At 37.2% G+C, this 72,089-nt stretch overlaps 1 protein-coding gene across 3 annotated transcripts; it reads right to left on the bottom strand.

Moving 5' to 3' along the window:
* Positions 1 to 20,131: 20,131 nt before the first annotated feature.
* PEX2 (peroxisomal biogenesis factor 2) lies at positions 20,132 to 43,908 on the bottom strand. 3 transcript variants are annotated; one of them, XM_059476609.1, is made up of 2 exons: positions 43,673 to 43,908; positions 20,132 to 24,615 (listed from the first exon to the last, which is right to left on the bottom strand). In XM_059476609.1, the coding sequence occupies exon 2, from the start codon at positions 24,594 to 24,596 to the stop codon at positions 23,682 to 23,684; it is 915 nt and encodes a 304-aa protein (XP_059332592.1). In that variant the 5' UTR covers positions 24,597 to 24,615; positions 43,673 to 43,908; the 3' UTR covers positions 20,132 to 23,681. The 3 variants fall into 3 exon arrangements, with proteins under 3 accessions (XP_059332592.1, XP_059332610.1, XP_059332600.1); XM_059476627.1 differs by lacking the exon at positions 43,673 to 43,908 and adding an exon at positions 43,375 to 43,583; XM_059476617.1 differs by lacking the exon at positions 43,673 to 43,908 and adding an exon at positions 25,088 to 26,705.
* Positions 43,909 to 72,089: the final 28,181 nt, after the last annotated feature.

A 72,089-nucleotide genomic window follows, 5' to 3' on the forward strand; every position in this document is an offset into this window, starting at 1 on the left:
AAGTGCAGAATAACAAAAAGGGATATGTGTGCATCACATTTTGTATAGGTACAAGCACTCAACGATAAAGAGATTGGTCATCTTCATTATGACATAACATTTTTTATCATTCTGACTGTTAGAAGGAGAGAAAAAAATATGGTTGTCATTACAGAAAAACTCTGGAACCTGTTAGTTTCTGTTAGAAAGATTACCCTTTGTTAATACTATATGAAGTTAATACTAGGGAAGGGAACAGTGATACACAGGTATTTATGTTCAGGCTGAAGGCATGTGGCATTTTATGCATACATTAGAGAACATACAGCTCACAGATTAGTTTGACAAAGAAGTGAGGGAGTAATTTTTTGAAACAAAACCAAATTTACTACCTGGCTTTTACCGTTCTTAAAGTCCAACCTTATTGCACAGATGTATAAGCCAGGTTAAAATAATTTTAGAACAATAACGACTGGCAGGAAAGAGCACATCAGTTGCATCAAAACTCCCATAAGTGGAAGTTAATTGAGCAATGCATTAATATAGTCTAGTTATTCCAGATATTTTTAGACATTAGATTCTTACAAATTTACATTTCATATTAGAGGACCAAATTAGTTTATACCGTCATAATCTTATCTTTCCTGATTTCCACTTAAAAACTTGATTCCAGTACAATTTCATCATTGTTGTTAACTGTACAGTAAGTGCAATAGATTTGGTCAGTTTTTATTTCATCCCAATACATTTCTATGAGGACAGTACACAATTTCTTTTTTTTTTTTTTTTCACATTTAACCTATGTTCTACCAGGACTGGTTCTGAGAGGAAGTGGTTTATAAATTAGCTTCCATCTGAGTTGTATAAAAAATTTATTAATAGCAGAAAGTACAGTTCTAGTCCAAACTTTTTGTTCTTAAGCTCTGGGTACTGGATGATGAAATGTCTCTACTGTTTTCTACACCTTATGTAGAGATACCAGCAAGGATAGTGCAGTTTGGAGTATTATGTGTGAATACATATGAGCTGGCAACAGGTAATGAACTGACTGCTAACTTAGTCTTTCCTTTACAGCTTTCCTTGCCATTGCAGTATAACCTAGATTGAATTTGCCACTCACTTAAGATTTTCTGTTCCTCCTTACACAGTCTAAGGTTCAATTTGATTTCTGAATATTCACACCAGCCTATATGCCTGAATTGCTGGGAGCTCAGAGCAAAACCTCCTGTTGTTGGGAGCACAAAAGAACTAGTAAAAGGTGGACAGAAAGAGGGAAAGAGACTTGACAATGAAAGAAGATAATTAGAACATTAACATGAAATTATCTGGATGATGGGAAAAGTTTGCTGAAGACTCAAGAAGTGAGGAGTGGTTGGTTTGTCAGAGGGTTGTGTAGCCATTCAGAGGGCTGACAGGAATCTCATGAGGTTCAAAAAGGGGAAGCAAAAAGCCCTGCCAAGCAACAACCCCATGAGCTGGTATCTCCTGGGTGCCAGCCTCCTTGAAAGCAGCTTTGCAGAGAAGGACCTCAGATTTCTATAATATGCCCTGGCAGCAAAAAAAGGCTAGTGGTATCCCAGTCCGCCTCAGGAGGAATGCTAATCAGCAGGACAAGGGATGTGATTCTTCCCTTTTCCTCAACACTGGTGAGGCCCTACCCAGAGTACTCTGCCCAGTCTTGGGTGCCCTAGTGCAGGTGAGACATGGGCATATTGGTGAGAGTCCAATAAAAGGCCAGAAAGATGACAAGAGGCTGAGGAAAGGCTGAGAGCTGGGACTGCTCAGCCTGGTAGAAGTCTCAGGTGTCCTTATGCAGATCTGTAAATTGCAGAAGGGATGGTACAAAAAGGACAGTCGGGGTCTTTTCAGTGCTGCCCCATGACAGGACCAGTGGCCAGGGGCACAGCTGGAAATGCAGAAAGTCCTGCCTGAACATCAGAAAACACTTTTTCACTGGGAGTGTGACTGAGCAGGGGCCCAGGTTGCCCAGGGAGGCTATGGAGTCTTCATCCTCAGAGATTTTCAAGGCCATCTTGCAAAACAGTCTTTAGGAAGCCCTGCTTGAACAGGGGGCATGGACCAGATGACTTGCAGAGGTCTCTTCCATCCTCAGCTACTTAGTGATTCTGTGACCTTGAGAGAAAGGAATTCACTATACTGAAAGTGCATTACTTAGACTAAAAACAATGCTATTATATATTATTCTAGATCAAAATTATCAAAATTTGACCATTTTTTCAAGGTTCTTTAAAATCTGTCTCTATAAATAAAAATTCTTACTTCATATGGCAAAAAAATCCTTCATCATTATGTATTTTATGGAAGTTTCTTTTCTCTCTATAGGAGAAAAGCATGACCATGAATAACCTAGTTCCAACTTCCCACTTTTTTCATTAACATTTGAAACTTTTTTTGTTAAGTTTTCATTAGTATTTTCTGAAACCTAGAAAAAAATTAAAATTACAAAATGGCAACATTTACCATGCCAAATGATTTTTAGAAGTACCCAACTTACACAGATTTCTAATTTAGATGCTTTTATCATCCTTGGGTTTTAAATGTTGGGCTGTAATATTGACAAGATAATTTGCAGAGCATTACTCATGCCATTTAGCTTAAGTCTTTACTGTTTCTTATTTCCTTTTGGAAGTTTTTAAAACAGAGATGATTACCCAAAGAACAAGTCAGATCCTTCATCACAGTGAAAATTACCAGTAATAGATTAAATTTATAGATATTAGGAAAACATTATTTTAAAGTTACACTTACAAGAGTGTTTGTTGCTTTACATAGTGGTTTTTAAGGGTTTTATATAGTTTCTATTATTAATGCATGTTGCTTGACTGGGGTATCGAAAGAAAGGTTGAAATCTGAGACAATATTAAAATACTTTAGAAACTTTAAAGCATTATAATAGCTATTTCAATAAAACTACTTCAAATATTTCTTCAAGAAGGAAACAATTTGGAGTTCAAGTTCAGCAGCATAATAACTGAAAATGTATAACAGTACACTTATTCCCATCACTAAAGTATAGATTACGGTCTTTTTCAGTTGTTGCCATTATAAATCCCTGTTCCCAGGGGTGCTAAGCTATCATAAAAATTTGCTTTGGGCAATGCTTTGAGATAAGTTCTTCAAAAAATGCATAGGGGATTGGCTTGCAACTCCCACTTGTGTTAATAGGAGCCATCAAGGCAAATCTCTCATGTATTCATGGGAGAAAAAGCTCCAGAGTATAAAAAACTTTCGGCCTGAGGATTATTTGTTTTTGATATATATCCCGATAAAAATATGCTTTAAAACAAAACACTTCCAGCTAGTGATCTCAGTTATTTGCTGGGTCTGTTAGCACTCAGATTGTGCTAAACTGAAATTCCACTAATGAAGCTTGCAACATAAATTATTTCCTAAAAGTTTGTGGAAGGAAGAATAAAAGTTTGGCTGAAGAAATAAAAATTTTCAAGGCAATAATATATAATTAACTGCACAGAAACATTATATACTAAGCTTTATGCTATTTTCTATCTAATCCAAAATGCTGGTAGAACTTCACTTGGATTCACATCCTGTTTTTTAGGAGGTGGGAATATAGATTAGTGTGGTTGATCTGAGTGTAAGCATCCCTTAACTTCTACATGCAGCTTTAGATTTTTCACTTTGATGTAGGTTACAGTGGTATATCTGCTCATCTTCCCTCTTCTGGGAGAAACTCCATTCCCTCAATTCCAACAGCTCACATTTCATACAGTCCATCCACGAATCAGGTCATGGGTTTACTATAAATGAGTGTGCTGATAAAAAAACTTGACACACTTCATCTTCTAAAAAAATCTGGCTATGTCTATGTCTCTCATGTCTGCATTCCCCAACTAGCTAGGCAGTAAAATATACCAGAAACTTCCACTGAGAACCATAATTTTCAGTTCTCTGAAGTTTTTGCAATCATTTACATTAAACATACAAGTGTCCGAATATTGCAAAAGAAGAAACACTACACAGAAATATCAATGTCATCAATTCCAGCCATTTTGGAAAGTAGCCTAATGTTATGCATTCTGAATCATTCCTTGAAGGAACTCTTTTTTTCATGAACTGTTATGAGATTGCAGGGAAAAGAAAAATTAACCTTACAATGTAAGGACCACCTTTGTAAGTACCACTTTTCTGCCCACACATTCTACATTCTTTTTCTTATGCAAGGATTTCTATAAGAGCATGCTCACGTCACAGGTTGGCTATGTCAGCTCGAAATACTTCTTCAACACAATTACAAGACTATAAAGTCATCTCATGAGCTGAGGAAAGTGAGCAATTCTGCATATAATAGGTAAGGCTAAACATACTCTTCCTTTTCTGTAGGCAGATATTACAGGTCCACTTCTTTATGCTTCTTTTCATTTCCATACATCTTTCTGGTAAACAGATGGCAGAAACTTTAAATAGTACTTGAGGTGAGATCTCACAAATGCCTCTACAACAGAAATCCTACTTTCCTCTCTGTACTGCAGATATCTTATTTGCCACAATCTCAGATCATATTTTTCATTTCAACAGCCTCTTCACATTTCTTTTTCATGTATTTTATGTGACTGATAAATAGTACCAAACTATATCTTCTTCCTCTATTATTTCCACTCTGTAAACAACAAAGCCTTGATGTTTGTCCTAAACCCCATACTGTTGTGTCATCCCGTCTCTTTTAGTTCAATGTTCAGTTGTCAATTTTGCTCTGATAGTCTGGACCTCTCCCTTGTTAATTTAGTATCACTGTAACTATTTTACTTCTCCTACTAACAGTTTCTCTGAGCAGTATCACCTGCATTCTTTTCTTACCCATATTACAATTCTTTCACTAGTCTACCTTCATTAACTTAATAAGCAACTTCCAACAAGAATTACTTTGCAGTAAATCTGATGCCCAGATATATTTTAGCTAGTACATTTTCTTTGCCTAGAAAACCCTTTAATTTAGCCACAAAAGGTACAATTACCCTGCATGATTGGCTTTTGCTGAACTTGGAATTTTTAAAATTTCTGATTTATATAATTAATTATACTATGATGCATATTTGTTCTAAAATCTCCATGAGGTAGGATTACTATGTCAGTAATTACCCAGATCACATATCTCCCTTCCTTAAATATATACAGCATATTTGTTTTCCTGCAACAAATATCATCTGCAGTCCAATGGATTCCCTAAAAATGCTTGCTACCAAATCAATTTTCTGTGTGAAAATAATGAGTTGAAATATAAAAACAGAACTTAAACAATATTTTTTTTGTGATCATGTGGAAAATATATTTCAATAATCAGTGGAAGGTTATCAAATTGCATTTTGCTGACCACTTTGGTTTGAAAGGGTAACATCTAAAAAATAAATAAATAAATAAATAAGTCATGAATATTTATAATCTGCCTACTTTTAATGTAGTCCATCAAATTCAAATGAGACAAAGGATTAAAGCTACAATTTAAGAGCTTAAAACTAGAAGGGCTGCTTTTAACCTTAGGACAGCCCAGCATTTAAATAAGACCAATTGGAAGTGGGAATGAAAATGAACTCTTAATTTTATTAATCTCCTTACACTGTTGTGCATTGTTCTGAGTCACCAAAATATGCATAGCTTCTGAACAGCCTGACACTTTGCTTTGCATTTCATGCTATATTTTAAGAAGTATGTATCATATATCACTTGTTAATGGTTTCTGTGGGAGGAGATGAGTAATTAAGGACTTGTGAAATTGGGGCAGGGTACGTTTTTATAAGTGATAACATAAGCTCACAGGATGGCTGCAGTTCAACAAAGGGCTTAGCTTGCTCTGTTCTATAAATAAACACAGGAAATTAGATTAAAATTTTAAAATTAGATTGCTAAGGTTTTCAGAAGTGACCATAGGGTCTGTGTGTCTTGCTTTGGGACCCCCCACTATGAAGTACTTTTCAAAATCCTCACATCTGACATAATTTGAAAATATTTCAGTTTTAGAAAGATTTGATTTCTTCAGCCTTAAAAGAATAGAAAATAATATATTTTTGAGAAGGATTTAGCTAGACTTGGAAAAAAGAAAACCAAAGAGAGCAAGCAGGACTACTCTTATAGTTGAGTTGTCTTGTTAGACATAGTGTTATATATAGCACATTATGGATTATAAATTTTCCTTTTAAGGATGAATTGTAGTCACACAAATCCTTTTGTATGGGTTTTTTAGTATAAAGTATTTGTTTGTAATATTAATAGGCAGAAGTTAATCCTTACAGTTCCTCCCTCTTCACCATTGCTTTGAAATTTCATTTAGAAATTTAGTGAATGTGTAAATTTCATTGGTTTTCTTTCCTAAACATTGGTAGAATATGAGACAATGCAATTTACAGTCTTGGAAAATATATCTGGGTTTTTTAAATAAACCAGTCATATTGTTTAGGCCTTAGATGCCTGAGTTTCAGGCAGAGGAGGGAGGAATGGAGACATTTTTCCTCCTCTGGTGTTTTAAAAAGGTGTCTGTGTCTGACAGCAGATATCTACTCAAAACTGCTAGCACATTAAAGTGGGCTTGTAACTACAGTTTACAACTATGTTGTGAGATTCAAGGGTACTCTCCAAAGCCCTTGGAAAGGGCTCAAACTCTGTTTGGATTTGGTGCTGTCATAGAACCTGAGCACTCCACTCCGTCTGGCCACGGCTTGCTTTCCAACAGGAGAAAAGTGGAGGCTGAGAAAGACCCTGGTGTGCATGATGTGGATAACATGGAAATTTTCTAACACCTCTCCTTGATGTGTGGACTATATTTACTAGAACAGACCCAATTTTTAGAAAAGCCTGGAAAATGGTCTATACAGTTTTCTCTTTTGCAGAATGAGAGCTGGGGAGTTCCTGGGCATGTATCTGTGTTGCATTTTTAAAAGAGAATGAAACACATACACCAGAGAATGAAACTTTATTTTCCTTTTCTTAAATTCTGAAGGAGCTTTTCACTCAGTACTATTTCATTGGTTTAGTTATATGTTACACGTGAACTGAACATAAATTAATGCTAGTAACATAGTAACAGATATAAAGCAAAAACAAGGAAAAAGGGTTGAACATAAGGCTTGATTTTTCTTCTGCGGCTGTTTGAACCATTCCTACTGTCATTACCATTTCAAAAGTAGGTTCTTACAGAACTGCAACACCTAAAACCTCATCTAGTACCTGCATTTGAACATTGTATAGGGAAGACAGCTATGTGTACAAATAATTCATGTAAGAGGAATCTTAAAATTCTTATCAAGAAGACTGCCAACTGTGTAAAAATGGAGATTGAATATACCAGTCTCTATCTCCAGTCTTCCTCAACTTCCTTGAATTATAAGCCTGTGTAAAAGGCTTTGGGACACTTGAACAAAAAAGATAAATAGACAATTATTGCAGTTGTATTTGGAAACAATTTGGGTGAGCCAATTGGCAAGTAAGGTTTTTACTATTCTGGTCATACGGAGGGCAGGAACCAACATTTGTGGACAAACATGAAAATGTTTAACTTTTGTTAAAAAAAAAAAATAAAGGAAATGCTATGTGTCCTTGGAAGCTGGCCTTGCAATTCTAACCCACTACATTAAATCAGTCTGAGACAAAATGTGAGGTAGGCTCCTCACCCAGACTAGTGTGTCCTGAGATGGCAACTCTTTCTTTTCTTTCTCTCTTCTGTCCCTAACAGACAGATATACAAATTACAAATTACAGTACCAAAATTAAATGTCCAAACAGCATCTGGCATGAGTCTACATGTTGTCTAATTCCACTTCTGTGACGTTCCCTGTAAAACTGAATTGAAGGCACTCAACATTGACTAAGCACTCACAGCTACTCCCTCTGCCAGTCCTTCCATTTCTCACAGAGATCAACTCACACATCTTGCTTTTATGCATGAAATCAACACAGTGTTTGGAGGGTAAATGCTGCTTAAGAGAACAATTGAACTCTATTAACAGATTTGAAGGTGGGAGGAAAATAGCAGAAAAAGCAACATTTACTTTGATGCAACTCTCACTCTTCAGCCTAAATGCAGGAAATGTGGCTCCCAATGCTGCTCAGAGACAATCTGAATGATTTTGTGGGTATTCTGATCCAAGTGGAGATAAAGACTCAGAACAAATTCAGTGTGTGGAGGAGGAACAGCACAACAGTGAATCATTCTCCTCAGCCACCAAATCTTAAAGTCAAAGTTCCTTTGTGTGTATTGCTCTACACCATAACTCATCCAGCATCATATATACTGTATGTTAGCCGCATATATGCAGGATAATTCAGTCAGTATTCTAAACTTGTCATGTAAAGCCTGTTTGTTTGCTATGTGTCTGTACAGCAGATCCAATCTGTCAGGCAAATAAGTAAGTAAAATTGTGTCTTTAATTTGTTAAAACAGGTATTGCACAAAATAGAAGACTTTGTTTCTCAAGAACAGTAGATGACTGTTTTCTTAAACAATATATTACATTCTCAAAGGGTTTTCTGAACTCAGGCTCCAAAAGCAAGCTGTGTATTGTAAGCCAAAATGCAAGTATTTTTGCTGTTACAAAAAAATAATGAAATGAAGTATTTTGTCATTTCTCACATTTGAATATAAAGGGACAAAAAAAGCCTAAAATTTTTATTAGCACGCAGTAAAAAAAAGCTTACAATTTGTGGTGAACTTTAAAATAATTTGAAAATGATGCAATTGGATATAATTTAGGTCCAGTAGATAAAGATGAAGAAGAAATAAGACAAATGCAGAAACTACTACATTTAACAGTGCATCAAATGCCATCATCTCTTATGGTTGACTCAGTTATTCTTGACATCTATAGAAGTTGGTCTTCATTATCTCCCAAATGTTGTGAACTCCAAGAAGATAGAGAACAAGCAATCAACAGAAGAAGAAGGAAGAAGAGATATTAATTGACAAAAATTAATTTTTGTCAATTTGTTTGTTACTTTGTTACCTTTTTAGTTGAAAAAAAATGGGATAACTTTCTGCCAGTGGAAAGCACAGCGATGAACATACACAGAAAAGAAACAAATAATTAAGAGGACACATTTAGATGCTATAAACTCTTACATCTTTGACTGCTGAGTCTCCTGCAGCCTAACCTCAAGCTGGTGCTCTCTCCTCACAGGCATGTGTGAGTTGAACTTCCAGGAGGTGTAAATCACAGAAATCAAATCTCTCACTTCTATCTGTTCTATTAAAAAATATGGATATAGGCAGGTGCATCTCTTACTGCCTCTTTCTGTGTTCCATGCATGACGCACAGTTGGGGGATCCTTGTGCCTGTCTGCTGAAACACCTTTCAGGAGACATTGTTGATGGGATGGCTGCTATGCAAACCCCAAGTTCTCTTAGACACAAGCTGGACACTGGCATGTTCTGCTCTCCCCAAGCAGCTGTACTTTGGAATAGGCACATTGCCACACTAAGACATATCTGATAAATTTGCAGTAGTAATGACATTATTGGTAGAAAGCAGGGTGCTGACATATTCCACCATAATTCCAGATTGTTCTCTTGGATTTAGGCGCTGAAATACTTTTTTGAACATATTCATAGAGTCCGATTGTTTCTGTTTGAAACGAATCACATTTGTTTATTATTTAGTCTTTTTTTGTGAATATAAAATTTAAAAAAGGTCTCCCTTACATGTTCCTAGGAAACGACTAATTTCTACATATCTGCTTTCCAATCCCATTTGATAACTATGACCCAAACTACAAATTTATCCAGTAACTGCTGCCCCAAGGTTCCTGAGAAGAGGAAACTCTGCATTTCAGCAGAAATTCAGAATTTCAGCACATTAGTCATCAAAGGTGCAAGAGGAGAGTGCAATAATTTATACAGAGTTTTACTTTATTTTTTCCTTTACGCAGTAGAGATTAATTCTTTTTGCTAGCTGCTGGCAATTATTGATGTTGTATTTCTGGTGAATTTGGATTCTTTAACTAATATACAGATTCAAGACCTGTGTTAAATTAAATTCAATATAAACAAAATAAGCAATCCAGAATAATATCATACCATATAAAGACGACTAAATAGTGATACTATCAGAGTTCAAACAAATATATCTTGTTATTGTTTTTAATTTCTCTCACAAAATAATAAACAGTAACTTTTTTCTTATTCACTTTTCTTTCTGGTAGGTGATAAAAGCACAGTTCAAGAGAGGAATCTGTAGTGTCAGGCCTTTCCCATTTGGCCAGGAGCCCTTATTCAGATCAGAAATAAAATGGTTAGGTAAAAAGCAAAAAGGCTTGGAACTGTTAATGGAAGCAACCGTAAACTTTGGATGTACAAACTATTGCTACATTAGGGCTAGCTCAGTCTTTTTTGGTTCTTTTTGTACACACAAGGTACATTTGTTGCTCTCCATTACAAATTGACAAAATATTTTTTTTTCCTAGTGGTATTATGTTACTGGATAGTGGACAAACTATCAGTTGTACATTGTGTTTCTTATATTCTTTCTCAAATTTGAGCTGACTATTAAAATAGTTTTTAAAAATTTTTTTAAGAAGTGAAACACTATTTCAGATTGCACTGTCTCTGCATAAGCTGTCATTTCAGTTAACATCACCAACAATGTATTTTTCCTGCACTTTAATTGTTTTAGGCATGACTATTTTCTCATTGCTTGCAGCTACTCTTGCTTATTAGAAATAATAAGTATCTAGATATTCATATAATACTTCATTAGAAATAGTTTAGAATTAGCTAAATAATGGCTTGGTAAAAAGAATGTCTGGATTTATTATTTATCAAATAAAAGCACCATAAAAATATTTTATGCTTTTATGATTATTCCACATTTAAGATGGAATTATTAGTATATTTCAAACTATCATTATTTCAAGAGCATTTCATGATTCCTGTTCTGTTGCTACAGAATTTTTTCCCTAGAAGAGCTAGCAAGATTTGTATCTAGCAGAAGATTTTGTTGTTACTAGTAGGCTGAGTGATCAGCAGCCAGACATCGGACCAGTATCTCATTTCCTGTCTTCTGCAGGTGTCTATTGACATATAGGAAGCAATTTCTTCCTGGCAGTCAAATTATTTTAATTGGTTTGGATGGACAATCTTGTTGACTGGTTTCCTTGACACTGACATGAATTAATAAGGACACAACCCATTCTATGGTCCTGAAGCTGAGATGGTCATCACAGTAAACTGCTTATTATGCATTACCACTTACACCTAAATGTGAGAGAGGAGAGCCAATGTCGTGTAGCTTCAGATTCCAAGCTATGTAACAAACTTGGACTCCTGGTTCCAAGAACTTAAGGCTCATAAATCTTGCATGTAAAATGTCATGCTAGTGTTTTCAGGGTGTAATACCTGTTTAAATTGACACAAATGAAATCAACATGTGGACACTGAGGCTTTGGTATAATAAATCCTAGGACTCTTTTGTTCATGCTTTAATAAGTTACCTTTTCATTTAGGCTGAAGTTTCTTTACCCTTGACTTAATTTATTGCTTAGTTTTCTCATTTTAATGTGCTACATATTCTACATCTTCTCCAGTATCTTACCTTTAAATTAACTCATTGCTTCCAAAGTAGTTGTCTCATCTTACCTTAGTTTCTACAACATGTCTACATGAGACTCTAAAAGCTAAATAATTTCCTCTTTTGTTCTTTGGTTTTACACTTACTGGGTTAACACATTGGAAACATTTTCTCTTCCTTCTTAGTATCTAGAGGCTTCTAATCAAGTACTCCTGAAACTGTTGTGTCCTTCAGTTTTAACTGCTTGACTTGGTTAGCTTTACCTTGAAGACTTTCAATTCTCAATGGCTTTTCAACATATAAATTAAATGTTTCACCTGAAATTTGATTGAACATAGATGTTTTCAATGCCTTTACTCATTATCTGTTAAGTATGTTCATTAATCAACATTTCCTATTTTAAATAAAAATGTATTATTCTGACACTTGTGATTACAGTCTCCTAGCAACTTTCTCCAACCTGTCCTTTCCATTTCTATGGTCTAAGGCCAGAAAGGAATGAAGATAACCCTAATTCTGTATGTGGTTTAGTCCTTTTCTCCATGTGGTATAACTTTAATTTGTTAAAGGAGCTGATATCTGTAATTTCATTGGACTAATGATGAAGTGCAGTATTAAACTTCCATTCTACATGTCAGTGTAACCTATATCATAGAAAGAAAAATCTTTTCCCACATATTGCCTTGGAGCCTGCAGTTAGCAGGCTGATTGTTTCTCACACAGAAAACTCCAGCAAGGTATCTTAAAGGAAAAACTTAATTCAAAAGGTTTTTTCAATACCTCAGTAAGAATCAACTTTTCTTCATTTTGCATGCTGCTCTCCTCAATCCAAGTGGCTGCATGAGGTAAATTTTCTTGTCCCCAGTTGCCAAGTGCCTTCTCCTTTTCCAAGTCCTCCTTAAGCTTTTCTCTGAAATTACTTCCTCTTCTTTTTATTTATGTCCATATATGTATAGAGGTTTTTTTTTACCCTGGAACATATTTTCGTGTTCTGTCACAGCTCATTATTACAAAATTGTGTAAACTCTTCTCCTTAGGTGCCCGATCTTACAATCTCTGACATCCTGTGGGACAGCTGCACTGCTTTCAGAAGAGGGAAGTCTGTAATTCTACAAGAGTAGATCTTAAAAATAATAGTTCATAAACCACCATATATCTTTATATATGTATAAGCTCACATATGAAGAAACCCATTCTTCCTTGCTATCAGGGTGCAATGTCTCATTTTTCACCACGCTTGAATTTAGGGCTGAACAGATCTGTTTGTGCTGTTTGCACTTACTCCATAGCTCCATCTCTATGGATACACAAGGAGAAAGCATGACTAATGACAACACCAGTGTTCATCCTTTCTATGTAAACCAAAGCTGTGAAATTAAGTATCTGATCCTGTTCTTGAATTTAAATTTGCTAGTCGTCCATATTCTTTACAACATTGTTTAATACAGATATGCAGGAAAAATTCTGTAGATTTCTGAAGGAGTGAGAGCTTGCATATGCTCAGGGCTTTAGTATTGGCTCAAGCTTTTGTTTCTATAATATGCATAGGGCAAATACAGATAGCCTGACTGCACTATCCTCTAGGAGGTATGGCAAATTCATTTTTTTCTTTGTTGAGACAGCTAACATCCTGGTCCTGTGTGGTTTGGAGCCAGATCTAAGTTTAGAAAGAAAGAGCCTAGGAGACGGGCTCTAAAGTCATGCTTATACCCAGTCTAGTCTTTGCCCCATTGTCTTTGCAGAGAAAGAACTTGAATGGGAATGAAGAGACTATTTCTGTGGCACTGCTTTTAAGAAATCATGGATTCTATCCTGAAAACATGGGCACCCAGAAATTTGAGCTCCTTTGCTTATTCTAACAGTCACAGGAGGGAAAACATGCATGGATCCTGCCTGAGAAAGAAATGAACTGGAGAAGCAATGAAGAAGTAGAGAGCATGTTGGGGCACCCACAGATCCTTCTGCAGCACCAGTGATGTCAAAGTTGAAACTGATGCTGCTTTTATGACTCCCTAATTCTATGATGTCTTTTTTTAACGTGGGTTAGTGGAAGAAGGCAGCATGCATCCTGTGTTTTTATCTACTATTAAGCTCAGTGACACTCAGCAATCTGAGATTACTTGCAATACATGGAGAATACTTACCATGTGAAATGCATTTGAAATGACTTAGAAATTAACTCTCTGTGGCTGTTTATACACTTTATGGTTGTTTATAAATATACTCGGTTGGGCTCAAGCATTCAAAGCCATCTTTTTATGATGGGTAGTGAATTTACTAACATAGATGGGAACTGTGCCATGTATACTGGCCAGAGTACCAAAAAACCCAGACAGGTTTGGTTTTTTTGGTGTAGCTGTTAAATATTGAATTCCTGTATCTGATCTGGTCAACAAAAGATAATTGGATCTGTATTTTCCTCTTTTCTCAAACTTTGAACAAAGGTTGCTTCTTTAGGACTTTCACCATTCATTTTCAACCTCAAATTTCATACTATTTTTTGGATACAGATACAAGATAAGGCATTGAGGAAGTGCACATTGAAACACCTTCAATCATTAACCAGCAGCTCTGGATAACCCGGGAGGTCCCAGTTCAGTGGAGGTTGGCAAATGTGACACATCTCCAAGAAGGGACTGAAAAAGGATCTGGGGAACTGAGATCTGTCAGCTTGACCTCAATGCCAGGGAAGATCATGGAGCTGATCATCTTCAGTGCCGTCACATGGCGTGTGCAGGACAATCAGAGCATCAGGCTGAGCCAGCCGGTGTCTGTAAAAGGCAGGTCCTGTTTGACCTAGTCCTACCTGCTGAGGCAGCCTCACCTTGAGCCCTGTGTGTAGTTTTGGGTGCTGCAATATGAGAAAGACATTAAGCTGTTAGAGAGTGTCCAAAGGAGGGCAAAAAAGATGGTGAAGGGCCTTGAGGAGCAGCTGAGGTGACTTGGTCTGTTCAGCCTGGAGAAGATGACACTGAAGGGAGAGTAAAGGGACAGTGACAGATGGCTGAACATGAGCCAGCAGTGTGCCTGGCTGACCAAGAAGGCCAATGCCATCCTGGCTTATAGCAGCAAGAGCATGGCCAGGGGACAAAGGCAGTGATCATTCCCCTATATTTGGAACTGGTGAGGCCACACCTCAAGTCCTGTGATCAGTTTTGGGCCCTTCACTATAAAAAAAGACATTGAGGTGCTGGAGTGTGTCCAGAGAAAGGCAACAGGGCTGGTGAGGGGTCTGGAGCCCAAGTTTTATGAGGAGCCCTGAGGAAGCTGAGGTTGTATAGCCTGAGGGACAGGAAACTCAGGGGGGACCTTTTTGATCTCTACAACTCCCTGAAAGGAAGCGTGGGAAGGTGGGATTGAGGGTGGGGGTAATTTCTTTGCCTGAACAACAAGTGATAGGATATGAGGAACCAGATTCATGTTGCACCAGGAGAGGCTTAGATTACATATTAGGAATAACTTCTTTATGGAAAAGATTGTCAAGCACTGGAACAGGCTAGCCATGGAAGTGGCTGAGTCATCATCCTGGAGGTATATAAAATACCTTTAGATGTGGTACCGGGGGACATGATTTGTGGTGGACTTGACAGGGCAACAGTTGGATTTGATGATCTTACAGGTCTTTTACAAATTAAACAATTCTTTGATTCTATGATTCTAGACTGGATCTTGTTGGTTTTAGTTCACTGATTCACAGGTTTGGAGGAATGTTCTCTCTATGCTATGTTAAGAATAGTAGCAATGGAGAAAACAAAATGAGAAATAGAGGACTTAGAGAAAGACCTAGAGCTGTATAGAACATTTACCAAAACGTGCATTTTGCTACTATCAGCTTCTTCTCTATGAGCTAAATTCAACTCCATCTTGGAGATATCAATAAAATTAATTCCTCCTCCTGGAAAGAAAATCTCTTTCTGGTTCCTGCTGCTTGCCAGTTACTTTTCTGGTTTCTCAGCTTCAAACTTTCTCCATACCTTTTCACTTTCATCTTAATATATTCCTTTGTCTCCTCTCCCTCCTTCAGCTATCAGAATTGAATTTTCTATCTACATAAGTTAATGCAGTGGAAATATAGGAGGCCGGATTATATATGTTATACAGAATAGAATTAAACAAAATTGCACACACTGGCAAGAAGTAGTTTTAGGTCTATCCTTTATTTCTGGCTCATTGTGAAAGAACAGAATTGAATCAACCAATTAACCAGTTAATGACTGGTTCTTAGAAAAATAAACAAAATTTTTTTTAAAAGGAAGAAAAAAGGCAGGTTTGTTGGACAGTGAAAATTAGTGGCTGATTACTATGGGAAATTCCTATACTTTGAAGTATTAAACAAGAATGAAAGAATGGAAGAAAGGAATGAAAAAAGCAAGCAAGAAGAAATGAAGGAGAAGAGAAAGAATGAAGAAAAAAAGGAGAGACAACTATGTAACCCAGTTACATTTTGTTTAACCTCAAAGGAAGATTTTGCTCTCCTGCAAGTTATTCACTTATGCACTTGCTATGAAATCAGCATTGTGAGTAAGTTGATAGCCTGTACAGGGAAGGAAAGAATGGCAAGCTGATTACTTTATGGTTATTTCACAAAACTGATGAGACAGCAAATGATATTCAATCCTATTAAAAAGACTAAGCACAGCCTTTTTTCCACCCTTTAAAAAAAAAATTCCTACATTCCTTGTGCTGGGATTGGATGATATGATTCTACAATTCAGGGAGTCTGCAGAACATCTGCAATGAAATTGGTTTTCTGTGGAAAACTGATGAATCACTTACTGCCAATGACTGCAAGGAAAAGTACTTGTTTATGCCCTTATGTAATGAATTTTTATGAGGTGAAGTTTGCTGTTTATAAAAAATATACTTTCAGTTGCTGCCGATGTAAAATAATAGAATTCAGAATTTAGACCACCACATTACTGAAAAGGCAGTCACTAACAGAATATCATCATCTACTTACAAAATGCCAAAAAGGGGCTTTTACTTCTGTAATAGAATTAAAATTTATTTATCCATAAAGTTAAGGATATTCCATAAGGTCTTACAAGAGAACAAAAAAAAGCAAGGACAATATTAACATATTGTTAATATATTTTAAAATATAATTAATGCTTTTACCAAAAAATATATGTTCTACTTCAAAAAGTAGACCTAAAACATCATGCTCATGAGCAGTTCCTGAGAAAGCAAGAAGGAAGAAAGCAAGAAGTAATAATGGAAAATCAGTTACATGATTTTCCTTGAATGTCCCCCGCCACCCTTTTCAAAGAATGAGTTAAAGTAATAGCTTAGGTGTAAGAACTAACCATTTCACTGTGAAAAGCAACTTCTCACAATCACAGGTGTCTTAAGAGAGTTTTATGTCTGCAAATTAATTAGAGGAGCAAATTTTAAGAATTACCAAACTGTTTTATTCTTACATTCAGCAAGAGTTGAGTTTGATTGTTACAATCTTTAAATTTCCTTTAGAATCTTGACATATTTCAGTAAAGCATTTCACAGCTTGAATGCTATTTCTTTTGTGATCCTGTTGTGTATTTCCAGGAATAGCTGTAGGTGACTGGAAATTTGCAGTATCTATTCTTAATGACTAATGCATTTTCCATTTCTGCAGCAAAAGCTGTTTTACTGTGTATGTGAAAAATTTTCAAGCGCCATTTTCTTCCTACTTCTAATCTCCATGTCCTGATATCTATATTGGTCCTGCAAGTATGGATAATGCACCAGTTTTTCTTGGATCAGTTTATATTTTTATGAAGTTGGGTTTTTGTGGCACTAAGCAATGAGCAACCTGCACTTTTTTGTGCCTTGCCACTCTACCACCTTTGAAACTGTTGCAGGGTGACTGGCGTTGCTGTTATCAGTCACAGGGATTGTGAAAGGATGCAAGAGACAGCATGCTGCAGGTCCATCTATACCTTCTGCAATGGCCAGTTTGCTTAAACCTGGAGACAGCCAGCCAAACACAACTGAACTGTTACCCTGTTTCCCACAACATATGTAATAGGAGCTGTGCCACTTGGCTAATTGCCCATCTCATGCTTGCATCTGCAGCATGCTCTGGCCATTCAAGCATTGCTTTTGGAGAAGAATTACCATACACCACATGGGATCATTTTGTCCTCAGTACATGGAATGAACAGCAGTGAGTGCACAGTTTTTGCATACCCTCTGAAATCCTCATGTTGTCTATCTTGACAGAGCTCTGATTCTTGTGTCCAGCACCTGCCTCCAGTTCTGCCCTATTCTTATCCTTTTTAATACAGAGAAATCAGGGATAGGCTGTCAACATTAGTAGTGTAGCAGTCAAGGAGATGTTAGAGCCTTTATGAAAAGTATCCTGAAGCAATGGTCGTTATTTTGAACTGTGTGACTATTAGGTGGAACAATCCACGGGATCCACAATCTTTGGTAGCAGCATGCATCAAAAGAGGCTGGAGTTAGAAGTTATCAACAAATACTCCACATACATCATGGAAGCTTTTCTTAATTACAGAGAGAGTGTTCAGTGGCTATGGCTGTCACTCATAAGAAACTTACCTATTTCAGTGCAAACAGACACAAAAGCATTTTAAGAAAAGCTTAACTAGCCCTGGGTCTGCATTATGCACACTGCTTCTTAAGCCTTGCCATAAGCCATGCATCTCTACACATATAATTGTCTCTCACACAGTATGTTCATAGTTTCTATTGTGGTTTAATGCATTTGAAATTAAGATGAAGATCACCAGTGACAAACAGGATATCAACATCCAGAATACCAAGCCTGTTGTCCCTTACAGCACCATGCACAAACATGACTAAAAGACTTTGTATCAAAACTGGGTACAACAGGAGAGAATTCATTCCGAGTAACCATATAACAGGCAGTTATATGGTTACTCTGGATTATACAGTTATGTTATAACCAGTTATAACATGTTAACAAAACAGGACAAGTTTCAAAACTCTTTGCAAGTCCTCAGAGCTAACATATAGTCCCATGTAAGAGTCAGTACTGCCACAGATGCAATTTACTGTCTTTGCCTGCTGCAACAGGCACTCTCCTAGGGCCCTCTCCCCAGGGAGTGCCCTGGCTCTAGGCAAAAAACCCTGATCCTTTCTGCACCCTGTCTTCAGGCCACAAAGGAGAACTACAGAGAGCAGGCAAGCAATCTTGTTGGAGAATCGGGTACCTGAAGACTCCTACTGAACCTTAAGATGTGACTTTCTTCCAATTAGGCAATGTATCTCCAAGGATTATCCTTGACACAGTTATTGCATCAGAGGTATCCCTGGCAGTTGCACAATCTGGAGATGCTATCTAGGGTTATTTCCTTGGCACAGTGTGTCCCGAAGGACTATTTAGGTAAGGGCTTTAAACAAGATGGCACACCAGCTATTGGCAAGTGACTAAAAGCTAGGGAACATGATGGGATGCTTTGGTCACATTAGTGAAAGTTGCCAGTTCTGCAGTCAAGAAGTTAGAAAGAAGATTGCAATGAATACAGAAAATGGCAGAAGAGAGAAGAGTCAGTTTTTCATCCTGAGCTTAGTTTTCCATCACAGCCCTTCCAAAATAGCCTAATGCAGAGCATTTAAAAGACTGACAATCTTTTCTCTGCCCGAAATACCCTTGAAATATGTCCCTCAAAGTAGACAGATATGAGATCAATGGTAGCACACTGGCCAACTTTGTCATACTTTGCACCAGTTTGTTCTCTTAGGAGCCACAAGATCAGAGGTATGCAGTTGAGGATTTTGTACTTATTAAAAACTGCCTGCAAGACATAGAACTACCTGCACCTGCTGCTGTACAAGTCTGCCAACACCTCTTACCTGAAATAGATCTGCATTTTTGCATGCAGATCAACAGACAGTTTGAGAATTCTAAACCCCAGGTATGCTCTAGAGAACAGAAAAGACGACTGGTTGGCTTTAGCAGATGCTGTGCAAACACGCCAGTGCATGTCTGTGATTCATCTGGTGCCAGCCTGAGAGAGATTCTGCCCACAAATGTCATTTCCTTGAATGGTATTTGGCCACTTTGCCAGCTCCTCACTTTGGAAGTGGACTCCCCTGGAATGGCAGAAACGTAAGACTGTGGTAACAATTTAGGTGGATGTTTTAATGTTGTCAGCATGTAAAATGCTCTTGGGAGGTTGAAGGCAGGCAGCTGTAATCTATTCAACCAATTCTACTAAGAGTTCCTCCAGGGAACAGGTCAGGGCTTGAAGCACCACTGCTTCTGCTGTTTTGGTTGTATACACTGTGACTTGCAGCAGCTCAGGCTACCATACTGTATTAAAAGCAAATGATCATCAGTTAATTATCTGTGCTGGCAATAAGCACGACCCCATCCTGAATCCAGTCATGCCACAATACTCTGTTCTCAGCACAAGCCAACACAGCTTCCTAGCAAACACACAGCAAAGTTGAACAGCTATGAGTAATCTGCTCAAAAGAAGAAATGTGAAAAGATAATTTGCTTAAACCCAAAACTGAAGAAATTTTAAAGAAGTCTAAACTAGTTTCTCACTTTGCATTTTAGTCTCATAAATGACATAGTATGAAGCCACCCACTGAGTAAGAAATAACCACCCTTCCAGAAAACTCTTAAGAAAAAGGCAAACCTCAGAACCTCCTGTAGAAAAATATCATTTATTTGTCAACTTGGTTTTCATAAGAATGACACATCCCAGATAACAATTCCATTAGTATTCTCAAATAAGTACATTATAATAGATTGTATTTAGCAAATACATATCTTTCATCTTTCTTCACATTGTCTCTTTACTAATGCTGAGATAATCCTTGTCCATCATATCTTATACTTACAAAAAAAAAATATTTCCAGGTAAGGCAGGAATCAAATACTCTCCCTCTCATTTCTTTCACAGAAACTCCCACTTTTAAGTCTTCTAGAAAATTACTTACATAAAACCTCCCTTAAAACATGGAGTAGATAGAATGGTGGGGAGTGGAAGTAAAAAACAGCATCCTCTGACTCCTTTCATCTGAATGCCACCCCATCACACCTTGTGGCAACTGGTAATTCTCATTCAAATGAAGAAATGAAAGTTTCCTAGTATGTTTATTAATGTAATTAGTATGTTTCATTTATGCCTTCATATTTTGATTTTTGATAATGAAAATGTTCATGTAGCACACAAAGTCAACAGAGCACAAAGAAAACTGGTAATACAAAGCTGTAACTCCTATCCAAGACTGAACAGAAGTTCTGGTCCTTTAGCTTCCTTAAATTCTGAGCATTTACCCTTTTCACTGATGCACATATGACTACTCACAAGTACATTCTAATGGTAGCTGAATACTAATCCCCCTTTGTTTAAAGATTAACATTCCAAAACAAAATTTAGTCCCTCCATTGCGGGAAGTCAGACCAGATATAGCAGTCCTTTGTAAAGTAGAGTTTCAATCTGAAAAATATAATGTTTATGAGGACAAATTATCAAGGTAATTAATATGTAAAACTAATTATTCTTTGACTACTCTACAAAGAATCTGATTTTTTTCCTGTAAGATCTTTAACTAAGACTCTTCTGCAACTTAGAGATCACAAGACACAACAAAACAGAATTAAAATATCTTTAGAAGTGTATTTTTAATTTTAAAGAGCTTCAGGAAAATGCTGAATATTGAAGTACCCAAAAAGGTAAGCTCGTAGAAACTTTCTCAATCTTCAAGTTGGAACCTTGGTCTCATTAGTGACTACAACTGAGCAAAGGTTTTACCATATGGGAGATTAAAAAAAAAAATCTGTATCTGACACAAACAACCATTCTTTTCCAAAACCGCCTACTTCTGTGAGATGCTTCGTATCTGCTTACTTGCATGGAAAATAAAATAACTAAACCTCCACCTAAAGATCTAGGTTCCTAGGGTAACAAAAACAGTTTATGCCACAAGACACAGACTTTGCAAACTTTGTAAATACTATGGGCTACAAACCCAACAGTGATGAGGAGGTGCTACAGAAGCAGGCCAATGCTTTGCTATAATAAGGCAGTATAAGTTAAGCATTAGAAGTTTAATTCCAGAAAAAAGAAAAAAAAACAACAGTAGAGTGTGATATAGCAGAGCCAGCAGAAACCAGCTGTACAACAGAGGTACTTAACTGCTTTTTTATTGATAGTGTAACAGGGATGAAAAACAGAGCACAAACTTTACCCGCATGAAGCTGCAAAAGACAAAACAAACCCCAGGAAATTCATACAGCTTATGCACATCAAACAGCAGGACAGAGGGAGGTGGAATGAAAAAGGAAGATAACATTCTTTAATATTCAGGAAAATGAAACATTTCTATATAGGAAAGAAGCAAACTCCAACATAAGAAGGGCATGACACTTAGCAGAGGCCAAAACAGAGAATCCATATTCTTTTGATAAAATATTGCTCTGAAACTTCAGAATAAAGAAGACTCCACAGCAAACAAAGGTCTGCTGTGATTGTAAGTTATGAACACTGGATTTTGGATGCATACAATTCTTTATTAATAAACACAGATAAAGACTGAAGTATCAAAATGCTGATGATGTTTCTGGAGACATTAGATCACCTTTAAGTCAGTGTTGCTAATACATTTCTTTGGGAAAAGCTATTAAGTGATGTGGAAGGACAATTCATACAAAATTCCTTCAGGATCAAGAAGTAACTTCAGGATGCTCTCCAAATGACTTGCCAGTTCTCATACTCTAACAAAAACAAGTTTGCACCTGCTGGTACTAATTGCAACAGCAAATAACAGAAATATGGCAGGCTAGTAATGCACACATTTGACAGCAAATAATACTGCAGCACAGGATCTGGAAGCACTTGCTCTGAAGTCTCTGTTGATTCACAGAACAGTAGCAGAATTAATGAAGTTTTTAGCTGCCCACCCGCTAACTATACCTAATTAGATCAGATGAAAGCACTGTGTGTCACTCTAAAGATCAAAACCTAGAATTTAAGGTCTTCAAACAAATAGACTAGTGGGTTGCTCTAATCAGAATGTAGAATGAAGAATGTAATAAACCATTTCATAAAAGTAGATCAAAGTTACTCAATCAGCTGTTACCCTGCTATTTTTGGGACTGACTATTGGTGATTGCCAATTGAGAACAGAGCCACCATAAAACTATTTATTTAATTTAACTGCATATGTTTTTCACAAATTAAGATTAAAAAAGAGGACGTAATGTATTACTGTGTTAATGAGACTCTTCTGAATAACACTTCCTGTTAAAAAAGGATTGCAATTAAAAAGAAAATAATCCCACAAAACCAGGTTGAAGAGTAAATGGATGAAGTGTAAGAACAATTAAAGCACTGCAAAGGCTAAGAAAGCAAATAGTGAATGCAAAAAGCAGGAAATTACCTGTTTAAATATGTTAACATGCATACAACTGCGTTTGATCTTTTTCTGTGTGGAAGTGAACTTAGAGATTGGGCAGCCACCTAGATCACACCAAAAAAACATGAGTGGCAATTCCTACAGACAGCATCTTGTAAGTGAACAGTTTTCTTCAGTGTCTCTAACTCAGAAGAATGTGGATTACCCTGAACATCTGCCACATTCCAAAGGATGATGGGTTTCACCCGTCAGGTTTGGAGGGAAGAAAATATATATGTAATTGAAGCTCTGAGACATGTAAGCCTGAGAAAATTAGTTGCCATCTCACAAAGGTCTAGCAGATGCACTGTTCTCCTTAAATGTTCTTTATACCTTTGTGTTTTTTTAGTGTAACATCATATTGGGAATTCAATTTTAAAATTATTCTTTAGGCATGAAAAGAACAACTTTCCCACTTAATCCATCTACTAGGTAAGTTGGTAATGGCACTGTGTCTGGGTAAGTTAAAGACTGCCAAGTCGAAGTTTGCAAAGTGCCTTATTCAATTGGAATGGTCTCAAGTTTGCAAGTAAAAGGTCTTCCTGAACCTCCTGAGAATGTTGCTGTTGTTTCTCCCACACACCATCCAGAGTAAATCCAACCACCTTCCCCTCACCTGCCAAGTGGGGTAGGGCATTTTGGCACTGTTACTCAATAAAAAGCTAAGACCAGTAAAAATACATGTTACATAAATTACAGAGTCCCCAAAAGCCTCTTCCAGCAGTCTGCCTTCAATAATTTCTGAATTCTTCCATTAATCTCTTCAATAGATATCATGAAAATTAAATCAACCTCATATCAGCCATGCAATTCTGTCATTTCAATTTTATACTCCAATGGCTGAAGACTTTGTACCTCTAAGCCACATTTAGGACATGTAAAATACATATCAAATAAAAAGTTGCTTTTAATACAGTAGTAACAGAAAACATGTGGACAGCCTATGGTATGTGGCATGGTAGGCCATTCCCCACAAAGTGAACATTCCCTGCAGTGAACTGCTAATGAGTTTTCACTATTGGAAAGACCTGCGATAGGCAAGCACCAAGAGGAAATTTTAAGTTTCAGTTTCTGTACATTAATGAGTGGTAGCAGATATATCAAAAACTCAGCAAAGCCATGCCATAAGAGTTCCCTGTTCATGTATTCAAATCCTATCTGACGAACATTTTGTGGCTTGCAAAAAACTGACCTAATTCCTAGAATGCGTTCTGTAAGTGTTGCGAATGCTCCTTTCCGAAGAAAAATCAGAAAATTTACAAGTCCACAAAGCTTAAGAAGTCCAGATCCAAAACCTATATAGCTCTTAATTTTGCAGAAGGATTGCTGTTGACGATTGCTAAATAAATCATAACATCTTTCTTCCAACCATCTTCCACCAACAGTGAAAACAAGATACCATAACTTTTGGTGTTTGCTCAGAGGTTGGTATTTCTCTGACTGAGATAAGTTATTCTTGTATTGAATATTGAGAATGGCCTGTCCCACAGTGGCGTTCTTGGAACAGATAGTGAATTTCCATAATATAAGACATAAAAATGCTTTTACTTCTGGTTCAAAACGAGCCAACACCCCAGGTTTAAATCCATGAAAACAGCTGGTAAACTGGGACCACACTAGTTGTTCCAGGGCTTTGTTTAGTTCAAGAGCATCAAGCTGACTTATTCTGAGCACAGGATTCACACTCTTTTCATTTCCAAGGCTGGAGGCCATTTCTTCACAAATAAACTTTCTAGAAATAAAACACAAATAGATTTTAGTATAGCAGAGTATTTCCTATTTTTATTTTTATAAAAATAACAAATTTGTAATTTATCAGCAGTAGATAAGAAACAAAAAAAATCTCAGAATGCTCTATGAATCTGTTATTAATATGCCACAATTCATTTCAGGAAGCTTTACATTAATATAAAATTACTACACATTTAAATTATTTTAAAATCTTATTTTTAGAAGAAATTATGCTTGACCATTTCTCACAAAATGTTAACATTTGGTTATAAAAAAGTGTTCAACATTATCTAGATATTCAGAAAAATCCCCAGATTTATATACATGTACATACATATTAATAAATTTATATATACATTAAAATATTGCAGGGAATAATTGTAATATTTAATTGAATATTAAAATAGATCAGAAAGAAGAACTGCAACACTATATGGTGTTTTATGGCGAAATAGGGAAAATGAAATACTAACCAAAAAATCTGGAAAAGAACAGTGAGGCAGACCAAGTGTTGCCATATGAACACTTCAATTGCTACAGCTGAAAGCAAAACTGTAGAAATACAGACAAATTTAGGAATTACATAAAGATATGGATGAAATCAGGGTGGGAATGAATAAAATTTTCTCAATAAAGGCAGTGAGTTGTTTAGAGAAAAATCATATGAGATCTAAGAAATATTCAGCATTCAGACATAAATTATTATACAGTACTTCACAGAAGTCTGCATATATTTTCTAGAGTGTTTTTGACAGGTGTGGGATTGTGCTACTTGTCATATAACATTTACAGGCAAGATGATTAATGTATAATAGCAACGTCAACAAATGGATACTCCTCTTGCTCAAGCATCATAGAAAAAAAAAATATTTTTTAAAATGGTTTCTTTTAAATGTTGTTGCATCTGAAAGCCTGGCTGAGAAATAAATGCAGTAAATTACCAAAGAAAAATAGAGGCAACATCTCAATGTAAAATTGTGGAGTAATCAATTTTTGCTTCCTTTTGTCAACAGATTAAATCCCAAAGTGATTCAGAAGTATTTTCAGAGAGTATGCAACATATTTCACTTTCTAAACCAATTCTTTGCATAACAGACCTGCAAGGAATCCACAGCCTTCTAGAGAAAGTATAGGAGGTAGTGCCTCAAATTCTTATTTATAAGAGAAAAAAAATAACCATACAAGATTACTGTGAGTAAAAGATGCTGTAGAGGCTCTTGGTAGCAATGGTTGCTACTGATGTCAATAATACTAAAAAAAAATCCTTCAAACAGACAACCATGTTTGCTGAAAAAGAACACCCCAGAAGTTTTAAAACACAATATAAAACATCATCTGTAGCTTTCCTACTGTTTTCCATATTCATAATTACTTATTACTGCAAGGAAATATGACTTTGTCTTTAGTGGAGGGTGTATAACAGTTGTTTCTAATTAGCTAGGACTGCTACATGGGTAGAGCACACAACAGCTCCACTTAGCTTTTCTAAACTACTTCTTCCTTTATTAGCAGGCAAAACATGGCTGAAGGTGGGATAAGGCCACAGCCATAGGGTTCATTTTCACACCAGCTGGAAAAACCAGGATACAAAGCCTATATAACCAAACCTGTCTCCCTCACACTTAGTCCTTTCTGTAGCAGAAACCAAAGCACAGGAAACATTTTCCAGTATGATTCAAATAACTTCCCTCTAATTTATGATCAAAGGGTCAATTCAACCCCTACTGGATTTTACTGCATCACTTCAAAAACTCCAGCCCCAATGCGCATTCACCCTCCTATCCCTCATCTTTTCATTCCACTATCATTTTAGGAACTGGAGCCTTTAATAACCAACTGCTCTGGAACCTGCCACTGGTTATTCACTCATAAACCCTAAAAGTCTAATGTCTTCTTCACTTTCTCTTCTACTCATTTCACTTTGTTCTACTTGCTTCAATGTTCTACATAACTCCCAACACTCAAAACCTCCTTCAAAAATGCTAGTTACTCAAAAGGGACATCTTTTCGAACAACTTCCTTGATCCATCTACTAAGACTATTTTCCAACATCATTTCAACCATCTTTTCCAATTGTTTTTCATTACTACAGATGCTATGAGCAATTTCTATTGTAGGTTTCTCATAAATAAGGTAGACTAAATATTTATAGATTTTTTTCTCTCATTATGGCTATATTATCTAAAGAAACCTGAGCAAGTGAAGAATGGATCATCAAGAATTTTCTGAAGACAAAGGAAAATGTGTCAAATCCACAGGATTATGATGGATCATGAAATACACATAGGCTGGGAGCCTGTATGACTGCACACTTGCTTTGAAAAAGAGGATGTGGGGACAGGTAGCACACTGAACACAAGCCACCAGTGCATCCTTGCAGCACACTAGCATCTGTATAGCCAGCAGACTGAAAAATGTGCCTGTTACCCTCCACTTGGCATTGGTGAGTCTACACCTGGGACACTAAGTCCAGTTTAGCTTCTTTTCTATGAATAGTACAAAAGAAATGTCAACAAACTGAGAAGAGTCCTGTAACTAATACCATCAGAGAACCCCATGTCCTGATATATGAGAAGAGCTTGAAGGAACTCAGATTGTTCAGCTTGAAGGATAAGGCAGCTAAGAAATGGTCTATGAATAATCTTCTACTTCCTAAGGGTTGCAGAGAATATTAAGCCAAAGTTTTCTGTGAGATGCAACGAAATAAAGAGAGGCAACTCTGTGTTAAGTCACTACATGAGAAATTCCAATTGGAAACAAGGAAGCTGGAACATTTTGTCCACCAAGACTGAAATCTCCAGAAATTTCTCCCCAGAAATTCTTGAAACTTGGCCAAATGATGCCTGAACCTACCTGTTTTAGCAATTAATTTATTCCCAATTTTCACAGGAGAGCAGACTAAACTCTTCTCTGGGATTTGGACTTTGACCTTCCCATTGCCTCAATGGAAAATCTAATTGATTTTTTTTTTTTCACGTCCATCATCCCACACAGAACTGTATTTGAAGGAAATAATTTCAGTGAATCTGTCAGAGTGCACTGGAATTCTATATATAGAAAATGGGAACCACTTTTGAGACAACATGCCCAAACAGCACAACTACTGTTTGGTAACCTTTGAAATTTTGTCAAATCCAACAAGTCTTCTTTTTAAGAAAATCAGAATCAACACCATATATACTGTCTAATGGTGTCATGTTTAATGTCTCTTCCTGAACTACCAGCTACCAAATTGATTGAACTTTAGTCAAGTTTAGGCACACTATAAGGAAAAGGAAGAATACCAAACAACAATAAGGAAGCTATCTTTTAAATTATGCTTGTAACATAGCTATGTAAAAAATAATAAAAAAAATAAAAAAAAGCTTTCTTTTTGATGAAAAATTAAGTGTTCTCAATTCAAGCAATAAATCTGGGCATTGTTCTGAGTTCTTTCCTGCTAAGAACATTTAAAGCTTGCCATAGGGCATGGTTGTTAACTGGACCCTGAAAGTTACCTAAAGATTATATCCGTATACTTCTGATTTTAACATGTAAGCACATTTCTGTGTGCTCAGTGTTCTGCTATCCACTCTACTTTCTTCTGAATTGATCTAAGGTTTTATTGCACTTCAAGGGAAGATATTTATTTCCCACAGGCAAATATTAAAGGGGATAGTTTGAAATCTGCATTGTCCTATGAAATTGTCTTCAAATGTCCTAATGACCTGAATAAGAGCAACTGTTTCCTTGAGAGAAGAGCCTTACATTTTAATCTCAATCTTGCTATGCTAGGAAATTTCCCTTTAAAAATTACTTCTATATAAACTCCTTTTAGGAATTTGCTCTTTTTCAGTTTTTGCACACAGGGGTATCACAGTAGAAATAAGTGGGAACTATAGTAGCTTAAAACTAGATAAAAACACACCCTGTAAGTGCAAAGACATTTATCTTGTACTTTTTTTAATGTTATTTTTGCATTCTATATTTTGCTGAGCTACAGAGAATATAGAAAATGTTTGTTTTCCTCCATGTTTTTTATTAAATTCTATTTGTCATCCTTAGTGTTTTAAGTCTTATTTTAAGTTACTTTTAAAACATAAGAACCCCAAATCACAGACCCAGTAATGAAAGGGGCACATACCAACACTCCCATACATAATAAACTCAATGTTTGATGAACCTTTACAGAAATACTCTTTAATTAGTAAAGACTGGTACTTGTAAGATTCTCCCTTTATACAGTCAAAGATATCACACAGAAAAAAAAAGAATTGCCTGCCAGAAAAAAAAACAAACTGAAAAACCCTAAAATGTTCCATTCTTAAATCGCCTGTATTTCGTTTGTTTTGTCTTTTTTAACCAAACAAATAAACAACCCTACTTGTACAGTACAAAAAAATTTACTGTATATCACTAGGGAAAAAGAAATTTCTTCTGGTATATATTAGTGCTGGTATTGAGCAATGCAGAAATTATGAATGAATATATTTTATTTGGAAACATGTTATTGACAGAAATCTATCAATAGTAATGTGAGTATTGTCAACAGCCTGTCAATATTAATGTAATTATAATTAAGGGGATAACATGGATTTTAGCTATAATACCAAGTAACATCTCCTGCATTGCTGCTATCAATATAAGCATTATTATTGACCTGTCCTGGGACTATCAGTAGGAGATGTATTACCATCAGGCATATTTGTCAATGCATTCTGCCCACAAAAATTCTACATTTAAATTTACAGGTCTGTAAACTTTGCCTGAAGAAATATACAAATCCAAGTAATCTCTTGGGTGCCATTTTTTTCCACAGGGCTTTTCTACTGTGGATGAGTAATCAAGGGGTTTCTAGCTCAGAGCTACTGCAATTGCATTCCCTGCTTTTCTAGCATAATCATTAGATGACAAATAGACATATATGCAGAAGCCTTAAAATAATTTTAAGTATGATCTGTCAAATCACTTTTTGAGAAGCAAAATAACAACGTATTAAAATAAAACCCAAAATTTGTTCCTAATGGTTGGCAGTGAGTCACTAGTGGCGTCCCCCAGGGACAAGTGCTGGGGCCAGTCCTATTTAATATCATCACTGATGATCTGGATGAGGAGATTGAGTCCACCAAGCTGGGACCATGTGTGGATCTGCTGGAGGGTAGGAGAGCTCTGCAAAGGGACCTGGACAGGTTGGATAGATGGGCCAAGTCCAACAACATGAAGTTTAACAAGTCCAAGTGCTGAGTCCTGTTCTTTGGCCACAACAATCCCCTGCAGTGCTACAGACTGGGGATGGAGTGGCTGGACAGTGCCCAGGCTGGAGGTGCTGGCTGACAGCCGACTGAACATGAGCCAGCAGCGTGCCCAGGTGCCAAGAAGGCCAAGAGCATCCCAGCTTATAGCACAGCCAGCAGGAGCAGGGAGGTCATCCCTCCCCTGTTCTGGGCCCCTCAGTTTGGGAAGGACGTTGAGACACTTGAGCGCATCCAGAGAAGGGCAATGAAGCTGGTGAGGGGCCGGGAACCCAAACCCTGTGAGAAACAGCTGAGAGAGGTGGAGGTGTTTAGCCTGGAGAAAAGGAGACTCAGGGAGACCTTATCACTCTCTACACCTTCCTGAAAGGTGGCTGTAGCCAGGCTGTGGTCAGTCTCCTCTCCCAGGTAACCAGTGACAGAATGAGAGGACACAGCCTTAAGCTGTGCCAGGGGAAGCTTAGGTTAGACATCAGGAAAAAATTCTTCACCAAAAGAGAGACTGGGAATTATCTGCCCAGGGAGATGGAGTCACCATCCCTAGAGGTGTTTAAAAAAAGACTGGATGAAGTACTCAGTGCCCTTGTTTAGTTGATGAGGTGGTGTTAGGCCATAGGTTGGACTTTATGCTCAAAGATCGTTTCCAACCTAGTTCATTTGTGAACTTAAAATTACATTTAGGATGCATAAGTAGCATATCCACAAACTTCACTTAGTTGGTGATTTAATTCTTTTACACAATCTCTTCTGTGTAGATAAAACATGTAGTCTAACACTGAACTTAATGGAGAGATGGAACGGACTACAAGAGACCACCAAATCCTAACACAGCACAAACACAGGCTCAAGAATATACTGACATGTGTCTACCAAGAAGGCTAATTCCACAGTTTTTCTAAGTAGTCTGTTCCAGTGTTTTATGGCCCAAAGACTCTTTTTCTCATATTTAGTATAAAGCATGCTTAGTAAAAATCAGGACAGTTTTCACTCGATAGCAGAAATCAAGAACAATGAAAAAGAACTTCCATTTTGCTGCATCTTCTCAAGAGCAAAAAGCTGCAAGGCACGTAAGAGGACCAATTACCCAAAGAAGATTTGCCAAACTAGACAAAACGTGCTTTCTACAACATGCCTGGTATGATCCTCAAGAAAAAACAATCCAAACCAAAAACCCAAATAAAATCCACAACAAAACAAAAACTTTGCTTTTTTCTCAGCAGCAATTCACCTTCAGATCTGCTATATCTTCATGTCTTTTTTCTCTCTTTCTATCTGAATAATTATTTCCTGTTTTAGATTCATATATTTTGAACTTTTCATGTTAAATGCCTGCATTGTTTTTCATCTTGTTGATTTTGCAGTTTCCAAACTCATCAAGAGTATTTTGAATTCAGACCTTATGTTTAAAACAAAGGAAAAAAAGAAAATCCTAAACTTTCAACCTCTCTCCAGCTTGTATCATCAGTAACTTTTCTAAGTATGTATTCTCTTCCGTCATCCAACTCACTAATGCCTTTTCATCTTGACAGGGTACTATAGATAATTACTCCGTAAAGGCAATCTTTCAACTTGATGCTGATAACATCAACATCTAATGGAGACAATATTGATATTATGTTTCCCTAGTTTGCTCATGTAGGGAAAAAGACTTCGTTAGAATAAAGCTGCATAGTACCTAAAGTTTTCCTCTTACTAAACTTGCTATTGTTATTTAGAAGAGAAAAATATTGAGGTTTCTTACAAACAGGTCGCACCAAGCCATACTGGGTGTTTTACCATTTCTCTTCTACACACTGTTAGATACAAATTAATTGCTAAACTATTTACTCCTGAACCTTTATTTGGAATCAAAACTGACAGTTTCAATAATTCTCTTAACAGAAGAATAAAGAGGCACAAAACCAGATACACACAAACCCATTTTGCTGGCTATTTCCACCCTCTGGGATATTAAATAAATAAATAAAATCAGCAGTGCCTAATTCCTCAATCATTCTAGGATGAATTTTATTAGGATTTGCCACTTGAGCACATCTATATTAAGATTCCTTAGGCTATTCTTTCTGTGCTTTGGTTCCACTTTTATTTCCTGTCTAAGATTAATTTTATGAAAGTAGCAGGTCACAATATATCTCTTTTACAAAGTATGAAGGGAAGAATCAGTCTTTGAAAGTCTTTTCCTTGTTCTCCTTTCTTACTTAATAACAGATCTAGGTAATGGACTTATCCCTTCGTGCCTCCTCTTACTCAGAGTTTTAGAACCTTTCATTGATTCTTTTCTTGTGCTTTGTAAATTGAAACTTACTTTGTTCCTCAGTCATCAATTTTATTTTCACATTCCTATGCTATTCTTTTATATTCATCGCTAATCATATTGTATTACTTTTGCCTGGACAACTCTTTTAATTTCCAGGCCATGAAGAATTCCTGATATAAAGTCCCTCTTAAAATTCACTATTACTATTTTATTTTATTATTATAAAGTATCTCAACACAAAGAAACTACAGGATATACATAAAGGTAACAATTTTTCATCCTTTTCAACAGACTAGACTCTGCCAAGTCCCAGCATTGAGATCAATGGTCCAAGGATGGGAAAGCAGGGTGCAGAAATCATCTCCTCTCTGGAGATAACAGTAACACACAGTCCCTTTTCCCTTCAGGAGCTACAATACATTTGGTATTGCGCATTGCCATCCTGGGTGTGTGTAACAGCAAGGAAGCAAGCCTCAGCCTTGGTTTACTATCCCTCCTTTGATGTTCATAAAGTTGGGTATCAACAGATAGAAAACTAACTTTCCACCCATCACAAGAATGCTGCGATTTTTTTTAATGTGGAGTGTTTGACATTTTTCTTTGTGAAAATTTATCATTTAACTGTTCTTTTTGGGCACTCTCAGTAGCAGAGGATATTTTATATGTCAATTTAAAATCAATAAATTTTAAAGATGAGAAACCAAATGATACATATTCAGTTAACTTTAAAATTTTCCTTTACACCAACTCTCATAACATAGAACATGGATCCCAACTGCTCAAAGCCTCATGTCTCACCATTAAATCTCATCTCTTTCCTGCTTATCAAGTGCAGAGAGAAATATCCTCAGATCAAAGTCTAATTGGGAGCCCCAACTGCGTTGTCTCTTAATCACTGTAAAATTAACTTATCACTATATCATTACCTCAAATAACCTTAAAAATAGATTGATTTTATATTACTGTCTGGATTTCTAAATACTTCAGACAAATACCTATCATTTTCTAAAGAACATAAATTGATTCTTTAACTGTTTGGAATAACTACTAACACTAATTGAGAAGTCAGTAACACACTGCAATCACAGAAACTATTATTTATTTCTTATATTCCTGGGAGAGAGGACTATTTCACAACATAGATGAATTCAAGGAAACACTGAATGACTGTGTAACAAACAATTCCCATAGATAAAATTAAGAATTTTATTATGGAGGTTAAAAATGCTACAGTTACATTTAAGGCTCAAAGACCAAGCACAAGACAAAGAAACATTCAAATCACAGGTTGCTTTTCCAATTTTAACTCAGAAAACTGAGATTTCACAACATGAGATACAAGAGATTAGCCACTGCTGAATACCTGGAGACAGCAAGGAAACATTAACGATAGTTCATTGATTTATCTTCCATAAACTACCTGCCAGAATCAAAATATTAGGCCTTCAAGTTACAAAATCAAAACCACCTCGGAAGAGCCAGAATTGATACAACAGTAATGAAGAGCAGCAGGAAAGTGCTGCGCTGTTAGAAACCGTAAATCAGTCATTTCTGACAGCATTTGATGGAAACTGAAAATCCCACATCAGTGCAACACATCCCCTTGACGAATGCTAGAAACCAAGACAATTACTGGCCACTCCCTAAGATATTCTGAATGCTACAAGCTTCTACTGACTTGAGATAAATTTGTGATCAGTCAGCACTCTTAAAAGACCGATTATTAGGTCCTAAGAACCAGATCTGATAGTTAGCTCTTAACTAATATTTAAAATCCTAACCTTTTAAAATTTGCAATGCTAAATTCAAGGCGATAAAACCTCCAAGTACATTTGTATTCCCTGTAGCATAGAAGCTAGAGAGAGCATCACCCTACCAACTTTTTTGATAAGCCCTAATCTTCATTTACTGGAATAAACAGGAAGATAAACACATAACAAGCTAATGTTCCATCACTATTACTTTTAATCCCATATCCTTTTCTCTTCCTCCCTCATCTTATTTCCTCTTTTGTCATCCTGCTCCTTAGTACATCAAATTACAAATTCATCTCTAAAGGGACATGTCAGTTTCACTTATAAATTCTCATCCTCTGTTACATTAAATGAAATCTAGCTGTTTTTTCCTTTTAAAGCAATTAGTGATAAAAACCTGAAAGTGTAAAAAACAAAGCTGCATTATAACTTGAAGACTTCCAAAAAACATGGCTAAAAATCCCTTGATCTAGATGCTTAGCAAAATATGTGTCTCATACACAACAGACATTTTTCTTTGGAACTAGGTAATGGCAATTATTTGGAGAAGTGCTTTACCTTTACTGTTGATGAACTAAAACGGTGAAGAGAGATTTGGTTTAAGCAGTTGAACAGAGTGGCAACTGTGATGGTTAGCTGGGAAGAAACAGCCCTTTGTAAGGAAGGGACAACACCTGTGACCGAACCAGTATCAGGAGGCGTAAAAGCTAAGCCAAGTTAAGAATTAAGTTAATAATGTAAGTCTCACCTGGTGATGTGATCAACAGATAACCGAGAGACCCTTGTACTTGAAGACATTTTGAGTGTGATAAGGATATGAGGCTCTGGTAAAAGGATGGCCAAGTAATACTGCAATGCTTGTGCAGCAGTGAAAAGAACGCAAGGCTTAGTAAATGTGCGATCTTTTCTGTAGAGCAGAATGAAATGTCACCTGGTGGCAGAGGTATGCAGCTCCACTGCAGAAAGGTCCAATGACAGAACATGAACACACAGTTGTGAGCACACTGAGGGCAGTTATAGCCATAACTCTTCCTCTGCTGGTTACTGTTGCTTTTCTGAAAAGTTGGTCTTATACCTCATGATATATGAAACATTTGCATTTCATTGTTCTAAGGGCACTGTATCTCACATCCCTTTATTTGTCAAGTACAATGTCAACCCCAATTTTATGCATCTTTTCCATGCCCCTCCTTACATTTCTTCCATTCAAAACTACCTAAGAAACAAACAAAAAGTCACCTAACTTTAATTCTCATTTCATAGCTCTGTGTCTCTGTTCTGCTCCAACCTGTCTGATTCATACGAATGGATCACCAGCTAAGTACAGAGATGCCAGGATGAAGATTGAGGAGATACATACAAGAGATTCAGATACACCTGCTCTATATACTCTGATACAATTTACCACAGATGACAGAACCCTGCAATTTTGCATTAAACACTTTACGCTTATCATTTATGAAACACAGTCACTGCCCAGATTTTATTCCAACTTTCTTCCTTTTCACATACATATGCATACCAACTGCACAGTTATGAATATTCAGCAATATGCAAGTGTAACATTGCTGATCCAAGTACTGCACTGCAGGAATGCAAGGTCCTTTAACCTTTTATTAGAAATACTTATTAGATAAGAATGGTAAAAGCTGTCCTAAATGCCTAAATCATAATTAACCCCTATCCACATCTGTACCAAAAGGAGGACTCTAAGTAAAAACAGTGTTGTTACAGACAGTATATATTCATGATTTGCTAGAACCAATAAAGTCCTGCATCAATAAAAAGACAAACCTGTTCACTCCATGTCTTAAGTTTTGGTTTTGTATTATATGGCATAACTTAAGAATAATTTGATCGAATTGTCATCAAAAATTCCCAAGTGGTGCAAGGATAAAGAGCAGTACTTCACAAAAATTTCTGTTTTTTCAGACTTGTGTTCTTTAAAAATCTAAGGTAATGTAATTTTTGACTGTCTCAAGTTTTCCTTCTACTGTCTATTCTGTCATTATCTTACAGATTAGCAGTAGTACTCATTTGAACTTCAATTTAATCGTTTTGGCATGTTTAACTGGCAAAATCCAAACCTATTTAAACTTATTTTTCTGCAGATTTAGTACACAAACAGGTCACCACATGTTGCAGTGTGTTGTTAAGTTTCTTGTATTGCTCCCCCATTTTAGGTATTGTTTCCCCCTATTCAATGTAAATGGTTCTGCCCTCCCCAGTTTTCCCGCCTTAGCCCTACTGACAGTTATGTTACTGTGGTTACCCCTGCCCTCGGTTAGTGTCAGTCACCTAAGTTATATAGTTCCTCCTCCCCTTTATTCCCTTATTTGTAGGCTTTCTCTCCTCCCTGGGCCCAGTCAATCACCCCCCACTCCTCCCAACTTTCCAGACTGGAATCTTCTCCTCTCTGGGGATTGTGGTTGGCTGTGGTCCCGGGGCCCCTCCTTTACTTTGTATTTATTGGTTTCCCCTTTATGTCAATTATGTTAAGTTCATCCCTCCACCCTTCATGATTGGTTTAATGTAAATCCCTCCTTTGCACACCCACCCCCTTTATAACCTCGTGTCACCCCCATTTCTTGGTCTCTCCGTGGGGTTCTTCCTTCGGATCCTTCCCTGTGGCTACTCCTTGGATGTCATCTTGGCTCTTTCATTAAACCAGAGTTAACCCCACTAAGAGTCCAGCTCCTTCTTTCGCAGTTGCATAGGCGGTGAGACCGGTCCGTAGTGCGAGCACAGCCCGAGGCCCTCAGACGCCTGAATTGCAGCAGGGTGTCGGCCTGCCCACTGCTAGCTGGACACTGACCATCCCAGGCCAGATACACCCTCGCCGCAACCACAGACTCAGGTCAGATACATGCAGTACGAGTAAAAAGAACAACAGAGTCAGGAAAACCAGGTAATTATGAAACCAGCTGCCTTTGAATCTCAGCATCATACTCTTACATCCAGCACCAGTCAACAGCAAGACAGAAACTCAAGGCTTTTGTTTGACTTGAAGAACTGTTCTTTTCTGTCTTCAGTCTCACTGTGCTGAGTGTGCAAGCAAAACACAACACTGCAAATACAAATAATGAAACTTTTAGCTGTCTTTCAAAAGTGAAAAGACAAATAATTATTCATACAAGTCCACTGTAGGATTCATGCAGACTTGCAAGTGAGAGGCTATTCTGTTCAAATAAGGAACACTATGCAATTCCTCCCTACCTTCAGCTTTTCTGGGGTGATTGTACCTTGTAACCCCTGGGATACACAATGACTACGAGGGGTGCTGGGAAATTTCATGCCCTCAGTGTCCCCAATCCTTGACGATTTTATTACTCGCTAATTATGGGAACTTTAGGCACACAAGGGAAGACTGATACACTTCCACTACACTTCTCCTCAATCCTGTAACTTCATTAGCATTTTAGAATCAACTGAATGGTTGCATACAGGTAATTCAAGTAACAGTTTAGAAGAGGGATAATAATTTCCTTGCTAGGCAGCCTGAGCTGCATGCTGTTACAGCTTCTGAAATCCCTCTGCAATTCCAATGTGTACTTCCTTCATGGTTTAGTTAAGCCCCACAGTGTCATGGCATTAATTTCCCTTTCAGGAAAAGTTTTTCTTCCTTACCAAACCCCTCCTGTGACATTTTTTCTGCTTCTCTGACTACAGAATTAATATTACTTTTGAATACTATTATTTTAATGTATTTTTTCAAGTTTTCTTAGAATTTAAATTTTGATTAACTCCTTTCTTTTCTAACTCCACTCACAATATTAGCAAAAACCAAGAGAGGAGATAAGGAGTGTGAAAGACAAGATTTTTAGGGACATTCTTCCCAGGCAGCTACTGATACAAACACAACGAATGTTAGCAGCATTCAATTCAACTTCCTCCTAAAGGCAAAAAACCTCCTCAAGTCCTCCCTTGCAGGAGGAGGAGAAAGTGCCCAGATCCAGTCAGAATCAATCTTGAATCAAGAGTTGCATCACTATAATTTCTCTTCCTTCCTATAGCGTGTATGTCCTCTTTTTCCTCTACCCCAAAGTTCTTTATTTCTCTTATATTTCCTCCTTACTCTGAAAAATCTGAATTTAGTTTCCTTTTCAAAAGAGCCTGAAATAAACTCAAACTTCTGAAGTTCTTATATTCCACCTCCAAACCAAAAAAAAAAACAACACTGAGAGAGGTATGTTACAAAGACTGCATCTTTCCTGAAGATTTTTGTAAAGTTTAGACTCGAACTGATGATGCTTGCAGTTGTGTATGGCTGCAGGAACAATTTAGCTTTTGAAGAAGCTACAGAACAGAGAGCCTGCTACCTTTTATGTACATATACAGCACAATTTGACTATGAGCCTGCATCTTTTTAGCACAACACATTGGTTATTTTCAATTTTTTAAATTTTATTTGCTGCTTTTAACTTTACAGGGATTGCTGTATAGCAAGTGATGTTTAGAGCACGCTTGTTAGTTAAAATGAGACGAACAGAATGGGTATGACTCTCTTCAGTAGTCTAAGTGAAAAAGTATGTATGCTAATAGCTGTCAAAAGGAAAAAAGCCCAACCCTATCTCTAAAAAAAAAAAAAAAACAGACCAAGAAAACCTCAAAACAGCATAAGCAGCCTGCTTGAAAACACCACACTGAAGTAAACTTCAGCAGTCCATAAGAGGTAACAAGTTGTAGCAGCTGTCCTCATTAACTCCAGCAGCAATACCCTGAGTCCATTTCCATTTCAACTCATAAACAATGTACTATAATTTAGATAGAAAATTTTAATTCACTTTCTGGATGCTCTGAAAAATTGCATGAATTCAGATGTTTTTCCTAAATAGCTAACATTTGGGAACCAGACCTTGCTAGGGAGAAATTTACATTAGGGTATTTCACTGAAAGACTGATTTTAATTGAAAAAATTATTATCTTCTAACTGCACATTGCGTCAACCAGATCATTAATGGAGATGTTAAACAGGGCTGAACACAGTATTGACCCCTGGGGTACAACAGTAGTTACCAGCTTCCAACTAGACTTCACACCACTGATTGCCATTCCCTGTGGTCCATCTGTTCAGCACATTTTATGCTGACCGGACTACTTGCTCACCCAGCCCATAGTGCAGCAGCTTCTCCAAGAGCATGTCACAGGAGACACTGCTGAAAGACTTACTCATGCAAGTACCTACTCTCCTCCCTCCCCTTGTTTACCATGCCAGTTATTCCATTGTAGAAAATTATCAGGTTGGTCAAGAATGGCTTCCCCTTGGTAAATCTATGCTGACTACTCCTGATCATTTTCTTTAATGTGTCTTAGAAGGGTTTCCAGGATTAGCTGCTGTATCACCTTCCATCCTTCTAGGCCATCAAGGTAAAGCTGACCAGGCTATAGTTCCTTGAGGACTTCTTCCTGCTCTTTTGAAAACAGAAGAAACATTGACTTTCCTCCAGTCTACAGGCACTTCTCCCAGTTCCTCAGTCTCCCAGTCTGGTGATTATTGGGACTGTCCTCACAATGATATCAGCCAGCTCCCTTAGCACTCATGGGTTCATTCCCAGAGCGTTATCTATGTCCTCTTCATTCAGGTATTCTCTGACCTAAATCTCTTCCAAGTGTGTATCTTCCCTGCTCCAGACCCTCCCTTGTGTTCTACAGTTCCTGAAGGTCTTTGCTAGTAGAGATGGAAGCAAAGGCAGTCTGCATAACCTCAGCCTTTTCCACATTCCCTGCTCATTCAGCCATGAGACCACATTTTCCCTAGTACTCTTCCTGCTACTCATGCATTTTACAGAGGCAATTCTTGTGGTCTTTGACATCCATCACCAGATTCAACTCCAGGTAGAGTCTGACTTTCCTTTTCACATCCATGCATGCTCAGACACTGTCTCTATACTGCTCCCAGGTTATGTGTTCCTGCTTCTGGACATTTAATGTCTGACTTTCATGATCAGCTACTTGTTCATCAGTGCACGGCTGCTGGCATTTTAGCCTGACTTCATATCTGCTGGGATGGACTGCTCCTCAGCTCCAGGGAGGTGATCCTTGTGATCAAACAGCTTTGCTGCATCCCTCCAGGGCCTGACCCTGGGGAAATCTTCCAAGTAGATCCTTGAAGAGGCCAGAGCCTGCTTTCCTAAATTCCAGGGCAATGATCCTACTTATTCTTAAACCAGGCTCTCAGAGAAAGCCAGCACTAATATCACTAACCAACTGAATAAGAAAAAGATTACATTAGTTTCTGTCAGAGACCATATAGCTTAAAGGAAATATTGCTAAACTGGCACAAACACCATGAACTTCTTTATTGAAAAAGTTATTACCTAGAGAGTCTTAAAAAAAGCCCTCTCTGCCAAAAAAAATCATTAAATACCTAAAAGGTTTAAGAAGTAAGGTATCAAAAAAGTAATATAACATATCTTATTTTTCAGTTAAACTGACATTAATATAGAATGAATTTATTGGTACTATATGCAGAACATTTCTTATTAAATACAGTGCTATCTTTTAATTCAAAAGTTTATTCACATTTCTTATTATTATCTTAATTATTATTATTGCAGCATACCATGCTTACAAGCTAATTCAATGAAATTGTATTTATGTCTGAAGCTTATCAGTTAGTGTTAGCTGGACCCAATTTATTTGTTTCTTTACATCCTCTAAATTGCTGTTTTCACTGAATAAATGCAGAAATTCCAAGGGCAACAACAGTGCTGTGGAATTTTTGAAAGTTTTGCAAGAGTAGGCCATTATAACCAACAGAGAAATAAAACACACGGGCAACAAGGTACTTAAATTGTAGTCTCAAATTGTTGACAGATTTTGTCTACTGTTTAACCTACTACTAATTTTCCTTCAATCAGCTGTCCATCCCTTCCCTTCTCTCTGAACCTCATGGCTTTGAAACTTTCATATGTTTAAAAAAATAAGAAAAGACATTCCCACCATGTCACATTTTGAACATGTAATTAAACATTTAGGGCTTTTTTTCCCTGAATGACCATGTGCTTCATTACTACATTCAGCTACATGTTAATACTGGATTCAGATATCACTCCCTACACTTTGCTGATTTATATATTGAAGAGCCATTTATTTTACACCATATTCTTGGTATTGATACTATGTAGCCATAAACCTGTTTCCTTCCTCCCCAAATATCCTCTAAGTAGCAGTTTTTAGCCATTTTCAAGACTGTCACCTCCAAAGACTATAAACAGAGAAAGTAAAATGTCCTTCTTGACTTACAGTACAGCATTTGATGTCAAAGAACAAATTAAGGTCCTTGGATTAGTAATAGTGTCAAAAACTATCAGAGTATAAAAATTACCTTTCCTACTCTACTCTATGAACGGTTCAATCAAGTCTTTGTATACTAATAATACTTGTTTGAAAGTTTTAGTTTAATTTAATTTAGTCCATTACAGGAACATTTACTTCCTAAATGTCCTGGATCATCTTAAGCATCAAAACCTTTCTGTGAATCACTACAGTCTTTAAGGAAATTAAACCTAGTCTTTACCTACCAACACAGGTGAATAATAAAAGAATCTAAAAGGAGACAAACAGAGCTGTCAAACAAACAAAACATTCTCTCCCAAATCTAAACAACTCCTTGCACAGAACAGACATGTCTAGCCTAGTCCCTAAAACTCTATGAACATGAACTGAGGTATGCCATTCTAGCTACCTGGGAGCCCTTTAGCAAGTGGGTAGATCCATAATGCATCTAAAGGCCCATTGCCTAAGAAATAAATCTTTTAAAAAATAAATTCAGAACATGGTATTTTATGTCTGTACTACTATACTGAGAGTTCTAGGATTATCTATGAGAGACATAAGCATGAGCTGATTCAAATACACGCAAGTTCACTACTATTACTTTACAGTTTTCAACATTTCTAAGAAAAGTAAAAGATATTTTGACATTCATGCAGAGAGAGATCTTATTTTAATTATTTAATTAATGCAACATTAATGGGAATTGATTTTTTTCATTTGCTGAAAAGGATGTTCTTGACAAATAAAAACTTACAAGTTTGCACAAAGATAAGCCTAGGAGTTAAAAGGATGTAAAAATAGAGGCAAAATGCTAAGCAGAGTTATTTCAATTGCCTTGGCCCCAGATAAATGCAATTTCACAATACTCTGTACTCAATAATAAACATCTTCAATTCCTACCTTAAAAACTGCAAATATGTATACATAACACTGAGGTTTTTGAAATACTGATATATACACAAACTCTCACTACATAAAAAGGCCCAAACACCCCACCTCTTTTAGACTCTCTCCAAAAAATCCAGACTAGCAGGCAAGAAAGTGGTTGCCATATAAGATCCTTGCAAAACCTTCACAGATAACAGCTTTAAACGTATTCCACTTTCTAATTCACAGACTCAGTCAAAAACTTTACAATACAGAGAACACTACAATCATCATGGTAATTAAAAGAGTAAATCACAGAATCCTAGAATCATCAAAACTGGAAGAGACCTTTAAGAAAATCAAGACCAACCATCAACACAGCACTAACTCCAAAAAAGTATTCTTACTAACACCTAATGCTAGAGGCACTAGTGACCAAAGTAGATGTTTCAATACTGACATGATCATCTATTTCTGTACTCTCTTTTAATGAGCCAATTTATACATTTTAAAGATGTGAATTTAACCCCATAGCAAGTAACAGATATTGATGACTTTGTGCAGTATAAACAAACACTGAAAAAAACCCCCAAAACATTAATTTTTCCTCCCTTTATTAGCTTATTTACTACTCTAAGTATCAGCAATGACACTTTCAGTTGTTTTACAGCTAATCGCTTCATTAGATAAACTACTCATGATGGACAGCCAAGAACTGAAGAACAAGCTGCTGCTGAGGAGAAACTGCAGCAGAAAGATGAAAAAAAATCTGAAGAAAATGCTGATAAAACACATCTTCAAAAAGAATAAAAACTCCATTAGTCTTAAAAAGAAAACTTTATCAACTGTTGCTAAACTGTATGTCAAAAAAGCTCCAAAAAAGTCTGACAAGAACTAACTTCCAATGAAATCAAATGGCAAAGTATTTTGGACTCATATTTAAGTACAAACTTCATTTAGCGCACATTTTAGTCATACTACATCTTTCACTTTAGGGAACACCTCCCTCACACTGACAGGTGAAAGATCATAAAACAAATACAGTGCTGTGGCTTCCAGTACGGACTATGTCATAAGTAGAGTTTGTCTGTTTGTCAAACACATTGGCCATTCAGAATAAATCCACATTTATTTTGTAGTGAACCAATGATTTGTTACTTACAGGCTGCACAAAACTATATTAACAGAAAGTGGAAAGTTGCCACCCTCATTTTTGGATTTTCTTGCCACCTACAGAAGGGAGTCAGATGAATGACCCCCTAAGATTATGTTTCAGTCTCTCAGCTGATATCACAACTCAGATGATAATACCCCTCTGAGAGGATATTATGCCCTTTCTTCTCCGCACAGGCCGTCACCAGGCTCTGTCCCACCTTACGGCACGCCTGGGCCTGGCCGGAAAGCTCGCTCCCCGCCTCCGCACTCTGCGGCACCAGGAGGCCGAACGGCAGCGGGACTCACGGAACGGGGGCGGCCGGGGAGTGCAGAGGCCAAACACAAGTTTTTACAAGCAGGCCCTGCATGAGCTCCGAGGCCTGAGCCAAAGGAACTGCCCCGGCCTACCAGGCCGCGGGAGACGCCTGGATGGGCTCCGCCGAAGGCCACGGCCCCTGCAGCGGCTCGCGCCCGCCGCAGCCGCTCCGTCTCGTCCCGCCCCGCGTCCCGACTGACCTGCGCCGCTGCCGTGCCCGGCCCTGCGCAACTCCGCGGGCGCGCCGGGCTCAGCCTCGAGCCTCCCGGCGAAGCTCTGAACGGCCGGAGCCGCCTCGGGCGCTCTCCCCTGAGCCGTCCCGGCAGCCGGGTGCCAGCGGCGGCCGCACGGAGCGCAGTGCGCCGGCCAGCGCCCAGCGCGGCTGCTCAGGAAGCGCTCCGGGAGAGCGGGACGGCGCGCGGGAAGGGCTCCCCGCACGGCGGCCGCGCCAGGGCGGGCTGCGAGCTGCTTGACTGACAGCCTAAGCAACAAATCAGCGGCCCGGGGTGAGGAGCAGCAGCCAATGGCCGCAGGGGAGCGGGGCGGCACCGGGCCCCGTGGGATCCGCGCGGCCGTGCTGCCGTTTGCGGTTGGGCCGGCGCCTGGAGCGGCTCTTGCTCGGGGCTGCTCGTGTGGGCGTGAGGAGACTCCTGGCCTGGGGTGGCGTGGTCACCGGGCGGCTTGTAGTCGAGGGCAGTCGGGGTGGAGTCCATGGGGAGGCAGGAGGCCTGCGGGCAGGATTCGCAGGCCTGTGAGGGGAGGAACGAGCAGCGTGGGGAAGGAGCGCGGCAGCAGCCCAAAGGCACTGCAGGCGGTGTTTCTCCAGCAGCTGCACTGTTCCGTACGTGGTTCCTCGGTTAATATCTGGCATCGGTGTCAGGTCTTCCCTCACGGGCTCAAAAGTGTTTTAGGTGATTCAAAATCACCTAAATAATAATTGAATTGTATTGTGCACCTTAGGTGAGGCAAACTGTGATGTGAAGTTGGCTGTTACTGTTCTGGAAAGCAAACTAAAGAGAGCTCTGTGTGAACAGGTTGGGGAGAATTGTCAATGTTTATTTAATAAAAGTTAAAAGATACGCAAATAGTGATTTATTAATTTCCAAACCATAACTATCTTTAGTTTTGACATATTCATGAACACAGATAGTTCCTCAGATAACTTCCTGAGGTTATCTCTGCTGAGGGGGCATTCCATAGGCACATATTGTTGGGTTCTGTACTATTTTTTTGTAACTCAAATTAAATAGCACTCTGGACTACCTCAGGTATCACAAAACAAAATGCAGACATTTAGGAATATCAGGATCCTGAAAAACAGTTCTGTTCAATATTTAAATGTAGTTTTTCAGAATGTTAAAGCAATTCGGCAAAACAGATGCATAGCTTTGTGAATAATGAGTAATTTCTCTTTTAGAATACCTGCTTAAAGTGAATAGAGCTAATACACATGATTTCACAAAAAGGGGATTAGATCTTTTTGTATGAAAAGTGCATTTTAAACAAAATGAGGTAACTATCTTTTGAGCTAGAAAGACTCTTCTGTTTAATGGAAAGACATTGAGGTGGAACACTTATTATCACTAATAAAAAACAATCAGTCCCAAATATTTAAATACTATACTATGTACACCAAGATATTTGGGGTAATTTTTGCTTTGTTTTTATAACAAAATGTAATGATTTCCTTCTGCTCAGAAGTAGCTAATTGAACCATGAAATTAATTTTAATTATTTTATCCTTGTATATTTGAATTAGGAACAAAGAACAACACTCCTTGTGTGGGGCACTGTGGAGTGCTTATCATGTAAGATCTTGTGAAGTGAGTCTTTATGTCAGGGGGGCACAGCCGAGGAAGGCAGTAGAGGACCTGCAGCTCAGGTGGGAAGCAAGGTGCTGTTTCTTGGTGGGGCTGTGTCCAGGTTTAGAGCAAATCTGGGGAAGAATCCCCCAAAGGAGCTCCGGTGGGAGAAGCAGATCCAATCGGCCCCTCCCCCCAACTGGTCCGGGAGGGAAAAAAAAATACCTCCTTGGAGAAAGGTGGAAAAAAACTGTTTATTAAACAATAAAACTAAAACAGTATCAAACAATGAGACCCCTTGCCGCTCTAAGAGATGACAAGCTGAGAAAACCCTGGGTTGAAGCTCAGCTCACTCAGTCTCTGATCAGTCCCTCAGTGCTGGAATTGTCGCAGGCCAGGCCCGGCCCGGTGGGCCTCAGCTGCAGCTGCCGGTGCTCTCCCGGGTGTTCAGTCCAGAGCAGTTTCAAGAGGTCCAAAGAAAAGGAAAAAAAAACAGTTCAGGGAACTTCTTTGCCTCAGCTAGCTAACACTAACTAAAAAGCAAAAGAAGAGTTCTCTGTCCCGCTGTCTGTTCATCCACAGACAGCACAGTCCAGGAGCAGGAATGTGTAGGAGGGAGTGCAGTGTCTGAAAACAAACTGCACGCTTCTTCTCTCCCCCCCTTCACTCTCTGGAACACTCTTAAAGGTGCAACATAAACAGAATGAGACGACTGGGGGTAGAAGCATCATATAGTCAATCCAGGACAGGCTGGTGCTGTGGCTGTCTCTGGGAGCCATGCTTTCTCAGGGAACCCTTGCCTCTGTTTGACCTGACACTGCAGAGGCAGAACAAAAGCTTGCAGGGCTAACTTGTCAATGCGTGGAATACTTACAGACCCTGTAACAGGGAGTATCATAGGGCAGTGCTGAACAAGCCTTACATGGACAGTAAGAGTTTCAACATGAGTTCTGGAGGCCGAGTTTCAGAGCAGTCCATGAGTAACTCTTGATGAAGACACCTTTTGTTTATTCCAGTTGCTGAAATAAGCAGTAAACGAATAGGGGTACTTCGTATCTGAAATGATTCCTCATGTCTGTACTCATCACATTTCCTCCTGCTGTTGCATCTGCTCTGTTCATATGGACCTCATCTGGCCTTAATGCTGCTGAGAATTCTGTCTCTTTCCTCAGGCCTGAATGTGGATGAATACAGCAATTTCATTGCTGAACAGGTTGGTTTTACAGACTGGATTTTGGAAACTGGAAAAGAACATGCTTGCTTAAAATAGTATATACTAAGTGATGAAAACGGGAGTTTTCAGGTATGCTCTCTAAAGAAATAGAGATCAAGCTAAGATTACCTTTATCTTTGAAACACTTCAAACACCTCTTTCTCCATGCAAACAGTGCTTAAATTATTGTGGTTTGCTGGTGGTTCAGTTATCAAAATGTTATTTGTACTGTCTTTGTAGTAGGCTGCACAGATTGGGAATTTTAGTCACTGCTGTTAATATTCTTCCTGAAGCAGAAAACCACAACTAAGGGACTGAAATATGAAGAAAGAGAGGGGGATGGAAGAAAAATGAAAAGCTAAAGCATACCTTTGTCCAAGGTTTTCATTTGTGTCTAACCTTCCCTGTCATTTCTACCCTTCTAATTCTTTCAGGATATGATAGAAAAATGTCTCCTCTGACTATAGAAAAGCACTCTCAAATGTCTGTGCCACTACTTGAAACACAGTGATGCTTTTAATGCAGACATTTTCCATGGCCTTAACTGCTCACAGGTCTGTACCAAACCAAAGTAGCCACTGTGAATACCTAGCAAGTACTGTTCATAAACATTTTTATAATGTTTGACCTTAAGAGTGACCTGAAGATTAATGGATATGTTGTATCAGTTTTAATGGGTCTCTTCTCCCTTGGATACACACATGTGACTCCCATTAGTCTTAATGGGAGTTATATGTGTGCCTAGAGGTTAGGCAAGATCTCTAAAGGTGCTGTTATGCTCTCTTGTATTAACGATCTCATAATTGCTGAGGTGCTGCACCTTTGTATTGAAAGCAAACTAATTAAATTGGTCTAGTACGAGTTGGTTTACTAGCATACCTGGCACGTATGTGTGTTTTCCTGTGGGCCCCTCAGTGCACAGAGGTAGAAGGCAAATCAAATGTGGAATTTAAATTTTACATGTGACTTGACTTTCTTTGTAATTGTTTTTGTAATCCAAAGTGATTTCATGAGTTTGATTGCTAAGAAAGATGATTGTTCGTATGAATATGTAGGAAGAAGCTTTTATTTTATCATGAAAGCATGTATTGAGAAAAGAGACTGAATTGATTCTTATTTTGATGTTCCAAATCATGCACTTTGAAAAAAGACAGTTAGGTCTAGAGGATTAACATGAAGCTTGATGTTGAATTTTAATTATGGCTTTGTTACTCATTTCTTCCAAGAACCTTTAGACAAAGCACTTCACCTTTCTTTGATTTCCAGGTATGTAAAATATCTGCTTGCTTCTTAGTGTTGCAGACATAAATTATTATCTGTTCTGTGCTTTGAAATTTTAAGATTGGTATGTTTTAACTGTATTCTGCTGGCATAATCACTGAAGTACAGAAGGAGGAAAAAAATCATAGTAACCACCTGATACAGCCAAGCAGAAGCTCTGGTGATGATGCATATCTCTTGAGAGGAGCGATTCTGTTCCATAGTTTATGATGCATAAAACAGTGTGTTGGTGATGAAAAACTTTTGGTATTTTATACATATAATCTCTCTTTTGGGCCAGGTTTTTCAGTGAAAGTGATTGTACACAGGCAAATTGACATTGTATAGACGTTTCACATTTTTATCAATCAAAATAACAATTTGAACTTGATGGTCAGTGTGGAGATCCGTGCATCGTATTCTGTGACTGTCTCTGTACATTTGAAAATCAACCATGATGCAGTTTTCTTTAAAAATACAAATTTAAGGAAAGAATGGATCTTCATATTTACATGCTGGAAAAGAAGAAGCATTTATGTGCTAACCTTCACTTTTAAACTTGGCTTATTGTTTGCTTTTTTCAGATTAAGGTAATATATAAACTCAAGTTCACTATTCAGTTTTACTATTTGAGAAGTTAAAGATCCTAGGGTCTGTTTTGGGGGTTTTTGTTGTTGATTTATTGGAGTTTTTTTTTTTATAATATAATTTTTATTTTTTTTTACCTTATGTATTTCATAGTTTCTAGTAGAAAGTAGCAAATATCTACTGAGACTGTGGTGGTAATGTCTTTAGATTTGCAATTTAAAATACCTGGAAAAATCTTGTGAATGGTTTTGTAAATGTATTTCCTTACATTTGACTCCAGTGTGTAAAATATATGGATCAAAATTTTCTTCCTGATGTAAATTTCAAACATTAATTTCCTTGGGGTTTTTTATAATTTGTGATTAGTTCTCCAGTACTCTTTAAAGACGAAATAGTTAATCTTATTAGTGTTATATTTTAGGCTATGTAAGATATTTTTAAAGAAAGTTGAAAGTTAAAACAAATCTTTACTAATTTCAGTTTTATATTCTTGCTTATCCATAGAAGAGAATGAACAGTTCTATTTTGTAACTATGGGAAAATGAATTTACAAGGTTTTATGTATGTTTCTATTTGTTAAGATTCTTTGACTTAAATTCTGTTTTGATGACATACTGTAAACTTCCAGAAATAGGAGGTGTGTCCAATATATTTTTACAATATCACAAACTTGCACTCTTATGACAGAAGCTTCTTTTGGGGAAAAATAAACTCCAAGCTTTGCTACTATCTAAGATCAATTTTCTAAGCAGAATAAGCAACAGCACCAAAAACATTTGGTTGTGGTTTGTTAGTTTTTTGTTGTTTGGTTGTTTGGGTTTTTTTTTTCCAGAATTCTCAATATAATGGTTAACTGAAAGTGAGTAATTTACTCTGTCCCTCGTATTTTAAGGATGATCAAATACTGGAGCAAGTTTGCCAGATAGGTTCGGGAGTCTCCATCCAGTTAAAACTCAACTGGACACAGCTGTTTACAACCTGCTTTGAGTCAGGAGTTGGACAAGACCTCAGCCATTTCATGATTCTATAAATTATGTAGTTGACTTGTTGACACATTTTAATTGTAGATCAGCTTTCAAATACCAGTTCAGATATTTCAAATGATAATTGAGATAGGGATAAAAACTACTCAGTCTTGAATTAAAAAGTGCATAAACTCAAGCAGTTAATGTAATGTTCCTGGCCACATGAAATGTAACAATTGCATATATACAATGTGCTGGCACAGTTTTTTCAGAATGGAAAGACAGTACATAGTACCAGTATGCCTGTTTTTTTTAGCCTCCTTTGATATGCTACCTAAGTAAATACTGCTGTAAATATTAATTGGGTTAATTATACATGATTACTTTTTATGTGTAAGCTCTTGATTGCCTTAGAAACTGCTTTTGTAATAAGCATTCACAGTTCTGACGTGAATGATATAGTGAGACCTTATAAGAGAGTTTTTGTGTTAAATTTTAAAGGAATCATGGAAATACTAGGTCCTTTACTGGAAAGTTAGCATGTTGAAGCTAAGAACAAAAGGAAGATATTGGGAGTTTTTTTAATTATGGACTGATTTTGAAAACTACTATTGAGTAGTTCTGTATATATTCTAGTTTTGTATCTGATATACTGAGGGTTAGCATAGCCAGCTGTTTTACCTCAGTTCTTTAAAAAGGTAGCTGGGCTGGTAAAGTTTGAGCTTGCATTTTGTGCCTTAACTATGAGTTGTAAGCTTTAGTGTTCTGAAAAGATTTAGGCGTTGGCACCCTTGACTTTTGACTGTAGGTGTTACTGAAACAGTGCAAGTGGAAAACAGATTTCTGATACCATCTCACTAGCAATCCATCTGAACATGCTCCAAGTGTAAAAGTGATTGGTGATATCATCTCAATAGCAATTTGTTTGCACTTGCCCACAGGGCTCTTGAAGATTTTAGAACCTTGTCTTTAGGTAGTTTTCCATAGAGTTGTTGTGAATACCAAGTATATTAAAAGCTACTGATTATGGCTGTGGAAAAGGTGTGATATGTTGCATATGCTCAAATAATTTTCAGGATGCTAATAAATCACTCTAGATTAATGATTCCTGTATGAAATTAAAAAAAATAATCAAAAAATATAATTTAAAAACCTTAAACCTTTTGTTGCTTTTGGTAGCCTGTGCTTTTTACTACCTTTACTTTCACACTTTAGAGATGGGAGAAATGGGGTAGTTAAATTTGTTAGTGGTCTATGGAAAAATTGATTTGATAAGATTTCTCCAGCTTATGTTGAACCCAGGTTGGAAAATTAGTAACTTAGTAGAAAAATGGTAGATGTTAGGATGTGCATGGGAATAAGTTAAAAAGCACCAGAGCTTGTCTTACTATTTTGTATTTTTTATACAATAAAATTTAAATTTCACTGTGCTTTTTATTTTTGTTCATTTTTCCCATGGGACAAGGAACAGAGTCCAGTTCTGCATTCTTTTGTGAGTGAATAGTGTGCCCCATTCAGTTCATTCTGCAGCTAATGTCACAAAAAAAATGCTGAAGAACTTCAGTGCTTTTAAACTCCATTTTCATAAGACACACAGCTGAGATAAAGGGACTAATCTTATTCTGAGTGAAGGTAAGTAATAGATAAACAGTAGTATTTCTTGGGTTTTGTGGGGTCTATAGTAATAATAATTTCATCATTCTTATACAAACTTTTCAAATTATTATTTAAAATTGGAGTTTATCACCAAACACTTCTTTGGAACATATTGGAAGAAAAATTTAAATTGACTATTCATGTACTTACATATGCAAAATCATTTATGTTCTGCAGATGTCTAAAAGCAGAAGCAGAACTAGATTTTAGAGGAAACCTGCATTATATTCTGATATCAACAGCAACTTAGATCACATTGGTATCACATAAGTATAATGTTTTAGAGCCTCTGCCAATTTAAAAATCAAATTGATGCTAGATTTTTATAGAACAACACATTTGACTGACAGAAAAGGCTGTTATAGATGGATGTGATGTTCTATCCTTGTATAACAAGGGTTTTGACTGACAGTTTAACAATAGTACACTTTCCACCCCATATATTCTAAATGATTATTATTACAATACAAAACATTTTTGCTCTTGCTGTATATAGATAACATGTACACTTTTTGTGTAATAACATTCAAGAAGAGAGGGTTTCTTTTATGTCTTAAAGATGATGGCAATTAATGAAGGCTGCATCTGACACTTAAAACCAATGTCAAGGCTTGCTATTGTGGTGCATGGTAATGTAAAAACTATCTGGGTACTTAGCTCCTGGTGAAGGATCAGCATAACTCTTGACACATGCTATATGGTGGATGAAATAAATCTCCTCAGAGAGCAATAGAAATGTTTCTTAAACTGAAGACTACCCTTTCTGCTTTATAATCCCTCTTTTCAGCTGTGCAGTTCTTTGCATCACTGTAAAGTGCAGTTTTAATCTAGAAAGTAACTGTGTAAAGTGCTACCTATTAATGCAACAAATATGCTTTCTGTGCTTTGCAGTCAACATTTCTCTGAAATTAGACTTAAGATTCTTCTTCAGAACAATAGTAGAGATAAGAAAGGTATTTTTTCTTATTTTTTCTTATTTGGATCTTATTCATTTTGGGGAGACCATCCTTTTCATTTTAAAATATTAATTTTGAATTCTTGGCATCCTTTTGCAGCACTTTATACAGGTCTCCTACTTTGTGTCAGTTTTCACAAGAGCAGGGGCAGTACTGTGTCTGCATTGTATTTGATGATAATAAAAAGATTAATATCCAATCAAGTCGAAACTTCTCTGTAAACCTCAGTTTAGTGTTGCAGCTAAGGAAGACAGTATACTCTTTTATGAACCTCCCAACAATGAAAAATAGAGAAAGAATTGGATGGAAAAAAATGGGGTCACATTGATCAAAACACATCTACCTCTTATATTTTTTGTTATCTAGATAAGGAAAACATGATAAATACAAAGATTGCTTTTACAATATAGATTGCTTGTTTAAATTGGCTTACTGTTAAAGATATTTTTCTTAAATGACTTTGTATTTGGTAAGGGAATTAAATAGATAATTTGTTTCACCTCTTTATATATGATTAGTGGGATCTTGGTATGTCACATTTATTCAACAAGATGTTATTTTTCTGTAGAAGGACAAATTTAGTGTATGTTTTATGGAACAAGAGAATTATTTATTGGCTTGGGACAGTGATGATGATATTTCCTGCAAAGCATTAAAAAGATCTTTAAAGAATATTTGCCCCATTACTAGTGGTGCCATTTCAACTCTTCATCAGTTTTAGATGTAATACCAGTACTTCTCTAGCAGTGACTGATGATTTGAAGGAAGGGATAAAAGTAATTTGGGACATATTATTATCCAGTTAGAAAACGATCCCTCATAAAAATTGTAGTTTTATCAATATAGACTACTAAGTTTTAAAATGAAGTCAATTTAAAAACATCCATGATGTGGAATTATTTTGATCTTCACATAGCTCCTTATGATAACACAGACATCTGTTATTTAATTTGAGAGCACTAATGATAATCATCTATACAGGGGCCAACTTATAGAGTTTGTTAAAAGCCATTCTTTGCTGACCACTGGCAATGGTTGAGTTTGCAAACTCAGACTGAGTCCCAGTTTCTGAGCAGGATGTGTTGTATTGGTACAGAATTGTCCTTTACCTCCTCTCAGCTGGCAACATCTGTTTAACACAGCTTTTCTTTCCCTGACATCATACCCACCTTACTTTGTGTCGTGATTTTGCTCATTGTCCTTCATAAGTAAATAAAGGCCTAAAACTGTCTCATCTTAGTTTCTTCCCCTTCTGATGATTTTTTTTCCCCTCTGACCTTTTGTATCATTGTTCCAATAGCAGTTGTCTGTCTAATCTACCTAATTGTCTTTGGTGTTCCCTTGCCTCTTTTATGCTTCTCTCATCTATGAACTGTCAGTACTCAATTAGTGAAGGAATAAAAGGCACAAAAGGCACACAGAAGGAAATGTTCCCTTGCTGTCTCTTCTTGTCTTTGGCATTGTAAGAGCCTGGAACAGAGGCAACTACAAAGGGCTAGATTAGCTCCTTCATCTCCAGCTTGGAGAGTACTCAGTAGGGATTTTTTTTTTTTTAAGAGACTTTTGCTTTTGGAAGGAACTTTCTGCTGAGCATATGCAAAACATAATTTATAAAGATTCACAGCTTGTCCAAAGGTGGGAGAATTTTTGCAGGGTTCATGAAAGCACAGTATTGAGATAGTTAATCCCATAATTCCCTATTTTAAACTTCTGTGTTAAATTGTGATGAGGTTTACTGTTTTAAGCAAAACACTTCCTCACTTTCAATAAGGACAAAGCATTTTCTTTCTACTACATTTTTAAGTAAATGAAAAATTTTTCTTGCTGTTCATATGTGTAATCCTTTCTTTAACAAAAAGGAGAAGTGTAATCTCACATGAGCATAGAAACATGCCAAAAAGCAAGGATTTATTATTTGGGGAGCTGAAGTATTAGGTTTTAGAATAAGTTAAAGTCTGATGTCTCTAACCATTTACTGTGCAATGAACACCACTTACAAATATGTCTGAGAGAAACATACACATTCGTCATGTTACCTTATTTTTCTAATTAAAAGGAAAAAAAATAATCTCCTTAGCAGAGACATTTCCTCTCAGAAAAAAAGACCTGATTCTGGAGTCTCATAGATATTTAATTTGCAAGATAGCGTAATGAAAATATGTTAATAGCTTTTTCAACAAGTTAATAGCTTTCAAGTTCATACTAATTAGTTTGTTAAAATATTCTATTCGTAAAATACTTTCTTTTTTTCCCCCAGTAAAAGGTAAGAATGTAACACAGTCTTATAAGGAGTATCTTGCCAATAGGGTAGAATCTGTAGGTACAAAATTATTAGAAAAAAATAATTGCAAATGAGTCTTGAAGAAAGATGCCATAATTGTCATCAAAGATAACTTTCTGACATTTTCACGGTGAAATCTTAGAGAGTGTAGGAGTGGATCTTGCAGAGTTAAGTTGGCATTATTGGGAGCAAAGATGTGAAAGCAGCCTTCTCATGGTGTCATGCCTGGTCCCAGGTGTCCTGCATTCCTGGCTACTAACGCTGGCAGCTGCAGGAAGGGTGGTTGGTACCCCATTGTCTACCCATCCTTTGTGGACAGAGCACCATGAAATTAAAGCATACATCTTCACATGGACAAGATAACCCATACCTCTCCTTTTCTGTATTATTTCTCCATTGTTAGAGTAGTGTAATATTTTGTTCAATCAAAAATAATGGATTATTTTCTTTTACCTTTCTTTTTTTAATTTTGGGGTGGGGGCAGGGAGTGAGTATTGTATCTTCTCTATCCTGACACTGTAAAATCCAACTTTTTGTTACCTCCCTCTTCCTTTAGTATCTTTTAGTAGTACCTTTAGATCTCCTTGGAGCTTTCTAAACCAGTACTGCTTATATCCTTATATATTCACTCTGAAATACTTTGAACCCTTCTGCATTTGTTTATATCTTTCTCATGTTTTTTTGAAACTTATGCTTGTAGTACCTTCAGCTTCTTTTTGCTTCTGTTGGCTGGGCAAAAGGCATCATGTGTTCGTACTTATTCCAAAGAATGCATGTGCTGAATGAGCTGCTGGTTGTTGTCAAAGTGAATAACATCTACTCTCCCTGTCCTGCCATCAGTCAGGGAATTAATAGAGATTATTTTCACTTTTCTATCCCCTGGTCCTTCCCATTTACTGTCTACCACAACAGCTGTAATATCTTTGTGAACTCACATTCTCAAATTTAGTAGAACTAAGTCACTGTATTGAAATTTAAGGTATTCCTGTCACAAGACAATCTGGAATTGGGGAAATTTGCTTGAGTAATTTACTGTGAACAAACATAAATTTATTATAGCTCTTTTGAGAGTTAATAATGAGAAAATGGCAAGCATGTAGACACACATTTATATGGACAGCGGATCCTCCCTCTGGTCTGGTCTAAACAGGTCCAGAAGATTCCTAAAACACCTGAATGACAACTTCATGGTGCAGATACTAAGACAGCCAACCTGGAGAGATGGCCTGCTTGATTTCTTACTTGTTAACAGAGAGGATCTTATAAGCAAAGCAGAGATTGGTGGCAATCCTGGCCAGAGTGACCATGTAGTCAAGTTAAAAATCTCTGTTGACAGTAGGAAAAGTGCCAACAAAACTTCAGCCTTGGACATGAGGAGAGCAGAGTTCAGGCTGCTCAGGAAACTAGTTAGTAAAGTCCTCTTGGAAAATGCCTTTGCAGGTGCTGAAGTCCATCTTAAGGGCACATGAATAGGCAATTCCAAAATGTCAGAAGTCAAGCAGACAAAGCAACTTGGCTAAGCAGGGATTTTCTTCTGGAGATACAGTAGAAAAGGAAGGCATATACCCTATGGAAGCAAGGTCAGGTGACAAGAATACAGAGATGTTGATTGTCACTCTGGGGAGAAAATTTGTGCAACCAAAGCTCAATTGGAGTTGAGGCTGATCAAAAATGTGGGGGACATTTTTTTAAAACATTTTTTTAAAATACATTAATGGCAAAAGCTAGCGCAGAAATTACATGGGCACATTAGAGAATGAGGATGGTTACTCCACAAACGGGGATATAGACAAGGTGGAGATGTTTATTGCTTTATTTTCCTCTGGCTTCAACACCAGCAATGGAATATAAGGATCCCAGTACCCTGAGCTGGAGACCATGAGTGTGAGAAGGATGAACTCCAAGTTGACCCTGAAATTGTAAGGGATCAGCTGTTCTGGCTGGATCCCTGTAAATCTATAGGGCATGATGGGATGTATCTGACAATAGCTGAAGAGCTGGCTGATGATCACGAGGCCTCTCTTGATGATTAGGGATCTGGAGAGGTCCAGTTGACTGGAAGCTGGTCAACATTGTCCCAGTTTTCGTAAAGGGCAAGAAGAATGACCCTGGAAACAACAGGCCTCTTAGCCTGAGGGCTTGCTTCAGTGCCTGGTAAGGTTATGCAGAAGACTTTTCTGGCAGGTATTGCAAAACAACCAAGAGACCAACAATGCAGTCATTGGTCACAGCCAGCATGGGTTCATGAGGGGAAGGTCCTTCTTTTCAAACCTGATTTCCTTTTATGACAAAGTAACCCACCCAGCTGAACAAGGTAAGCCAACTGATAATCTTTTTGGATTTATGTAAAGCTTTTGATACTGTCTCTCACAGGATCCTTCTGGATGAAATGTCCAGCCCACAGCTGGATAAACCCATCATGGGGTGGGTGAGCAGCTGGTTCATGAGTCAGGCACAAAGGGTTACAGTAAATGGGATGACTTCAGAATGATCTGTCGCTGGTGGTGTTCTGCAGGGCTTCATCCTCAGCCCTGTACTCTTCTAAGTCTTTATAAATGTTTTGGACTCAGGACAAGAAGAGATGCTGAGCAACTTCACAGATGATTTAAACTGGGAGGAGCTGTTCACTCCCTTGAAGCCCGGAAGGCCCCTCAGAGAGAGCTTGACAAATCAGAGGTCGGCCAATCACCAACTGTATGGAGTTCAACAAGGGAAAGTGCTGGATTCTGCACCTGGGATGGGACAACCCTGGATGGATGTGCAGACTGGGGAATGAGAGGCTGGAGAGCAATGCTGTGGAAAGAGAATCTGGTGGTCCTGGCTGTTGGCAAGTTGAATGTGAGCCAGCAGTGCCCTGGCAGCCAGGAGAGCCACGCTTGCCCTGGGGGCATCAGGGACAGCATGGCCAGATAGGCAAGGGAGGGGATTGTCCTGCTCTGCTCTGGGCTGGGGCAGCCTCACCTCGAGTGCTGGGGGCAGTTTTGGTCACCACAATATAAAAAAAAGACATTAAGCTATTATAGTGTCCAAAGGGGGGCAATAAAAATGGTGAAGTGCCTTGAGGGGAAGCCAGATGAGAAGCAGCATTTGAGGTCCTGTTTTCTTATGTTTTTAAAGAGTGTTCTTCTTTCTTGTGGAACAGCTGTTATAATTCCTAATTATGCAATTAACTAATTTGGAAAAAAAAGTAATGTAAAAGTCTTAAAGACTTACATTTGTTTCAGAGTTTCTAGGAATATGGAATTCTGGTCAACATGTGAATTTTCATGTTAAAATTGAAGCTTTTTGTTCACTCAGCCTTCTCTCAAATTGCCTACTTTATTGTGACTAATGTAACTCTTCAGAAAAACTCTGTCTGAACAGTGTCTCATTTTTACATTGCTTATAATTAGCTAGGTCACTTTGCTTTTATATTTTAATCTTGATAGTATTTTTAGCTTATTCCTGAAAAGAATTTTATGGGTCCATACCTATTGGAGTATATGTGTGTTTTTTTGTTTATTTTTGGTTTTTTGGGGGTTTTTTTGGTGTGGGTTTTTTTTTTTTTTTTTTTTTTTTTGGTATTTTGTTGGTCATTATAAGGTTTCAGCATTTTTTCAGTCATTTAGTCTTCAAGCCTAACTCTTTATAGTTATTAGCTTTGTGGAAATCTGGTTTGGTCAAATACAATACTGTTTTAGCTCACTTGTAGGAAATTTATAAAATGCCATTAGACCTCAAGTTTTAAAATACTGATATAGTAATTATTCGTTATATGCTTGAAACTATGTTGGTGCTTTGCAAAGAAGACAAAATCCTGTTCACATGGGGAAAAGGATGGAGCTGCAGAAAATGAAAAATATTGTATTTTCACTGTGAGTTAGAAGAATAATTTGACTTCTTCCAGTCTTGGTGGCAGTCATGAGTTTATGGAAAGAGTTGAATGAGGCAAAGAAGTTTGTATAGACAACAGGGTTAGACTTGTACAAGGAGCTAAAATTTGTCTTGGTAACCATCCAAAAGCTATACCATAATGGAAACCACGTTGTTAGTGTGTTACAGAACCTTTAACCTGTAGTTCAGTCTAAACTTTTATTAAATAGTATGAAACCTTGCCCTTTTCCTCAGCTGTTCCTTGGGGCTACATTTTAAATATTTTCATTCTGTTTAGTTGGTTTTTTTTCAGTACATATTAACTTACAAAGTCATGCTTATTATGACAATTAGGAAGAAAGGAGTGATGAAATAATGTTGAAAGATTAGGAACAAATGAGAGTACTAAAATCATGGTAAATGCCAAAATTTCGAATTACTTTTTAAATTATTTTTTCTTTTGTTTTCAGTTTGTTTGTGAGTAAGAATATTTCAGGTCTTTATAAATTACCCAAATGATCAAAATACAATTCTGCTTGAAACAGACAAGAATAGTATGATGAAGTTGCTCCCTTCAATTATTTTTCCTGACACTAGATAACTAATGTAAGATAATTTTTCCAGCTTTATGGTTGCTTGTTGTTCTGTCTTTCTGCTTCAGTGTTTGATATGTATGTTTTGCCCATATGTTTCTCCATAACCTTAGGTTCACTGTTTCTCAAAAGTATTTATTCAATTGGATTAATATTATCATCATGACTGGGATAAATTAGAATGCTAATTTGTCTAAAGAAGTTTACAAAGAGAGTGAAGTAAAACAGCAGCATGGAGCAGGTTTCTGGGGGTAGGGTCTTTCATCTGGTAGAAAGCTGAGCAGTTTGATGCATGTTAGGTGAAATTCAGCAGATTTAGGTAAGAATTTTATATTCAGGGTATTTAACCAGTGGGAAAAATGGTTTAGGAATATGATAGGCTCTTTAGAATCTGAAGTCCTTTAAACAGGACTTGGAAGTCATTCAGTAGAATAAACTGTTCCTTTAGGAGGATTTTATAGATTTAATTTGGAATCATATAATTATGTTGTCTGCATTATTCAGGAGGTCAGCATAGATAGTCATGATGATTTTCGTAGCCTTAGGTTCTCTAAATCTACAATTTGACCTCTTACCTATGTGAGAAAGAGCAAAAATAATTATCAAGGCAAGTAAAGGAAGAGCACAGTAGACCTGCACATGAATGATATCGTGTCAGAAGACCTGTCATTCATTTCTTAGATAGCTACTCAGAATGATGTTCCATAGGTATGGCACTCAGCTAATGGGAAGATACTGAAAATTGGACATGCAAGGGGATTTCAAAAGCATATCTGCAACTTGCAATGCAAGCCTATTCCCGATGTGCTACTAATGAAGTTATTAGGAGTGAAACTACTGCTTCTATATATTATTTTAACTTGGCATGTATATATATTAGCTGATGATGTAGTGTTAATGTGGTTGTCTCTAATGTGAACATTGTGTTGCATGGCCTTACTGTGCCCTTGGAGTTGCAGTTGACTTTCTTGGAAGGATTTTATTTTTTAGGAATTTCTCCTTTTCCTGCAAGGAAGAAACGTCAATTAAATATATCATGGCATTTTTATTTTTTCAAAAAACGATTCCTCCTCATGGGGAAGCAGCAAGAGTTGATAGTCAGCCAGGTCTTGCAGCATCTCAACAACTTTTACACATGCATAAAACAAAATGTGAATATGGGATAATAGATATTTTTAGAAGTGTCTCAAAAAAAAAACTTATAAAGAAGTCTTGACTTGCATTTGTATAAGGGTACCAATGCCTATCTCTACCTCATTTAATTGTAATGTGGCTTCCTCAAATAAAATATTCAAAATGAAGAGCTAAGAACACAAGAATCTATAAAACTAACTGAAATACCATAAACATAAACAGGTAAATTGTTCTCCATCTGAAGCAATTTTCATTGTGCTTATAAATTACTAGATAGAGTATGCTATCCAAATGCCATATAATTTGTTAGAGTTTTCTTTAGGTCTAGCTGTGTGTTGTGTAAATTTTAGCTGAACTGACAAGTAGTGTATCACTCCTGGGCATGTCTGATGTTTCTACCCTGAGACCATTTTCTAGAATTATAGGAGGTAGCTTTGCCAGCTATCCTGGTGGAGTGATGGATTTACAAAGGCAATACCCTGCATAAGAAAACAGCTTGTCCATTTCAGCCCTGAAGTCTAGAAAAACTTAAAATGTAAAAAATGTTGAAAAAAACTTAAAAATTGAAACATTCCTTTAGGTCCCTTCATTTAAAGGACAAGTAAGTTAAAAACTTGTATGTAAAATATTAATTCAAACTTTAAATGCATTTTAAATTCACCACAACTTATATAAATAACATATATGTATCTATTATTTCTGTGATTTATACTTGGAATTCAGTATATATAAATGAGATACCATAACAGATTGTGTTCCTTTCTACAAAGCAAAATCAAGGGCAGAAAATATGGTACTACACAAAATGGTATTTTTATTCTTTAGTGTCATACCAAGACATGGCTAGTTTATTTATTTTAATGTTTAGTTTTAACATGGCAACATTTGTTCTTCTTCCTAATATGTTAAAACTAAGATAATTTTCATCCTGTGCTTACAAAGCTGAAGACTTTCTGTTACATGTTTTTGTATGTTGTGAATAGTAATTTTTTTTGTTTGTTTTTGGCATCTGTTATAAGCCAGACATATTGCATTTTGCTTCTTGCAGAATGTTTCCTGGAGCACATAATTAACATCATGCAGTAATTTGGAATACGTGCTGTTAAAAATCAAGATAACATCTCAGTTATTTTGCTTTCTTTTAACCTTCACAGGTGGTAAATAGAAAAGGTAAATTAAGTAGTTAATTTTGGGTTTTCATTTTTATTCTGTTTTAGTCTATTCTGTATTTTTATAGCAATTTGATTTAGTAAACTATTTTTTTTGTGTAGATTATAATAGCTTCTCTTCCTGTATTGCTTTTCTTTTAAGACAATTAGAAGATTTATTTTAGGAGTTCTAGTGTTTCTCAGTTTTGAACAAGGTGCTACACATAATCTCATTGTGTACCTCTTTTGTAAATTTTTTAGTATGAACTTGAGATTTTGCTCAGTATTTTTTCACTTGTCACACATCTCATATTTTTTATAAATTTTTTAAAAATTGTATATTTAAGCTTCCAAAGGGAAGTAGATAATATTTTTATCCATTTTGCTTAGATATAAATAATAAATGTGTAATTAAATTTAATATTTTAGCTTTGTAGTTAAATATGCAACACTATTTAGAAAACATAGGTTTTTGATTTTGCTTTACACTGTATGAGAAGCATATGTAACATTAATTTATAATAGCAATGAAAAAAAAAAGTGTCTTGAGATGAGAGAGTAAGTTTAGATTAGATATTAGGAAGAAATTCTCTGCTGTGTGGGTGGTGAGGTCAAGGCCTGGCTGGATGGGGCTTGCAGCAGCCTGGTCTAGTGGAAGGTGTCATTGCCCATGGCAGGGGAGTTTGAGCTACATTATCTTGAAGGTCCCTTCCACGGACAGAGAGTGGAATGTTTTGATTTATGGCTTAAACATTTTTATGAGGCGTTTGCCTATTATAGCAAAATTGTGTAAGGAAGCTGCCCCATGGAAGTACAACAGGAATGGGCCTCCTGACTGAAATCCTGAACTGTGAGTCAAACTGCCTAAGGCTGTTTGAAATAAGAAAAAGGGACACTATCGTTCAAAGCATCTCAGTTGTGGATGGTAATGGATAAGGCTGGGAGAGCCAAGCCCAGCAGCTTCTGGGTGGAAGCCACAGCTCCAGACTTATCCATTGCCAGGTTTGCAGAGACTCCCCTCCCAGCCCAGGGTGGGAGAGGAGAGGTTTTGGGTGTGTGAAGTAGCCTCTGGTGAGAGGCAGTGAACACCCATCCTCTCTTACACAAACTGGCTCAGCTGCAGGGCCCCCCACTGTGGGAAGGGCACATCTACAGGACATTCACGTGAGTGGCTGCTGAGGGGGTGTCATGGTCTATCCAAGGCCCCCAAAAGGGTACCCGAGACCCTGCACTAGAGCACAGCGCATGATGCAAAATGATGCAACTGACTTGAAGTCTTGTAAGAGAAAATGTCAAATTTGCACCCCTTCATGGGAGATGCCTGGGCAGTCCCACCTGCCCCAAATGTATATTAATCCATTGGACTCTGTATTTTTTGGTAGGGAACCATCACCACCAAGAAGACCAGATGGTGGGGATCAACAAGACATTATTGGGACCCACGGAGTGCTGGTATGTTTCTAGTTAATCTGTCCTCCTGTCCTGTCTCCCAGCTCTCCATCTTCCTTTCCTTCCTTTCCTTCCTTTCCTTCCTTTCCTTCCTTTCCTTCCTTTCCTTCCTTTCCTTCCTTTCCTTCCTTTCCTTCCTTTCCTTCCTTTCCTTCCTTTCCTTCCTTTCCTTCCTTTCCTTCCTTTCCTTCCTTTCCTTCCTTTCCTTCCTTTCCTTCCTTTCCTTCCTTTCCTTCCTTTCCTTCCTTTCCTTCCTTTCCTTCCTTTCCTTCCTTTCCTTCCTTCCTTTTTTAGTGTCAACATTTAACCTTATTTGGTTTTAATCTCGTTTTTTGGAGAATATTTGAACCTCAGGATTCAATCCATAAAGAGCTCACTTTGCTCCTCTGTGATTAGAGGAAATCATAACACCACTCTAACCATTCTGGGATCCTCTAATTGTATGGAAATATCCCTGTTTTAAAAATATGCAATTTAGACCAGATACAATGCAGATTCTGGCCATACAGGAAAATGTTATATCCTAAATTTATAACTATTACATATCTTTATGGGTCTATGTATGGATATTTTTATTCTGGAATAAACATGGCCATGGAAAAACTTCTAGTGGTATAAATTCAAAATTACACTATGTAAACAATTTGAAGTACCTGAGCTGTGTGCAAACTCCCATACGCTGTGCCAGGAAGGAATTCAAGTTGGCTATGCTAATGAATTAATTGTCCCTGTGTGAATATAAAAAGAAGCAAAGTCAAAAACAATGTAAAAAGTATGTTAACATTGTTATAAAAAGTAATAGCCATCAATTTTTTTCTAATTGTATGTGCTTTAAAAAGAAACAATGAAGTTATTACTTGATTGTACAGTACTTAATTGAATATCTTGAAAATGTTTCAAAGTAAAGCTTTCATATTTAGAAAACTGAAACCAGTCAAATCTATATACTTAATCTTTTATTGAAAAAAATGAAATTCAAAACAAGTAAAATTTTAACTTTAAGATGTTCTATATATGGCATGTTCCTTATGAGGAGCAACAAAATAGAGCTATCATGGGACTAACAAGGTCCTTAACAATTTAAAATCCCACTTCTGGTAAAAAGCAAGATGTGACTCTGCTGGTTATCTCAGTGCTGTAAACCTTCCTCTCTGTGTTGAGGGATAGAAATATGAGTCTTTCTCACACTTTGTGAACTCATGCTCAGAAACACATTCATTAGTAAGTGTGGAACCTGGTGTATTTCTCCATTATGAAAACAGAATAGCAATCCCTGATCAAAGAATGATTTTTCTGATTTTTCCCAATTTAGGTAATACTGCAGATTATGGATTTATAGAAAAGAACTTCGGAGGTAAAGTCTGTAATAATAAATGTCCTCCCTCTTCCTGCTGCTACTTCCAATATGTAAATAAGATTTATAAACACAGCCAAGACTGAGTGATGAGAATAAGCCAGAGGTAGATACTGCTTAGATTATTATTGTAGCTGAAAGAAACTGTCATCAATGTAGAGCTTGAGACAATGGGGTTGAGATTTTACAGAACTATTTTTCATCAGTTTCTGAGATGCACAGTAGTTTGCAATAGGATTTAACAATGCTGATTTCACAAATGCAAGTCATACTAAAACCAGAACACTGAGGTAAGCTGCAAACCATTTTCCAGCTGCTCGTATTCCCCTAATGGTACCCTGTTACGTTGTATGCACTAACACAGCTTGAGAACTGCTGGTGTGAGAGAAATTACATGGTTGGGCCTCAGAATTGTATTTTATTCCTCGTTGTTGACCTTGCTATGGACATTTGCATTCCGAAGTAGCATCTGCTCTGCTAGTCTTAAATGATGAGTAAAGAAAGTGGGAGCTTTGGAACCAAACCATTTGGCACTGTAGTTTTGTGAGGATTGCTTAATGTGTGGATTGAGGACATGAGACAATTGCAGAGTAATAGACATTACAGATGGAAAGAGACCTGTTAGGTCATCCAGTCTGTCTTTTTACAAATTCAGAACTATTCCCTAAAGAACATTTTCCAACATTTTGTTCAGTTTGGTTTTAAATATCCTAAATGATGGAGATTCCACTACTTCCCCTGGGATGCTTTTGTGCTGCTTTGCTGATCTTATTGCCAGTGTTTCATGATACTCAGACACAGTCTTTTCTCTACTTTTTAAAAGTTACAATTGTTATTGTTACTCCTTTTAAAATTAATTTCAAATTGTTTAATAATTATAAAAATCAGTCATATGAATATTATGTGTAATTGTTAGCATCCCAGTGGCTGTCTGTGAGGTCACTTAATCCTCTGCTGTGAAACTGTATTTTTAATTTTCAAATGTTTTTCTTTGCATGTCTCTATTGCTGACTCTCCAATCACTTCCATTGGCCTTCTGAGTACACTTATTTACTTACACTTACTTAATCAGTGTGTGTGTGAACACACCTTCCAAGTGAACTTTCATAATTTCATGGTGGCCAAATGAAATGTTGAGTAATATTTTGAGTGCATTGGTATGAACCTAAGGTGAGGGTTTCAATGTTATTTCAAGGATTTGCAATGACAGTACAGCAGAGGGAAGAAGGAGTAGGTCATGTGTGTACATTGGTGACATTCCTCTGTAGCAGCAGTGTGGAAGTAACTCCTGAATGCAGAAATGACTTGTTGCTGAAGAGCTTCAGATATAATCTTTACAGTTTTAGCATTAGATGTAGGTTTTCACTGTTACAGATACTTCCAAACTGATTTTGTGGCATTAATTTGGGGGTCAAATATTTCCTGATAGCTCTTTTCCCACACTTTTTTTTCAATTCCAGTGTCAAGCATGCTAACTCTTGAAGAAGACTAGCTGTCTTTTGTTTTTAAACTTTGCACAGACATTAATTCCCACGTGTGTTCATTATCTGGGGAGGTGATTAATTCATTAGGCTCCCTTAGTAGTTTGATCAGTTGCTTTTAGATACTGTTGACTGTTCTCTGACATTAAGAACTGTAAGATGTTTTGGTGTGAGGCATTACTGGGGAGTAGTGGTCAGGCGAAATTGAGACTTACCAAGCCTTTTCGTACAAATCACATGAAGCATGTGTTTTCCTTTGTTGCCAATCTGCTAAAACTAGAAAATCTTGGCATTTAGCTTCTAAAATGAAAAAAGACTGGAGGAATGAAGACTCCATCTCCTTCATCACATTTTAGATTCTGTTTTTGCAAAACTGTTTTCCAGAGTCTGCTCTGAAAGAAAGGTGTTCCTTTGTAAACTATTTGTTTATTCATGCAGATTGGCATTAGTTTCTCATGTTTCTTTCTGTTTCCAAATATGGTTTCATTTTGCCTTAGTCAAGTTTGAGTTCCATATGATGAATTCATATTTGAATGCACCACAGCTGCTCCAGTGGTGGTTTCTTATCTACTTTGTCTTCCAAAAACCATCATCCTGATTTTCTTGTTGACCACATATATTCAGTTATTCCTAAATATATAAAGTTCTTGACTAAGCCTTCATGTTGTCCCTTTAGATTTCTGTTGTGGCCGTGAGTGACTTGATTTTACTTAGCTGTCTGATCTCAAACCCACTCAAAAACTGCAAGTTATAATGTGTTCTTTGAAGCAGACCCACTTTCTGGTGTATTATATGTGCCAGAAATACACAATAGAATATGTAAAAAGAAATTAAAGGTCTAGGTCACGTGTTTGAAAGATAATATCTTGTTTGAAAGATAATAAAACCAAAACAAACCTAAGAAACCTCGCACAAAATAACCCCCCCATGAAACAAAAAACAACAAAAAAAAAAAACCCCAAACCAAACAAACAAAAACAAACTGAAAACACAACAACAACAAAACAAACTCAAAAAACAAGCAAACAAAATACAACTGACCACCAAAAAACCCACCACCCTTAAAATTCTAAGGTAAAATTTACAGAGGTGTGAATTGACTCTCTACCAACAGTTTCTGTGAACAACCAGGACATGAGTAAGAGGGCCAGAGTGACATTTTTTGTGAGACCTGCTCTCAAATAAATGTCCTAAGCTGGGAAAAAAGTTTTCAAAAAAATGAGAAAACTGACCTTTTCACTCCTGTGACCAGTGACAGGAGTTCAGGAAAGAGCATGAAGTTGAGTTGGGGGAGGCTTAGGTTAGGTGTCAGGAAGAGGTTTTTCATCCAAAGGATGATTGAAGACTGGAAGAGGTTCCCCAGAGAAGTTCAAGAAGTGTTTGGACAATGCTCACAGGCACATGGTGTGACCCTTGTACAGGGCCAGAGACTGGACTCGAAGCTGATCCTTGAGAGTCCCTTCCAGCTCTGCATATCCTATAGTTCTAAGTATTATGCATTGTTTTCTTATACTACAAGCTTTAAAAAATCTTTTGAGATGCAACAGTCATGACTGTCAATTCTGCTTTGAGCTATGGTTGCAGTTTTTCTTTGCAATTTTGCCTTTTCCTGTTAGGACTCTCTAGCTTCTCACATCCACTCTGTGTTCCTTCCGAGTGAACGGCAAGCTGCCAGATTCAAATGTCAGGCATTTGCCGCAAGACCTCTCTGTCTGTCAGTTCTTATTTAATGGGGCAGAATTACTAGCTGTAATCATCCTTTTAGTCCTTAATTATGCTCAAGTGCAATTCTGCCTCAATGTTCCATGTCATGATGGACCTGATTTGTGGTCCTGCATGAACTATGATCCTTCTTTATGGTGATCTTGTGCTTTATCTAAGGCTTGAGCTGGTTCTATCTCTTTCCAATTTAACACAGCTATGTAACTGTAGAATAGTAATGTCCAGTGCAAAATATTTGTGTCACATGTGTGGATTCTTTTTCTTCATCTGCAGACACAGGTCTGCTGTAAACAGCAGGACTATTTTCTGTAACAATAAGGAAAGCAATTTCTGGGTGTAATTTCATAGTTAGCTTAAAACGTTGCTTGCTGTCCTTCCCATCTACACGGTAATACTGAGTACCTTTCTTTTCAGGATAAAGGTCCAGGAAAATGAAAATCAATATTGTTCATGTGGGCACAAGGTGGCTGCTACAGCACAAGGACTTTCTGAAACCACTTCTAGAACATGAGCATTGTGGGTATTTTCAAGATGGGCTGCCTTAATCTGCCATATGCATATTCTCAGTGTGTCCCCTCCTACAGAATTTATCCTTTTTGATTTTGAGAAAAACACCCAACCACCCAACTAGCTTTTAATTGCAGCAGGTGCCTCTGAATTCATTTTGCTTCATTTTGCCTCTGTTCACTTTGCTTAATAGTCTGTTGCAGGTTACATTCAACCACGTCTTCACAATTCTTCTGTGTCCCATTTAGACATGAGATGAAAACACTAATTATAAATTATAATTGCAAGGCAAGTAAAACCAAGTATTATATGTGATTTTTGTGCCCCTCAAATATATTAAGATTTGGGAAACTTATATGTGTTTGCATTCCATAATATGATCTGAGGTCTTGGGCCGATGGAGATAACATCCCTGACTGTGTACATCAGCAAATACAAGGCTTTTAGATGCTGTGGTTATTGGAGGTCTTAGAGGCATTCCTGTGCTTGATCAATTTCTATGGAAATCACAGTCTCCATTCTTGGTATCAGGCACCTAAAATCTGTAGGCAGAAGTCCTACTCATTGTTATACATGCCAAAATACTGCCCTACATACTGTCCTTCCTCCTCACCTTGGCTAATATATCCAGCACCCTTTGGATGTTGTCTTTTTACTTTATCTGAATTGAAGGCCAGAGGGAGAGAAAAGCCTCAAAGTGTTTCCTGAAGTATATATATATTTTACCTTTCCAGTCTAATGGGAAAGTGTTAAAGCTTTATATGAAAAAGTGTGAAATAACCTGGTATCCTGGTTGCAGCTTATAGTCTCTACCCTGGAGACTGAAATGTACTTGAGCCTGGTGGCTAAACTCCATCCTCATAACCTATGTTTAGTAGCAAAATTCTCAGGTGTATGGTAGTGCTATTTACATAATTTAGATTTTTGGTCTCCTGTTAAAAATTTGTTATTAAGAACATAAACTGTGCCAAAAAGAGAGATTTTATATATATTTGCATTGAATTATCATCTTTCCCATCTAACTGCCAAATTCCTTTTTTTACTAGGGAGAACTTTCTCAACGCATCTTTTTTATAACTGTGCTGTTCACATCATTCATTGCTGATTTTAGTATATCTTGGTATCTTTTACCAAGGGTGGAACTTTATAGAGCTAGTTCTCACCAGATGAACATGAAAATGAAACTAGAATTTCTTATGTTCACAAAGACTCCTAGTATTTTCAATAACGATGACTTAGGATACATAAGCACCTGTGGCTTAAAAACTGATTAATATACAATGTTTTGACAGATTCTCCTTGCTGTTGATACAATTTTTGATAGCTAATGGTTGCTGTAAAGGTTAAAAGAGTTATTTTAGCATGATTTGGTGAATGAATGTGTGGGGTAATTTCTCTACAAGTTTCAATTGCTGCTGGGGTGGGGTTTATTGTGGGGTTTTTTTGTTGCTGTTGTTTTGTTTGTTTTTGTGAGGGGTTTTTTATGTGTGTGTGATTTTTGGCTCGTTTTTGTGTTTTGGTTTTTGGTTTGTTTGTTTTTTCCCCCCATAAAATATATTCCTTGTAATTTTGCATTTATATTGAGAGATGAAAAGCAGAAAAAATAATTTGACCTTCCACTGTTTAAAGTATAAATCTTTATAATTTTCTTCAATGAGGTTACTAGGTTTGAGAAGTATTTAGTGTATATTGAACACCTATAATATATGTCCTTTTGACTGATGGTGAACTGTAATTGTTCTTTCTTAGTTAAAACACTTCCACATTGGAAAGATGATGCATACCCAGTGTTTTACGTTATTTTTTTTTTTTACTGATAGGTTTTTCCAAGCAAAAGCAGAAATTTTGGTTATTATGGCTACAAAAGGAAATTAAAACTGAAGATCTCTTCACAGAATTCAAGTTGCTTTGCAGCTATTAACAAAATAACCACACAAAGTAAAATCTAAGTGTAGCCTTGGAACATGTTAGTTTTGCCATGGACAGCATTTGTAGGGGTTTTCAACATAAACACAGACAGATTAAAGTGCACCAGCACTTCTTAGTATTTGGGAAAGGCAGTATTCTTTCAAGAGAGCTCCACTGAAGTGATAGGAAGTAATACATTGGGTAGGACTGAGAAATTGTAATGCTAATTAGCTTAGCTCTTTAGCAGTACTGAAGGAATCCTCTCCCATCCCCCAGACCAGCAGGAAGGGAGATCTCTTCTTAGCAATGGCAATAAATTATTGATGTGGATTACTACCTAGTAACCACAGTAAGAGTGGTCATGGATCAGATTTATGTTCTAAAGCTGATGCACAAATAATAAACCCAGTATGTGATTCTTGGTCAGAAGTGCTCCAAGAAATTGAAAGCAAGGAAAGGCAAATGCTCACCTGTGTCATGTTGAGCACCTGTTCCCCTTCAGAACTGATTTGCGTCCAACATGTCTACACAGTTGCATTGCTTTGTAGTTTGTCTTCAGTTATCCCCTATGAAGCACAATGGGAATGGCTATGTGGAGGAGTGATGGAAAGGGTTAATGCTGCCAGTGGTGTTATTCATCTACCTTGCATCTGCTGCTGAAATTGGTAGGTTGTCAAGATGCCAGCCCAAAATTAGCTGTGGGATGAATGAATTACTTTGAGGAAGGTAGTCTACTCTTACCTACTTTTTTGTTTACTCTTCGGTTATGGAAAGGATTAGGTATTTACTATGCACATGGAATACAGTTGAAATTTACAAATCAAACATTGTCTGAACTCAGTGAATTTATTGTGCATTTGCAGATTGACTGTTGTATGCATATTTTTTAGAAATGCAAGTAGTGGGATTCAAACCTGGGATTAACAACTTGCCACTTATATCTTGTTCTAGAATAATATTGTTACTCTTCAGTGTACTCAACAGCATTGAACAGAAATTTTTTTTCTGCCCATGACTGACTGTTCTTGGAGGCTTCTTCTTCTTGCTCCCCCAACTTACTTGACTGGGAGTGTTTGGCTGTCTCTAGCAGTCTGTCTATAAATTAATGGGAATCCTGAACTTGTTCTCTTTAGGTCAAAAATTCACAAAGGATGTCCAGCTTCTCAGCCTCCTTACTTAATAACTCACCTTGGCTTTGAAACTTTTACTTACACTTAGTTTCTAGCACAGTGTTAAAACCTACATGTTGTATTGTCTGAAGCTGCCTCCAGTGCAGTGCATTCCTCAAAGAAAAGTTAAAAAAGGCTGCAATGAGCAAGAACCTCAGCAATCACACAGCATTAATCTTTATAGACAAAAATTCCCAAGTCTATGCATGCCCCTGCCTTTTTTCTAATGTGATGATCTACTTTCTAGATGAGCCATTTTGCATGTGCATGTGAGCTGTTTTTGGTTCAAAGTCCTCTGAGCCTGTTATGGCCTGCTTAACCCTTGGCTCTTCCTGATCCTGTATGAACTTGCTGCAAGTCGGATTTCTAAAAATGCTTTCTGGAAAATAATATATATCTTATATCCAGGGCAGTATGATAGAAAAGGGGGTTCATGTCAACAGGTTCCATGAGTAATCTGTTAGTCCGTGTAACATGTTCTAACCTAATATGGGGAATTCAATTGTCTAAATCAAAGGTAAATAAAATTGGACTAAGACACTTTTTCAACATGTAAATGTTTTCGGAAATGTTGGGGGTTTTATGTCACAGAAGATGAAGCTTGGGAAATAGGACAGTGCACTCACATACTCTTCTTTTGAATCTTTTATCTCTTCAATCTGTACATCACTATTTTATTGAAACAAAACTGGATTTAAAAAAAAATAATTAGGTAAATTTGAATTTTCCTTTCCTAGAAGCTTTAAGATTTACTGTCATGGTAGATGTGCATTCACTGTTTTTGAAGCCATAATGAGCAACTTTCATAAAAATGGGGTACCTGAGGAATGGACAAACATTGTAACTAAATGTGGAAACAGATGCTCTCTCGCAAAATGCATGTTGTACTCTTAGAGATTTATTACCCTGGTTTCATTATACCCTCCTCCACTGAGGTAGGACAAATGAATGAAACAGGTTCACACAAAGTAGTAGCAGTAGTATTAACTAGCTACTGTTTTTTCCAAGATTTCCTCGTTCTTATCTGAGTGCCCCAAAATGAAACAGCATTTATTTTGCTGGTTATCAAGGCAATTTATTTTCTTGCAATTCCAAACTTTTTTCCTAGTGTATTTTCTTCAGATTCCTTTTTATCAGGAATCAAGTATAAATATACTAGGAAGAGAAAAAATGAACTCTTATTACTTAGAAGAGGTAGGTAGTAAAATGAGGGTAAAATGGGCCAAACCTTGCTCCTAGATTTCAGTTGAAAGGATCCTTCCTCTGCATCTTTCCTGTTTCCTAGATCGTGACACAACAGACATATGTAAGATTTAGAATTCCAAATAAGTTTTAGATGATACAGATGTGAAAATATGAAGTGGAGAGAACAGGAAGGAATAGAAAGTAACTAAAGATTTAGAAAAGAAGACAATGTGTAGCGCTGAAAGATTAACTCTTAGACTGTAAGTATATCACTATGGATTGTTCTTCACTAAATTTTGGGTTTAATAACGTGTCATATTATTTTTTTAATAAAGGTGGTAGTTGTTCCTGAAATTTTATTTTCTGATAAGATATACTGGCAGAAGTGCCAAGA

The sequence above is a fragment of the Ammospiza nelsoni genome, chromosome 1 (genome assembly GCF_027579445.1).
Source record: "Ammospiza nelsoni isolate bAmmNel1 chromosome 1, bAmmNel1.pri, whole genome shotgun sequence".
NCBI lineage: Eukaryota > Metazoa > Chordata > Aves > Passeriformes > Passerellidae > Ammospiza > Ammospiza nelsoni.

Bases quoted from the DNA above. Each gene is read 5' to 3' on its own strand.
- PEX2 (XM_059476609.1), bottom strand. From the start codon at position 24,596: ATGGCCTCCAGCCTTGGAAATGAAAAGAGTGTGAATCCTGTGCTCAGA.